The sequence below is a fragment of the Eretmochelys imbricata genome, chromosome 8 (assembly GCF_965152235.1).
Source record: "Eretmochelys imbricata isolate rEreImb1 chromosome 8, rEreImb1.hap1, whole genome shotgun sequence".
Lineage (NCBI taxonomy): Eukaryota > Metazoa > Chordata > Testudines > Cheloniidae > Eretmochelys > Eretmochelys imbricata.
The window spans coordinates 22,903,547-22,975,635 of record NC_135579.1 but is presented as its reverse complement, the minus strand read 5'-3'; positions in this window follow the sequence as shown (position 1 = coordinate 22,975,635).

Here is a 72,089-nt window from a genome sequence, read left to right as displayed (position 1 = left end):
TGAGGGCCCACCGCTTCCCCACCTCTTCCCACCCCTTTCCCGCCCCATTCCAACCCCTTCCCTAAAGTCCCCGCCCCAACTCCTCACCCTCCCTGCTCTTAGTCCAATGCTTTCCGCCAAATACCCACCCCGCCCCGGCCCTGCCTCTTTCCCACTTCCTTCCTTGAGCGCGCCACATTCCTGCTCCTCTCCCTCCCTCCCTCCCGGAGCATGCTAACGTTGCCAAACAGCTGTTTGGCGGCAGCTGGGTGGGAAGCACTGGGAGGTAGGCAGAGGAGCAGGGATGCAGTATGCTCAGGGGAGGAGGAGGAGGTGGGGCAGGGGGTGAGGGGAGCTTGGCTGCCAGTGGCGGGGGGGTGAGGGGAGCTTGGCTGCCACACAGTCGGCGCCTATGGTTCTTTGGCTTATTGGCCTTTTAGAAGGAAAATTTGGTTTAAAAAAGAGTAAAGGTGGCAAGATGTGTTTATTCATTTCAGGTACAGAAAGAAAATTCCCACAGAGGTATGCAGTCGTGCTTCAAAGTCCGCTGCTTTTGACATGCTCCAATGCCCACTAAATCAGTGGGAGTCTTTCCACTGACTTTCAGTGGGTGCTGGATCATGCACTATCTAAGGAATGATATTATGGGATATATCCCCCCAAATTTGTTGTCCCTTCGAAAGTGGTTGCAGGATTCATGCATTTTCACTGCTGTTCCTCCCTCTATCAAGTTTTTGCTAGAGCTGCTCAGAAATGTTTTGATGGAAAGTTTGCCCGTTGCAAAATGCCAGTTTGTCAAAATAAACATGTTCTACAAAACTAGGCAGGTTTCCAATGGGTTTCTGATAGCTGCCCATCCATCCCCCCTCTCTGGTTCCTCAGTGCCTGGTGGCGAGCTTAAGGGTCAGGGCTTCTACTCACCCAGGCTCCTTGTTCTTCAGCAGCCCACCTGATTGGTACACTGAGGAGCTGGGCAGCTGGCTCCCTGGGCTGTCAAGCCTGCTGGCTACTTGCTATCTGGGCATCCAGACGGCCAGCTGGAAACATTCAAAAAAATCCATTTTGGGGTCTTCTGAAATGGACTTTTTCAATTATTTCCGTTCAGCAGGAAACTTTGCATTTCTGACTTTTCATTTGGATCCAGAATGATTTTTTGGGGAGGGAAATGTGAAATTTCCTTCAGGACAGAAATTCTGATTCCTGCCCAGCTGTAGTAGTTATTGCATTTCTCCTGGCCCTATTTTGTCATGCCTCACAAGGGATTTGAGATTTCCTAAAAGCAGAATTGTCCTATGGCAGGGAGAGTATATATTTTTTCAGGAATGTGTTGCCAAAAATGCAAAAGGAAATATTTTATGAATGGTTGGCAATAAAGGTACTGCAATAAACACACAGTTCACCAGATACTAGGGCATGAAGGATAGATCAGAAAGGCCCTGTTGATCTAATCTGGCCCCTAAATATAAAGTTCAGCCCATAAACCACAATGTAGTCTCTCTTTTTAAACAAGCCAAATAATTAACAAGAGACTTTTATACTGGGGAAAGTATCTCATTTGTCTTGCTTTTCATATGCCAGATCTTCAGCTGATGTATTCAGAGTAGCTCCATTGACTTCAATGGAGTTACGCTGATTTACACCAGCTAAGGATGTGGCTCATACTTTTTAAGTCATCTTTCCTGCCATTTTTGCTAACTAGCAAATAAAATTGTTGTTTAAACAAGGGTTTGTCTCACAGCCTATCTCAACCTTTATCTTGATCCTGCTATGAAGTCCAGTTTAGTCTGTGTTCCCGTCACAGCCATTTTCATGATAAACTCTTTTGTCATAGACCCAGAAGTGTGACTTATCATCAAGACTGAGCACGTGAAGAAGAGAAAGAAAGTTCTTATTTAAACACAATTGCAAGAGCAGCAGCAGGCAAAATCAACATAAGAACTGGAATTGGAGTAAACAGCTTTTTGATTAATGCTCTTTTTTCCAATTTATCCCAGCGTGAAAGACTCTCCCTTTCAAATAATCTGGTCTGAACTTTGCCTCTTCCCTTTTTCTTGTCCCACACATCCTGATTGCATCCAAATGTTGCCCGTCCTTCCTCCAAAACATTTCTGAGATCAGTCCTTTTTATTTCTGTCCAGAAACTCTGAACTCTCATCCACTCTCATCATATACAGACTTCATGATTGTAACCTCTTCCTTGCTAGACTCCTTATCATTCCCCCCACCGCCAGTCCATCTAAAATGCACTGCTGAGATCATCTTCCTTGCTTATTGTTCTGACCACATCATCCCTCCTCTTGGAACACTTCCACTGGTTTATAATGGGAAGTTGGTCATAACCCTAACTACAGAGTTGTTACTGGTGGCTTCCTAAGAAAATGCTGAAGAATGCAGTTTTCAGAAGTATGTGAGCACCAAGAGCTCAGGAATGAGACCAGGAAGAAGCAGTGACCGTAGCAACACAATGGTTTGTTGCAGCAGCTGTACTGGATGCAGCACTTTTACATTTAATTACCTGGCATTTGAAATGGCATCCTAATCTTTTTTTATACTGAGCAAGGGCTCTCTTGCAAATATACGATGCCTGTTTCATAGTCAATGAAAGATTTAAGCACTATAGGAAATTAAACACAAAAATAAGAATTCATAAAATAATAATAAATAACCACCCCAAACTGGGAATTTCACTGCTTAGGCTAGTGATCTGTGCTAACCTCAGTACTTTTCATATGTAGACCTCCATTACTTGACCAAGGAAGGTAAATACCATTATCCTCATCCTACTGATGGAGAGAGTACAGAGAGATGTAGTGACTAGCCCAATAGGGGTAGGAAGTGCTAGATGGGTGGAGCCTCAGAGGATGGCAGGAAGCTTCATTAAGGGAAGGAGAGGAATTTTGGGGGGTGGGATGGGTGAGGATTGATTGGGAACAGGGTGGACTTCAATAAGGAAATGGGATTAGGGAGTTAACAAACCTTTGGATAGGACCAGGAGGCTACTGGGGCTCCCCTATTTTGTGATTCCTGTACAGCTGTTTACATTCTGTAAGACTGATGTCATGTCCTGGGGGCATCTCTTCCTGTTCCAAAAGTCAGGAAAGAGAATCAAAGAAGAGACTGTCTTCAGAAGATGCATCCTGGGTCTTAAACAGAGTCCAGAACGTAATAGGACAGGACTACAGGAGTTCATGGAATCATGGGCAGAGACTTATGCAGTTCAGACACGATCAATACATTTGGAAGTCAGGTACCTTGCTATCAAGTCTTAGTGCCTTGATTTAAGGTGCTCACAGCAGCTAAGGTCACAACAGCTAGTACCTGACCTTCACAGTAATGCCAAATAAATTAAAAATGATACATTGTATTTTGTACTTTCCTTCAGCCTCTTTCCTGAAGAGTAATGATTGCTAATGAAACTGACATACATTTTCATGTAAGTAACAGTGCAGTTCAGAGAAACTACTGTATTACAGATCCATGATTAGCTCCCTTTTCTCTTTCATTCCTTTTAATTACAGATGGACCTGAACCAAAAGCCCTAATTTGAACTCCCCCAGGAATTTTGAGACATTCAAAATCCCAGCCTGGATTTGAATTGTTCAGCATAAGCCCATCCTTAATGCTCATAGGAACTGACTGAGCTGCTGTCTTTGTCCTCCATCAGTGGGTACAGCTAAGATCATTGCCAGCAACTTCAAAGAGGAAGGCATTGAAATATTATAGTTTAAATTTCCATTTTTCTCTTCATGAGCCATAAATTAATGTGATTCTGTTAAAAAAAAAATCTTAATTTAAATGTGGACCTGGGCTGCTGATCTTAACTGACAACAAATGGTTCTTTATCTTGGCTTTTGATTGCCCAGATGTATTTAAATCAGTCCACATCTCTCATTGAAATGGTACTTCTAGTTAAGCTGGTTTAATTTCATGCTCCACCTCACAGCCACAACTTCATTGTACACACACATTTGTTCCCAAATCTAGCTCGTCTATTAAATGTACAAACCATATTGGCCTCTGCTACAGCATTAAGTTATGCAACAAAGAAAACCTGTGGAGTATTCTTGCCTAGCGTTTCACAAAGACACTTTCAAACTTAACATGGAGATCTCTAATTGACGGTCAGATTGCACGTTGCTCAGTGTGGGTGAGCAATAGCTTTCCACCCCCAGCTTGTACTACTGTGACCATTAATGGAGTTCATCTGGATTAACACCAGTATAAAGAGAGTAGAATTTGGCCAAAAACAAAGAGCACTTTTCCCTCCAGGTACTGAATTAATACTCTAGTTGGTGTTGGGGTACTTTGGTGTTGTAAGGGCATTCATTAGGAGAGATGTAAGATCAAAGTGCCAGGTACTTCTGGTCGCTAAGAGGCGCATAAAATTTTCACATGAGGAGAAATGATAACCTGGGTGTTCAGGTTAAATACTAATCTGGGTTACTAAAGTACTTTATAACACCTAAATTCCCCCCAAAATTAAATTGGTAATGTTCTCCACTAACTGCTCTAAACCGTTGTGTTGATGTGAACTGTTAGGCGATTGCTGTGTTTTCAGCAGCAGAGGCTGTATTTCAGCAATGGTGTCACAGCCTGCCCACTGCTATTGCACCCCCTGTTGGTTAGTCTGGGGAATAGCTGATTCCAGGTCCAAAGCCTCCTTTCCACCTCTTGCCGTACACCGTGCCTTCTCTTCCTGGCTCTCAGTGAGTCTAGATGCTCTGTGTTCATGGCTTAGCTTCCAGCCAAGTCACATGTATCCTCCCCTTCCAGGGTATCAAAGTCTCATCTTATGAATGACTCAGGCAGTCTTACCATTCACTGCCCAGCTGATGCCACTTCCCCAGGCCTTCCCTCTACTCCAGGTTCCAGTTTAAGGACCCTCTAATCAGCAACCTAGGTCTGTTCCATTCTGCACCTTACTGCATTTTCCCTGAGTCTTTCCTAACCTTCTGGCTCCCCCCACCCCCAAACCTTGTCTGGGTTTGCTAACCCCAAATCTCCCCTGCCAGGGAGTAACTGTATGCTACTTTGGCTTTGTAACCCCTAAACACACCTCCCTTCTCTCATGGAGTGCTTACAGACTACTTCCCTACAACCCCCCTCAATCTGCTGGCAAATTCCTGTCTTTATATACCCAGCCCAGCTCGTTCCTCCTCAGCTGGACTCCTGCATTATTCAGTCAGGGGATTACTTAAACCACTTGATTTCCCTCAGCTATGGTCTGTCTGGTTGATTGGTCCCCTTCTTAGCCTACATTAACCCCTTCAGGGCAAGTGTGGGGTGAACATCTCAGATGGCTAAGTGGCTCCTATATGTGTACTGCGTAGGAAAGCATGTCAGGAAGAAGGGTGCTATATATGATCAAAGTAACAGTAAAGAGGTCATAGAATTTAGTATTTGAATTCACTCGTATCTGCTGTTGTGTCTCAGGATAACAGGTCCTGGAGGTGGAAAGTCTCTAAGCAGGGGACGAGAGATAGGACTTTGGAAGTAGTCAGTGCTGGCCAGAGAGGGCACCTGCGTGCATTTCTTCACTAATAGTCTCAATAGCAATAAGAAAGACCAGATGATCTACAGTATAATGGTATGGGGGTGATGGGGTCATGGCCACAGGATACTTTTTAAATGTCAACAGTTAAAGCAGTCCAGAACCTGTTCTTACAGGGGTCAAATTCTCCAGGGCCCTCATTTCAAGCAGTGTTTCCTGGTGTTTTGTTCTCCCCCTCCCCACCAGCTTTTGGGAGATGCAAGGCCCTGACCTTGAGTCAGCTCTGCATATAAAGCTTCTGCTCTTCATTTGGTTGACTCACTGTACTCTCTTTGTCTGCGACTGGCATCTCTTATCCCCTGTTTACATCAGACAAGGTTAAAGAGTTGCTCTGCCTATTGAGAGGCAGTAACTGAGTGGTATATATTCCTCACTCTCAGGTGAACCCTGGCATAATTCCACAAACTCATTCCCTTTAGTGAAACCACCAAGTGGACTGAATGAAGTCTGCTGGACTGTACTTTGCAGTGTGATAAACTTTTCAAGTTTGTTGGCACATATGGAAAAAATAAGAGCAGCCTCTGTTTCAATTCTTTTAATAGAGGATATTGAAGGGTCTGAATTTTCACATTCTTTCCCAACACTAATAGATTACGCAGTAATGTAGTATGGTAGCAGTCGTTTAGCTAATGCCATAAATTATGGCTTACTAACCGTAGTCATGACAAAGCGCATTAGGAAAAATGTTAGCACAATCAACTCATTCCATTTCCCCTGCGATTCCTCTCCACCCACCCACCCCCCACAAGTAAATAAATAGATGCTGGGGCATATAGCGAACTATTAAACCAGCCAGCAGAGCTGGGGCTAAGTTCCACAGACCCCTGGCTCCCAGGCCATCGGCCTTCCCCTCTGCCACAATTAACAGCCCTGCCAAATGAAGTTCTCTTTGTGTGCAGAACAAGCCCCCTGTAGTACATGTTCCTCCCCATTGTCCCGCTAATGGGGCGCAGCCATTTCTAGGAGATAGAGGTAGTTCAATAGCCCTGCTTACAAGTCACTTGTTCCTTCTGCTCATTGTGCCACTGTAGTGGCTTTTCTGGTGATACATGTCTGTATAGGTCAGGTCCTGTCTGCTAGGCACTATCTGAATAGGTACTGCTATAATTACTATTATAATAATTCTGGACTAGATCTTCTGCTGGTATAAATCAGCACAGTTCCTTTGAATTCAATGGTGCTAAGTTGGTTTATACCAGCTGAGGTTCTGGCATGCTACAGTTTTAGGAAGGTTGTACGTAGCCCTCTACAATGGGCCTGCTTCTGCAGTTCATATTCAAGTAAAACTCTGATTGACTTCAGAGGGAATTACATGCCTTTAAGAACTGCAGCATCAGGACCAATGTGCTAAACATCACTAATTGAAAGCAGCGGCTCTATTTTATGTAGCTCCACTCCAAAAAATGCTCTCTTATAGATCAGAGTCAGATCACTAGTGTTCCTCGTTTGCCTCCCTCTCTACAGTTCACACACACACAGTTCAGAATCCAGTCCTCGCTAAAAGCCAGATTATTCCACCCTCCTCCGTGCTGGAATGTTTATATCAGACAAAGTGAGAGAATTGCTATATCTATTGGGAGGCAGTAATTTACTTCCAAATAATCTCCAGTGAGACTAAGGAGTGACATAGCGTGAGTAATAGGGGCAGAATCTAGCCTTGAATGATTTCTTTCCTTTCCTTTTTGCCTTCTATAAATAAACTCTTTGTGCTGGCTTGGCATCTCTTCTCCCTGGAGAAATGGATTGACTAGATGCAGTTTAATTACAGCCCCCACAAGACATGGCTGGGCAGGGAAGGTCATGCTGTTTGGATCTCAGCTTATGCTCAGAAACATCAGGGAAAACGGTTCTTAATAAACACTGATATATACTCAAGCTGTCTGCTGGGAGAGAACCTTTGAACACGGGTAGTCATTGGAGCAGTGCAAATGGAAGGGTCCCAGGGAATGAAAGCAGGAGTCACGGAGTGTCTCTCAGCTCAGACTGAACACTCTCACAGCAGCAAGTGTGTGTCTGCAGCATTTGTACAGACGATACATAGCAAAGAGTAGCTGGCAGGCTGTTCACATCATTTCTGTGTCACAGGAAATAATGTGGGGGGAAGAAAACGCAAGAAAAGAGCTTCTCTTTCCATTCTCAGATGCTTACCCTGAAAATAAGACTGTAGTGTTGGCTCACAAAGTTAGTGTGCGAGTCTGAAGGTAACACCAGAATCACTGCTGCTGTGCTCTAATGTGATTTCCAGCTGAGAATGCTGATAAATTCCAAGTGCTGAAAGAAAGTAACAGAAATGTCTCAGATGTTGTCGGTAGCTACCGGTGTGGTGCTCTGCTCTTGTTCGATGATAATACTCGTCGGCTGCGTGTGTGTTCCCTCTGTGTGCTGCCCCAGCTCTGCACAGATAGCTGACACAGCAGACACCGAGAGAAGCCCCAAAGACCACAAACTCTAGTAAGTACAAAGGCACCGGGCCAGGTTTATTGTCAAACAAAGCACAGTAATAATTTCCTATAGACTCTACAGGGCATACTACGAATATGTGCCCCCTGGCAATGGACACAGCTCAGTCAGTGGCGGGACACTCCAATGCCCCCTAGGCTGGACAAAGATATGCGCTCCGGGACCTATTTTTATACAGTTGCAGGACAGATTACTCATCCCTACTGACGTATTGAGGTACAGTCCCTTGACTCATTAGGGTGCTGTCTCCCCTTTGATTATGTTGGTTCAAACAAACAGATCTGTCCATCATGCTGTTCCTTGTTATCTCTGTGATGTGTCCTCATATCGGGATGTCCAGGTGCCATCTTGGCACATGTTCCTCTTATTACTACTTATATCATTAGCGCGTGCTTTCTAGGAGCCCTTTTCTTGCCAAGTTCTGCAGTTAGGGCCTGCCTCTGGCTCACAGCCCAGCTTTGCTTAGCAATGCCTGGAAGTACTTTGGTTCAGGCTTTAGGCCTCAGACCAGGCCTCTAATACAAGGTTTATGTTTCAGGGCCTCTTACTACATCGGATAATATAACACCACAAGTGAGGTGGTTGTCATCAGAGCCCTCTTTTCAATGCTAAAAGCAGTTTGTCTCCCTTTGATGTGTTCTTTGAGGTGCGGCTGGTTTGGATTTCTTGGTGTGCTGTGCACCCCGCTCAAACGACCTGTGAACTTGGAAGCTCATATTTATCAGCACCTCCTAGACAATACATTACTGAAGAATACAAAAGTATGTATTTTATGATTACACCACAGACAACTACAATGCAGTGGTGATGTCTGCTTGCTTTCTTCGGGGCCTCCCATAAGATGTGATACGTATCCAAGTCCTCTTTCCAGTAAGCGCATCTCCTGAGTTAAAGCAATGCTCATCACCAGCCAGAGTCCTCTTTGGAGATCCCCTTTGGTAAAACAGCAGCCTGTAAACATGCAGAACTGCTGGGAGAGGCAATGTCTCTGAATAAGTCTTTAACTCACAGCCAGAACGTGAGACAACACAGAATTCCTCTGGCATATTCTCAAGTCTTACTGTTTCTATGGATCCAGCTTCCCTGATTTTATATGACAAACACTTCAGACCTATTTCTAATTTCCAGTCTGGTGCATAAGTGGTTTCTAGAATGTTCAGCCATAATCTTATTTGCAGCCAGACCTCTGTGAAAGTGTCAGTTTTTTAAAAATGAGACAGGATTTTTTTTTAAAAAATGGAAATTATGAATGCTGTCAATCATGTTATAAAAGAAGGTGAGTGTGGAATATAATTTTTCAACAACAAGAATGTTTCCACATAGAAAGCTATGCAGACATGTTTTTCTGGGCTGTGTCTATTTTGGCGGTTGTTTCTGGAGTGACAAAGCTTCACTTTCTCACCTATTATTGTTTGTATTCTGGTGGTTTTTAAAGGACTCTCAACCAAGATCAAGGCCCCATTACACTATGCACTCTACACACGTATTATAAAAAGCAGTCTTACCCCAGATAGCTGCCAAGCTAAACAAACAAGACAGACAGAGGGTGAGAGAAAGGAAATATTACTATCCCCACTTCACAGATGGAAAACTGAGAGCCAGAGAAGTTAAGGGACTTGCCAAAGGTCACACAAGAAATCTGTTGCAAAGTTGGGAACTGAAGCCAGGTTTCCTGAGTCCCAGGCTAGGACTTTACCCACATAGCCGAACTTCCAAGGTAGAAATGGAGTTTGCTCTTTATTTTCATGCTTTATATTTATTTATCAAATATGCCCAATTACTTCTCACAAGAAAGGCCTTCTCAGTATAAATGACTCCCAACTCATCCATTCCACCCTGTGGCAAAATGCTCAGAAGAAGATGACCTTTCACCATGGCCCCAAAGCTCAACCAACTCTGGCTTTATTGGGCGAGCTAGGCAGGTGAATTCCAGAATCCAAGATCTTCTGATGAGCATGTCCCAGTCCCAATCCCAATCCCCATATCTTTAAGTCTAGGAATGGTTGCATCATCCGTCTTCACAGAGGTGCCAGCTCAGCCACAGCATGCCACGGGAAGGGTCTGTCATGGGGTGCTCTACTCACCACTGGATCGCCTCTTCGTGGCCACAGCTAGGGATTAGCTCTGCCAATCTGATTCCCCTTCCTGCAGATGTTCTCTCTCTCTCAGGACTCAACTGGTCCCTCTTTAGGGTTTGGGCTCTCTGGCCTACTCACTGTAGTTTTCACCTTCTAGGGCCGGGCATGTGGGAGGGTTGAGTACCAAAGCCTCACTGCACCCACTGTCCCGGGCCAGACACCCTCTTCTCCAGGTTCCAGCCTAGGGACCCTACAACCAGTCACTAAGGTCTGCCCTGTCCCACACCTTACTGCTATTTCCCTGGACTGCTTCCTTTGTTGCCTTTATCAAGTTCCTCCTCAACCGTCCTCAAGGTATGTGCTTCTCTCTAGGCCAAGCTCCATGCTCTCCCTAGCCTCTAAGAGAATGACTGCAGGCCTCCTCCCTGCCACCCCTTTCTGCCCTTAGCTCCCTGGCTTTATACAAGCCCCACCTGTTATTGTCAAAGTGAGCTTAATCTTTTAAGTAGTCCTCACTGTTCCCTGGTTCCTCCTCCAGATGCAGGTTAATTGGCCCACCTAGGCACCTTAACACTTTCGGGGCAGGTGTGGGATCCACAGCCCATTGCAGGGCTTCTGTCTGGCCCTGAAGGCCACAGTGTGATGGGCCAAGTTTGGCCAAGGCAGAAGTCAGAGGTCCACATTTGCACAGAACAAGTGGGCCCAGTAACCTATACACCTCGAATGGAAGGGCTGCAACTAATAGGCTAGAAAAGAAACTATGGAGGAGCTTCAGAGCAGCTTCACACCTAGCCCTGGGTTGAGGAAGAATGGATTTCACCTTTCCAACTGCTCCATATTCTCCCTGTATAGACCCCAAATACTCACCAAATAGATTTTATGACAGCTGTCTTCATTATCCCCATCCCATCCTTAAATTTACACCCATACTTAACCAAATCCTTAACCAAATCAAATCCTCACCTGGTGTCAAATCTACACAGTTTCATTGATTTAAATGAAGCTACTCTGATTTACATTAGCTGAGGATCTGGCCACATATATCTTTTTCACATGCATCTGTCTGCTCTGAATTAGATATAAGACCCCTCTTCTCCCTCACAGAACACAAAACATGAATTACCTGTTTTTTAAAACTATTATACAAAATTGTGTATTGTGTCTGCAGGAGCCAGGCACAAGAGACTGAGTCTATAAGGAATCCCATAGTCAACTTTTTGCCAAAAAGAATAACATAGAGTAATCCCTTTTATTGGTAACAGACAGTGCAGCTCAAACAACAAAGGGATGAGGAAAAGCCTCTTCAGAAATGTAGAGCGTGAGATCTATTAATGCTGGATGGAAGTCTCAGGGAAAAGATGGACAAGAAACATGAGTTTGTTGCAAAGACTAAGGTACACAGTTCAGGTTTATTTTGTTTCTTAAACTGTTTAGGATATAGAAAAGTTGAAGTGGATAAACATTTTCCTTCCCCAAAGCCCGCTGTCCTCTTTAGAACTGGGTGGAAAATGTTGAGGAAAAAGTAGGGCTGTCAAGCAATTAAAAAAATTAATCGCGATTAATCGCGCTGCTAAACAGCATTTATTTAAACCATTTATTTTAAATATTTTTGGATGTTTACTACATTTTAAAATATATTAATTTCAATTACAACACAGAATATAAAGTGTACAGTGCTCACTATATATTTCAATTTACCTCATACAAGTACTGTAGCGCAATCTCTTTATCATGAAAGTTGAACTTACAAATGTAGAATCATGTACAAAAAATGCATTAAAAATAGAACAATGTAAAACTTTAGAGCCTACAAGTCCACTCAGTCCTACTTCTTGGTCAGCCAGTCATTCAGACAAACAAGATTAGTTACAATTTGCAGGAGATAATGCTGCCTGCTTCTTGTTTACAATGTCACCTGAAAGTGAGAACAGGTGTTCGCATGGCACTGTTGTAGCTGGCGTTGCAAGATATTTACCTGCCAGATGTGCTAAAGATTTATATGTCTCTTCATGATTCAACCACCATTCCAGAAGATATGCGTCCATGCTGATGACGGGTTCTGCTTGATAACGATCCAAAGCAATGCAGACTGATGCATGTTCATTTTCATCATCTGAGTCAGATGTCACCAGCAGAAGGTTGTTTTTCTTTTTTGGTGGTTTGGGTTCTGTAGTTTCTGCATCAGAGTGTTGTTCTTTTAAGACTTCTAAAAGCATACTCCATACCTCATCCCTCTTAGATTTTGGACGGCACTTCAGATTCTTAAACCTTGGGTTGAGTGCTGTAGCTATTTTTAGAAATCTCACATTGGTACCTTCTTTGTGTTTTGTCAAGTCTGCTGTGAAAGTGTTTTTAAAACGAACATGTGCTGGGTCATCATCCGAGATTGCTATAAAATGAAATATATGCAGAATGAGGGTAAAACAGAGCAGGAGACATACTATACTCCTTGGGGGGAGAATTGTCACAAATTTAATTGATGCATTATTTTTTTAATGAGCATCACCAGCATGGAAGCATGTCCTCTGGAATGGTGACCGAAGCATGAAGGGATGAAGGGATACGATGAAGGGATACGATGTTTAGCATATCTGGCATGTAAATACCTTGCAATACCGGCTACAATAGTGCTATGTGAACACCTGTTCTCACTTTCAGGTGATACTGTAAATAAGAAGCAGGCAGCAGTATCTCCCATCAACTTAAACAAACTTGTTTGTCTTAGCGATTGGTAGCATAAGAAGCAGGACTGAGTTGACTTGTGGGCTCTAAAGTTTTACACTGTTTTGTTTTTGAGTGCAGTTATATAACCAAAAAAAGTCTGCATTTGTAAGTTACACTTTCCCGATAAAGAGATTGCACTTCAGTACTTGTATGAGGTGAACTGAAAAATAGTATTTCTTTTATTTATCATTTTTACAGTGCGTATATTTGTAATCAAAAATAATAATATAAAGTGAGCACTGTGCACTTTGTATTCTGTGTTGTAATTGAAATCAATATTGAAAATGTAGTAAAACATCCAAAAGTATTTCATAAATTTCAATTGGTATTCTATGCAAAATTTAATTTTTTAAATTGCGATCAATTTTTTTGAGTTAATCGCGTGAGTTAACTGCGATTAATTGATAGCCCTACGAAAAAGCAGGGTCAGTGAAATATTGAAACTTTATTTCACAAACATTGTCACTTTCTTTTTCTGTTTTCCAACTACTCAAGCCCATAAGACCAGAAATTACTGGTGGGGGAGAGGATATAAAAAACATAGTCATGGCCTACATTTTTAAAAAGTAACTAGTGATTTCAGATCCCCAACTTGAAGTGCATTATAAGGGCCTAATTTTTAGAGAGTGGATGCTCAGCACTGTCTCAAAGTCAGGCCCCAAAATAAGGTGTCTCAAGTTGGGTACCCAGAAACTGAGGCGCCTAGAATCAACAGCCATTTCTGAAAAGCTAGGCACAGCCTTTTATAATTGTGAGTACACCATTATGTATGCAAAAATGTATGTATATATTTTGCATGTGCAATTACCATGTTTGTGCAATTGCAGTAACTACCTAGAGAAATGATTAGTTTGTGCATATAGGCCCCATTTTAGAACAGCACTAAAATTCATTCATATTCAGCATAGAATTTAAGCATATGTTAAAGATGAGCATGTGCTTAAATGCTACCCAGAAAAGGGCTGCACTCCTGAACAGAGGTCATAATTACTGCAACAGGACTCACAAATGCCATAACTGTACATACACTTGCATGAAGTATTTAGTATTCTAAAACTCTGGTCCATTTATTCTTCTCTAAGTACTGGTTTGAGTGTGGCTCAAGTCAGTAGACAGATTGTTGAGTGCATGATGTGAAATGAGCTGGTATTTTTAATCTAGGGCCTTGTTTGGAGGATGTCATCACAATTGCCAATTTATTGGCAGTATCACTGGAGATACCTAAGGTTGAATGGAAGTGGAGACCGAACTACCACTGTACACCTAGGAGCAGGCTGGAGCTACATTAACATGGTGAGGCGAATAAACTACAAATGCTCATTTTGTACTTATTTTGCTGGCACAGGACTTCAGTCTATAGGGCTGTTGGTCATGAACACCAAATTTACTTTAATTAAATCCATTCCACAAAAAGAATACTTCACCATAAAATAAAAATCTAGAAATGAAAGGATGAACAACCTAAAGTCAGAAAAGCAAATGTAGCTTGCCTTATTGAGTTGGCCTTTGCCATTTCTCATGTATGGTGTATCTACACTGCAAATGAAGGTGCGTCTGTAGCGCAGGCATGACTACCCACAGTAGCTTTAATCCGTCTGGCACTGGGAACGCTTGCAGTGAAGATGTGGCAGCATGGGCTTCAGCATGGGCTAGCTGCCCTAGTACAAGCCCACAGGGAATCCTAGTACATACTTGGGTTGCTTGCCCATGCTGAAGTCTGGGCTGCCATGTCTTCAATGCTATTGTTACCTGTTCTAGCGAGATTAAAGCAGGGCTGGCCTTAGCATGAGGTGAACTGAGGCGGCTGCAGTCATGAGTGAAAGAAGAAAACGCCCCTCTGGGGCAGCATTAAGAAAAAGTAAGAAAGCAAAGGAAGCTTTTCTATCTAAGCAGGAAGAAGCCCTCCTGAGATACGTAGACACAAATGTTCATGGTGAGCCTTCCAGCCCCAGTGAGGATGTGCGTGGTGAGGAGATGCCTGATTCCAGTTAGTCAGAGTGCAGGTGACCTGGCAGCTACTGCAGCATCCATTCTCCATCTCAAATGGATGCAACCATGCACATTCCTGAAGAAAAGTATAGGTCAGAGAAGAGTGTGGTGGAGGTGCAAGAAACAGCTGCTGCTGAGTTTAGTTCCTTAAATCTAGATGATCCAGGACTGTGGACCCACTCGAGCAGTAGCCTGAGGGACTTCCTTGTACTGCATGGGCCACAGCAAGTGAAAAAGTCCATGTTCCCCAAAGACAATGAAAACAGAAGTTTCCATCCAACACATTACTGGCGTGAAATCCCCAATGGTGACAAAGTGGAGAGGCCATGGCTTATGTACTCAAAAACCCAGAATGCTGCATACTGTTTTTGTTGCAAACTCTTCCAGTCTAATGTTCCAGCCACATTGCTTCTACAGGAACAAAGGACTGGAAAAATCTGGCTAGAAATCTAGCATGCCATGAGAAGGCAGCAAATCACCAGAGAGCATTCCATAGGTGGAAAGAGCTTGAGATAAAAGGTTAAAGGCCACCATAGATGATCAGAATTAAGAGAAGATTGCACTGGCAAAATGTTCTGAAAAGGCTCGTTGCCATTGTGAGAATGCTTGCTACCCAAAACCTAGCACTGCGTGGCACTTCAGATCAGCTGTATCTGCCAAACAATGGAAACTTCCTTAAAATTGTGGAGCTGTTGGCTGAGTTTGATGCTGTACTCCAGGAGCATCTAAGAAGAGTCACCACCCAAGAAATGTACACACACCACTACCTTGGAAAAACAATTCAAAATGAGATCATACAGTTACTTGCAACAAAAGTCAAACAGAAGATTGTGGCAGATCTGAAGTCAGCAAGATATTACTCTGTTATTCTGGACTGCACACCTGACATCAGCCATACAGAACAAAATGACTTTAATGGTGCGTTTTGTAACAACAACAGAACCAAGTGAAAACGTCTCTGCAATGGTGACTGTCAGAGAGCATTTTCTAGAATTTATTGACATTGATGATACTACAGGAGCTGGTATGAAAAATGTGCTTCTTAAAAAGCTGGAAGATATGGGAATTGCGATAGCTGACATGAGAGGTCAGGGCTATGATAATGGTGCCAACACGAGAGGAAAGAACAGAGGAGTGCAGACATGGATCCGAGAGTTAAACCCTCAAGCTTTTTTTGTCCCATGCAGTTCTCTCATTCATCGAACTTGGTGGTCAGTGATTCAGCATCAGCTTCTAGTGAGGCTGCTGAATTTTTTAATGTAATTCAAAGCATCTATGTATTTTTCTCTGCATGAACTCATAGATGGCAAATTTTGAAGCAACATCTGGGAACATCCTCTCTGACACTGAAACCACTGAGTGCCAAATGATGGGAAAGTCGAGTGGATGCGATAAAGCCTATCGAACACCAAATTGGGAAGATAGATGATGCCATAGTTGCTATTATGGAGGACAGGAACTGTTCGTGGGAGAACAGTGGCAGAGGGAAATGGAATCACCAGAAACATACATAACTTCACATTTCTGTGTTGCTTAGTGTTGTGGCATGAGATACTGTTTGAAATAAATTTTGTAAGCAAGAGACTCCGAGGTGTTGACCTTGATATATCTGGAGAAATGGAACAAGCGGACAAAGCAAAGTCATACCTACAGTCTTACCAGTCAGATGAGGGATTTCAAAATGTTCTGAAGAATGCACAGAAGTTGACAGAGGAACTTCACACTGAAGCTGTTTTCCCACCCATTCAAGAATACAAGAGTCACTGAAGAAGAAGGCATTTTGATTACGAGGCATGGGATAATCCCATAAGAGACCCCAAACGACAATTCAAAGTTGAATTTTTTAACTGGGTGCTAGATTGTGCAATACAGTCAGTTGAAGAACGTTTCATGCAGCTCAAGGAACACTGCAGTATATTTGGGATGTTGTATGGTATTCCAAAACTCCTCACTATACATGAAGAAGACCTACACCAGCAATGCAGGGCACTAGAGACAGTGTTGACACATGATGACATGCACGATATTGATGCGAGTGATTTACATGATGAACTGAAAACCCTTTCAAGATACATTTTATTAGGATCAACTCCAAAGGCTGTTCTGGAATATATGTGCACAAATAAGATGACCTCTCTCTTTCCAAATGCTTTTGTTGCTCTGCGCATACTTCTAACACTTTCTGTAACCGTTGCCAGTGGAGAATGCAGCTTCTCCAAGCTGAAGTTAATAAAAACATATCTACATGCCAGAATGACAAAGGAGAGGCTGGTCGGCCTTGCAACCATCTCAGTAGAGCATGAGCTGGCCCAGACTGTGGACCTTCAGCAGGAAGCAGTTCAAATCTTTGCAACCAAGAAGGCACAGAAAGCACCACTTTGATTATTCAAACAGATAAAAATGCCAGCGTTTACTATGCAGACAAGAAAAGTTACATTTGCTGTTCAGGCGTTTGAAAGTGAAGCGTTACTTACAATTTTTGAACAAGGCATTTTAAGTTGTTAGTTCTCCTTTACTGGGGTAGGTAGCAGAGCAGTACCATGAGAGGAGTAGAACAGGAAGAAGGCAGAATTGAGACCTTTCAAAGTTTTGGCCCAAGTGAAGGGGCATGGGGGCGTCATTTGAGCTCCCCGCCTCAGGTGCCAAAATGTTGTGGGCCGGCCCATTGATTAAAGCTAGCATGGTTTGCCTACCTGTGCTACATTCACACCTTAATTTGCAGTGTAGACCATTAGGTAGAAAAAACTGCAAAACTCTCCTGACTGCATTGAAGTTGTATAAGGGTGATGCATCATATAAAGGTTATGCATCACTGCAATGGAAGACAATATATACTTGCGCATTGCTCTTTAAAAAAGAAACATGTTATTTTTAGCCAGCACAAACCATTGACAAAGTGTGAGAACAGAGAACTGCCATAAAGACCTATTGACTCCTGTGTTTTGGGAAGAGAAACTATTTTATTGTTGACCCTTCCATAAGGATGTCATTTTACAGTGGGAATCAAGCAGCGACCCACCAACTACAAGACAAGAGAGTCACTCCTCTTTCTCATGCCTGTTACTCTAAGTGACTGAGGCATGACTCACGGCACATACACACCAACAAGTGGACTCCCCAGGTTCTCAATGAGTGAAAATATGGAGAAGAGAAAAGCTTTCCCACCAGCAAGCATTTATTTGGTGCCCTAGTGTCAGAACCTTCACATGCAGTAACTCCCATGGTCTGCTGCTTCCATGCCTTCCTTAATTGCTCTTCATTTCAAAGCTGAACTTGCAATGACGAAAAAACCCATGGGGACAGCCCAGAGGGATGGAGGTTGAGGAATAACATCTTTCATCCTGACTTGTATTTATGATCCCCAGTATGACAAGTCTCTGCTGTTGAGTACCCGCCCATATCCTGCATATTTCATAAAAATATATCTCTTAAATAGACAAAAACGTACAGCTGTGTATGAAGACGTGTGCGCACAAGATTCAAGTGTTTTCCACATGCAGGGAGATGTGGCAGGTCTCAGATAATATAGTATATTATGGCTTTTCAAAGGACTATGGCAGAGAGTCAATGATGAAGCCAGTTAGGAGACTTACACGGCAAAAGTGTTAAACCCGTTTAGACTCTGATTTAGCAAAATATTTAAGTATGTGTTTAACTTTAAGCATTCAAGTTCAGTGTGCTTAAGTGCTTCACTGAATAGAGATGGGGTTAGTCATGTGCTTGAAGTTACACAGGAGTTTAAATGCTTTGCTGAATCAAAGCCATAACAACTAAAGTGGAGAAAACATTTGTAATACTAATTTATTCATTAAGGGGCAGATTGTGATGCCCTTATTTATGCTGGTGAAGTCAATGTGAGTAGTTACTCACCAACTTGAGCTCCACCGTATGGCCCTCAATAATTTACAAACACACCAAAAGAGAGAGAGAGAGATGGTTATCAGATAACAGAGCTTACCTTCCAGAGCCACCTCAGCTCCCATGAACTTCAACTGAAACTAGGGCTGATCAGTATATTTAAAAGTGAAGCCCAAAACACTTAGCACTTTAAATCTTCAAGACACTTTTTACATCCTCACAGCACCCCTAAGAAGGAGTCAAATATTCTCATCAGAGAAGAAACACCAAGTAAAGAGGGAAGTCAGCGCTGGGATCAGCACTGAGAAGGTTTATTCCAGGGATCGGCAACCTTTGGCACGCGGCACGCCAAGGTAAGCCCGTTGGTGGGCCAGGCCGGTTTGTTTACCCGCCGCGTCCGCAGGTTCGGCTGATTGCAGCTCCCACTGGCCACGGTTCGCTGTCCCAGGCCAATGGGGGCTGCGGGAAGCGGTGCGGGCCGAGGAATGTGCTGGCTACCACTTCCCACAGCCCCCATTGGCCTGGGATGGCGAACCACAGCCAGTGGGAGCCGTGATCGGCTGAACCTGCGGACGCGGCAGGTAAACAAACCGGCCCGGCCCGCCAGTGGGCTTACCTGGGATAAAAATTAACAGTTCCCTTCCACACACAAGTGCTGGTGCAGAACATGTGCTGAAACTGCAGTCAAAATGGAAATTGCATAGCTGCAAGTATGCAGTGTTGTTATAGCAATGTTGATCCCAGACAAGAGAGACAAGGTGGGTGAGGTAATATCTTTTACTGGACCAACTTCTGTTGAAAACCAACTTCCTGTTAAAAGCTTGTCTCTCTCTCTCACCAACAAAAGCTGGTCCAATAAAAGGTATTACCTCACCCACCTTGTCTCTCTAATAGCTGCAAGTAGCAATCAAAATAGTGAGGCATCCACTAAAACAGTTCATTGGAATATTACTACCAGCAAAGTTCAGTATATTTTTTTCTTACTTCATTAAATGCCATTAAAAAAAAGCATTCACCCACCCCAAACCACCCCACCAATATTTGAATCCATAGAGACACACACATTAGCAGAGCATTCTGTCCTAAAATATTTGAGCTGTATCTAATGATCCAAGAAAACATACTCTTTTTTATTCTCTCCCATTTAAATATATCTTGTTCACTTCACAAGAAAAGCAAGAAAGAATCTTGCAGCTCCCTATCAAGTAGCTTGCAGTCAGCCAGCTAAGAACACAGGATTTCCCATGCTGGGCCAGATCATTGGTCCAATCCCATCCTTCAGACAGTGCCAATATACCACTTACGTAGGACAGAATAGTAAAATCAGAGATTGCTCTTCATATGGAACCTGATTCAATTACCATTGACATCAGTTGGAGCGTTCCATTGACTCCAGTGCTCATTAGATCAGCAGAAGCTAGTGATAGCCACACTGCAGACTCCTTATTAAGTTCAAGCTGCTAGCCGTGGACTCATGAGCTGAAATCTTGAAATACAGTGAAAACAAATATGATTGTATAATACACTGGCTCCTTACCTTGCTATTTTATGGGCCCTCAGCACCGGTTTCATGGTGGCTATAATTCTGCCTGCCACCTCTCTCCCCCTTCTTCTTATTTCCAGTGGATGGGCACTTCCTAACACCCTCTAGCACGAGCTGGAGCATCTGGAGCAGAAACTGATCTTTTGCAGTATTCAATTATATATTTAAATGTATGGGTTTTTTTAATAGCTGGTTTGAAGAGAGCTGGAGCCAGTTTGGGGGCTGGGATGATATCTTCTGCTATATTTGGATGGAGGAGGAACAATTTGTGGGGTGAAGAACTATATTTGGATGGCTAGGGACTTCCATGATGCAACTCCCTACCCTCAAAATGAAGAGAGTCTACTGTGCATTATGGGAGATGTAGTCCAACTAGGAGCCCAGCGGACAGAGGAGAATAGGAACATGACACACACAAACTACAACTCCCATGCGCACTATGGGGACATTTCTGAAGAGTAATATTTCAGTATTGGGGCACAATATTTCCATTTTAAATTTTTTGCTGAAAAGTTAAAATATTCTGTGAAAAATGGAGACAATTTTTTTTTCATTTTTGTAAAAATTTTCTGTGTGGGCAAAAAAAATTCTGAAAAGCTCCAGGTATGATTCCAAGGCCTCTGAAATCCATGGGAGTATTTTCATTGGGCTTGATGGACTTTGCATGAGATTCAGTCCCTCTGACCCCACTTAGGCCTATTGAGAGCTAGAATCATTATTAGAACTGGACAGGAAATGGTTTTTCTGTCCCACAAAAATTTCAAGTTTTCAAAAGTTTTTCCCATGCCAGATCAGGACAAAAAGTTGAAATCTCAAGAAAAAAAAATCCCTAACTGAAAATCTGGGGGAAAAAAAATCTATTCAAGTTAATTGAAACATTTTATTTGATAGTTTTTGAAAAAATTCCTTTAATTTCAACCATTTTAATTAAAAAATTAGTCTCATTAACTTATTTTTTTAAAACAAAAAGTCATTTTGAACTGAAAACCGGATTTTGTTCATTTTGAAAATATCAAAAAGGGAGACTTTTCACAATTTTGAAGTTTTTTTTTAAAAAATGTTTGAGTTGAGAAATTAATCCAAACCGACCCTTTCTTGCAAAGAGATTCAATATCAATGAATTGGCATGTAAGCCATGAGCCCACATCATGTGGTGCTCTGCCCACTCTAGCAATGGCTATGCCAACTAGAGGTTGTTGAGCCTGCTACAGCCATAGCTACGGGAGTTGGGGCTCATGCATTAAGATCCAGCAAGTCCCAAGTTCCACCCATAGGTGTCTTTCAGTGAAAAGTGTTTTGTTGAAAAAATCCCAAGCATGTTCCTACCTTGCTGATAGACACGGTCAGTTTTCATACTGACCTGAGCAGTCACAACCCTGGTTAGTGATTTACCACTCATTTCTATTCAACTGCAGTAAGGTCTGTGACAATATTAAAAGAATCGTGCTGCTCAGAGCCAGTCCCCCTGAGTCACAGACCCTCTTATTTATAGCACTGCTCTGTCTAAAAGCATATTTATAAATTATTTAAAATAATGTGTACATAATCTCAGTCAGACAAAAAAAAAAAAAAAGAGAGCGCGACAGAGAGAGAGAGAGAGAGAAGAGAGAGAGAGAGAGAGAGAGAAAGAGATGTCTGGGTGCTGGGTGAGCCTGGGAAAATCGCAGAGCAGTCTTGCTTTTTTAGGGGAAATCAACTCTCTGGGTTTACCCAACTCTGGATTCTGAGTCTGGAGTTGATGAAGGGAAAAAATAAACATGTGAAACTGCTAGTCTGAGATGCGCCAAGTAGAAAGAACTTCAAATGTGAAATATTTAATGATCTTAGCTTGAGAAGCAGGAGGTTCCAAGCTACCTTAGGAAAGAATCTCTCCCATGTAGACATCACAAGCAACATGTGGGAAGGAGCAGTGACAAATAAATCAGATTGTCGGGCCAAAATAACTTCTGCTGCACAAAATGTTGCAGACGTGCTAGGTGATAACAAGAAGAAATGGTGCTTGGTGAACACAGAGAGTTACAAACACACCTAGCAAATATGACTGCATGTCTGTGCCTGACTGGTGAAAAGATCTGTCAGTCAAGACCTGGCCTATCACGCGCCACCTGTCAGATCACATAAACTCTTGCTATACATATTGAAGCAAACAATGGCTACTAATCCCAAATTTGTAAACATTTTATCACACAATCCATTCCCCTTTCTGTTCCTCTTCACCTTTCTCCACCTCTGTGATGCTATTAGAAAGGAAAGAGTCCCTGAAAAGGAGTGTTGTAGATTTTCTGTGCTCAATGGATGCTCACTCTCATCACTTCCCTCCTTTCATCTGGCCACTGATGCTTAGCAACCAGAGATCAAGCTCACCTTGCACACACCGTGCATACAGCCTCCCACACCAGACCTATTGGCCATCAGAGGCAAATCACCAAGCTGTGAACTTACTCTAAGCCTTCTTTTAACACATTAGTCACCCTGTTAGCTTCAGCTCTTTTGAGAGGTGCTGGTTGGGCTTTTTAAAGTTTTTCTTCTTTTAAGGCTTGTGATTTGATGCAGTTTCTCTTTCCCCTCTCTGGTGATAGAGCTGGAAATTTGGTAATAATCAAAGCGTTATTTTCTGGGAAAATAAAATGAGGCAGAAAGAGTGGCTGCTGGTCTCCTTTGAGACTGCTGAGAAAGAATTGAAAGGAAGTGAATCGTTACTCCAGCATGGACAATTTCACTAGAGTCTTTTGGTCTCTGATGGAAGAAGCTTTCATTAGAAAAGTCAGAGAGGTCAAGAGAATCCCAGTTACCACCCAAAATATTTAGCAGAGTTCTCAGCTATTTGCTGTGCTTTATGCTTGACAGGGTGAAAGTCACACTCCTTTCATTCATTATGCACCAAGTTCTGGAAAATTTTACAATCTCTGCAAACTTAAATAACAAGCAAACCCTGTGGCTAACAAAATTAACCCTTAGAATGGATGACTGTCAGTCACTAACCCACTACTGTAAATAAGCTCTAAAGGGACAGATCCTCAGCTGCTGTAGCTCATCAAAGCATCACTGGAATTAATTACACTAGCTGAGGATCTGGCCCTCAGTGAAGCACTTCTGTGTATCCAGGGGACCTCATCAAGTTCCACTGAAATGGAGACACTTTTCAGACCACCACATAAACATAAAAAAATGCTTAAAGTGGGAATGCATAAGGTAGGGGAAGAGACAAAGAGCCATCAACTGCTCAGAGGTATGACACTACCATGTGCCTATGGGACAGAAGAGCGATGGAAAATGAAAGTCAGTTTCTATGCTAAAGTCCGAAATATTAAGAAGAGCCGGAAAGATGTCCCCTCAAATAATTGGAAATAGTAAAAAGACTTTCCATTAAAATACAAGGAAGCAAAAACTATGCATGACCCTGTGAAAAAGGAAAGTGATATCAGCAATAGCATCACATCATGTAGTATTTGGCCCCAGATCAGAAATGGACAATATGGCAGATGGGTACATGGATAAAACCGTAGGTCACTGTAGAACTATGTACTGGGTAGGTGCTTATGTACTGTATCCACCGCTAACAAGTACCATTTTACACTCTTTGTAGTTTGTCCTGCCAAGAAAGTATTGTTAAAGATCAATTTGTGTGTAAGGAGCTCTAAGGAAGCAAACAACTATAAATATTTTTGCTACCTCTGAGGCTGGCCAAAGACAAGGCTGGTTAAAGCAGAAGCAAATTAAATCGACACAAAGAGAAAGGAGAAAGAATCACACATCATGGAATCTGATTTTCACATGTTTGCCCTAAAGTAAAATGGTGGTGGTGGTGGGACAAAAGAAACAATGCAAAAAATGCTTTTCAGACAGAAAAGATACAGGCAACTTCTGTTTCACACTGGAAGGTGCTGCAGTTCCAAGTGCCCATGTGACACCAGAGTTCATCTTTGAGCTTCATGTTCTCTCTCTCTCTCCGTCCACTTTCAGTTTTGCTAATCTGCACTGGGTGAAAAGTAAATTTCCTCATTGGCACGAAGCCTCTAAGCAAGAGGCATTTTGGCAGTTCTGTCCTTTGAGGAAAGAAGCCACTGGGTTTTCCTAATGGTGCTGAGTTTATTCATCTTGTCTAGAAAAGGGAAGCTCTGAGTGACAGTTTCCTTCCTATTGTCTGTCCCACCAGTCTCTCACAGAAACAGCTACTGATATAGTTTCCTCCTGGCTTTGCTTCTTTCAGTGAAAATATTCTTCAGAAGACAGAGCACCTGACTCATGGAAAATTCAAAACTGATAAGTATCTTTTCTAGGGCTAGAAGTACTCCCTAAGAAATGGGATCATCATTTGTTTTTGAGAGAGAAATTGACACAAAGTCACATTATCAACCAACCAAACACCCTTTCTTTAAAGCTCTCTACATTTATTTCTCAAAGGTAAGATATGAAGTAATATATTGGTTATACGAACATTGGGTCTGATCCACTCTTCCATCCAGGCCCCTTTATACCACTCCAGTGTCATAAATAGGCCATAAACCAGGTGGAAATTGCTCCCAGGGCATACTCCAGCAAAAGAGGACTTTCTGGCCATCACAGGGCTACCAGAATGGCTTGACTGCAATCCCCTCCTCAGCCCCTGATGAACAGGGAATTCTGGGAGTGAGGCTGGCGTGCACCACACACTGTTTGTTCTTGGCTAACAGATGGCAACTAATGACTCATTGCTACCAGAGCATAAATTGGGGCAGATATAAGGCTGTTCTAACTTATGCTGGAAGCCAGGCTAAAAACATGGGAAATACAAAGCTGGCTGAAAGCTGCCTTTGCCCTCACTCCCTTTCTTGCTCCAAGACAGGAATGGAGGAACAGGGAATTAGGCCCCTTTTGTTATTTATTCCATTCCAAAGAAGAAGAGAGAGGAAAACAAGACAACCTAGGGGAAAAAATTCAGAAATGTTCAGACACTTAGTTTAAAGATCTAAAGTTTTTAGCAAGACACAGTTCTATGGGGGGAGGGGTAGCTTAGTGGTTTGAGCATTGGCCTGCTAAACCCAGGGTTGCGAGCTCAATCCTTGAAGGGGCCATTTCGGGATATGGGGCAAAAATCTGTTGGATGATTTAATTGGGGCTTGGTCCTGCTTTAAGCATGGGGTTAGACAAGATGATCTCCTGAGGTCCCTTCCAGAAAATATGGGCAGGTATCTCAGCCCAACCAGCTTTAAAAACAAATGGCTCTATTCTCTTGGCAGAAATAAATTTCAACTCACAGAGTTTCTACGGGGAGCATGAAGAAACCAGGGATTCCACAATTGTTAATCCATGGATCTCTCAAGACCCACACAGATAGCAGAAGACCTCTGGGAAGCAAGGACTATCTGTATGGAGAACTCTTTGCCTTCACTTTGCCACTTGGTTCCCATGGCTTCTGTCTGCTCCTGGACAGCATAGCTCTTTCAGCAGCTGTGCTTTCAGGGGTCACCCTATGACAGTTATCCTCAGAACCCTTCTTGATTGGAGCTCCACAACATGAAAAGGAAAGCAGCATAAATGAATACATCCTCAGGTTCTATTAAATGGCAATGCTTTTGCTGCAGGCCAGGGGGCAAATCCAGAGGAACCAAATTGGTCCCTGTCCATCCATTCCAGTTCCATGAAGCTGGAATCCTGTAGTGTAGAGCTGACATAGACTTCCTCAGGGTGGGCTGAAGGGGTACGCTTGTCATAGAAACAGAACTGTGCTCTTCTGACAACTTCTGACAACACCAAGGATGGATTTGGCCATATGCCATTAAAACCAACACTTCTTGTTTTCACCCTTTACTCTTTGACATTTCAGCATAAAGCAAAAACAACAAGCAAGGAAGAACCGTGCAGGAAAAGAGATCAGTGTGCCTTGTACAAAGTGTGGACAAATAGTAATAAAGATGGATAGCCAAGGAAAGGTAGAACAGGATAAATTTTTCAACCTAAGGAACCTGTTCCACTTGCATCAAAATGTGCTATATGGTAACTGAAGGAAGATCAAGAAAGAAAGCATTTATGCAAAGCGTTTCATAAATACAAGGGATTAAGGATTAAGCTTTATTTTGGGTGATACTTCAGTGAAGCATAGGCATTGTGCTGCCCCTCAGCATGGGGTGAATTTCATCCCCTGTAGGGCCTAGACATTCAACCTGACCACCTGTCCAGGGCAGTGATCTCTCTCTCACACACATACTTCCCCTGGACTGTCTAGGTGATTTATGAACAGTGATTGGAGATCCCACCAAGAGAATGAGTTCTTGCTTCCAAACAAAGCAGAAAGCTGGATGCCAACCTCAGAGCAGCTCACCAGCTGGTGATTTCTCACCATTTCTCACCAGCTAGTTGGTCCCTTCCTGATGGCTGTTAACTTTCCAGCTTTCTGTTATAGCCCCAGTGGGTGCAGTCAAGACCATGGAGCCAAAGGGTGATCAGCAGTCTGCAGGCTTTCATGGGTTTGTTGGAATTCTGGTGATGATTACAGAAGAGCTGAAACATTCTGGTTATAGGTTTCAGAGTAACAGCCGTGTTAGTCTGTATTCGCAAAAAGAAAAGGAGTACTTGTGGCACCTTAGAGACTAACCAATTTATTTGAGCATGAGCTTTCGTGAGCTACAGCTCACTTCATCAGAAAGCTCATGCTCAAATAAATTGGTTAGTCTCTAAGGTGCCACAAGTACTCCTTTTCATTCTGGTTATAGTATTTGCTTCTTATTCAGGAAGTAAATTGCTGGGATGTGAAAATGAGGTAACATGTCTGATTGCTGCTCTCCTCTGAGATTACTGAGAGACAAATGAGAGGAAGAGAGCCTTAATAGCAATCCAATATGGACCATTTCCCTAGACCTTCAATTTCTTACTGAAGATTTTTTTATTAAGTGAAAATCACCCTAAAGGTCAAGAAATTCCTAATTAACACCCACATACGATATTATGCATTCAGCAGCACTCTCAGCTATTTGCTGCAGTGTAGGCTTTCTTGAGCACAACTTCTTTTGGGAGTTCTCCTCATTGCAAATAAATTACAATTTTTTAAGGCCTAGTTCTGTAAATGGAAGTAATAACCTTAAAATGGCCCTTTCAATGGAAGTACTGCATTAATTACAGACCAATTTCAGGAGAGATTGTTAAAAGAAACTAAGAAATCCCATTGTGGGAGTTTTGCCTGCAGTAGGACTTGACTGCATCCCAACACATATGCAAATGTTTTCCAGCATATCCATAATATACCTGGCACTGCACACTCATGATAGAGGGGGCAGTGGATTCAGGAAGGGAAGCCAGAAAGCAGGCTGTGCTGGTGTCTGGACAGTATGGCTGCTGAAAGATTTCATTCATACGTTTTTAGGGTGACTAGACAGCAAGTGTGAAAAATCAGGATGGGGGTAGGGAGTAATAGGCATCTATATAAGAAAAAGCCCCAAATATTGTGTCTGTCCCTATAAAATCAGGACATCTGGTCACCCTATATGTTTTGTTAAATGTATGTGATTTGACACAATACCAGTCAAAATAAACAAATAGAGATGTATAATGGCTCCAGGGCTGGATTAAGGTAATAGAGAGTCCTCGGCACACCATGATGTGGCTCCGCCCAATGTCATGGCCTCATCCTCCTTTTGGAGTGATCATAGTGGGGGGAAGCCCTTCATAGAATCATAGAATATCAGGGTTGGAAGAGCCCTCAGGAGGTCATCTAGTCCAACCCCCTGCTCAAAAGCAGGGCCAATCCCCAATTAAATCATCCCAGCCAGGGCTTTGTCAAGCCTGACCTTAAAAACTTCTAAGGAAGGAGATTCCACCACCTCCCTAGGCAATGCATTCCAGTGTTTCACCACCCTCCTAATGAAAAATTTTTTCCTAATATCCAACCTAAACCTCCCCCACTGCAACTTGAGACCATTGCTCCTTATCCTGTCCTCTTCTTCCACTGAGAATAGTCTAGAACCATCCTCTCTGGAACCACCTCTCAGGTAGTTGAAAGCAGCTATCAAATCCCCCCTCATTCTTCTCTTCTGCAGACTAAACAATCCCAGTTCCCTCAGCCTCTCCTCATAAGTCATGTGTTCCAGACCCCTAATCATTTTTGTTGCCCTTCGCTGGACTCTTTCCAATTTATCCACATCCTTCTTGTAGTGTGGGGCCCAAAACTGGACACAGTACTCCAGATGAGGCCTCACCAATGTCGAATAGAGGGGGATGATCACGTCCCTCGATCTGCTCGCTATGCCCCTACTTATACATCCCAAAATGCCATTGGCCTTCTTGGCAACAAAGGCACACTGCTGACTCATATCCAGTTTCTCATCCACTGTCACCCCTAGGTCCTTTTCCGCAGAACTGCTGCCTAGCCATTCGGTCCCTAGTCTGTAGCTGTGCATTGGGTTCTTCCGTCCTAAGTGCAGGACCCTGCACTTATCCTTATTGAACCTCATAGAGCAGGGGCAGCAGAATGGGTACCCCTCCCTTAGAAGCAGGAATAGCAGCATCAGGCGTCTCTTCTACCAACCCAAGAGAGGCTAGGGTGTCAGCAGGAAGACCCCCAGTACTTACCCCAGAACTTGAGGTGTCTCTCCTGGGCTGGATGTGCTGCACCTTCTGCACTCTTCTCTTCCAGCCACTCCCAGGGTCCTCGAAGAGAGAGCCCCAGAACAGTGAGTGACTGGGGCAGTTCACACAAAACTGAGATTCTGATGCAAACACGTAACCCAGGAGCCAGCACTCTAGGCAGGAGCCATTAGTGTCGGTTGCCTTAATCCGGCCCTGATTGGCTCCACTCCTTAGCTCTGATTGAAGAGTACACAATGCAACTCTGAAGAGGGACTTAAAGCCACACTTGCAGTCCCATGATCCTGGGCTGGCTGTGTGCTGGGCTGGTCACCCTGCATAATTTAAAGCAGCCCATAAACTCTTCTAAATTTCATCACATGCGAAGGGACTATTAAAGCAGCGGGGGTGCAGGCACAGCCAACCACACCCTCTTTCATCTTTATCCTTTAGGCCTGCTGCCGGGAGGTTAGTGGCGTGTGAGCCATTACATCAACTCTATGCCATTCAAGGATCTTCTTCTGCAGAAGTGAAGCTCCATGGCTGGTTAAGCTGGCTTGAATATTGTGTGCATCTCTCTATTTTTCTCTTTCCTCTGAAATGATTAATAGTCCTTGAAATAAATTACCCACTGCAGCCATTTTTGAGTATTGAGTTTATCCAGACTACTGTGCTAAAGGCTATGATAGCATTTGCCTAATTAAACAGAGTTTGTTTTCCAGAAAACTAGAATAGTAGGGGATAGCAGAAATACATCACAGAGCATCTGCAGGCAGTGGGAGAATTTTTTCTAAGTGTGAAACTCTGTAGGGAATTTGCATCTTAGCTAATTTTATTTACTGCAGTTGTCTTACTGAAGTCCTAAAATATACAGGGTGTGATATGGCAGAGATCTGTAGGGATGAAACTACACTTACATGTGAACATGAACAACTTATTGTTTTGGAGGTAGAAGTCTGGGAAAATATTGACCTTCAACTGCCTACTGCAGTGTAGAGAGAACTTTAAAGGAACAGTTCCCTTTTTGGCCTTAGTTATGGACTATGTTCTAATGCTGGAGAAACGCAGGGAGCTAGTGCTCCTAGAATAAAAAGGACATAAGACAGATGTGTTGAACTGCACAAGACACAATGAAGATAGGAGTGATTCAAAGGCATTAAATGGAAGAAGAGCATTTTTAAAAGTAATTAACAAGAAAAAAAATATTATTAAGCACCTGTCTGTATCTTTAGGCAGATACCTAAATACCTTTGAAAATCTGGCCTCTGCTACACAAGACTGTGAAAAGACACACACAACCAAAGGTAAAGCCATGGAAAATGCAAACCCAAGACGTCTGGCAGATGAATAATGGGGCAGATTCAAAGCTCTCTGAAATAAGTAGGAGTCTTTCCATTGACGTGGTGGGCTTGGATCAGGCCCATTGTAGGCAGCAATCCAAGTCAAGTGCAAGTCATCAATAAGCTACAGTAGCAAACACTATTTAGAGCTCTCAACCAACCAGGCATATCATCACCCCATCCTGCGAAGGCAAGATTATTATTGCAATGCATACATCTGAGAGCAAATTGGGGTACACATTCTGTCATAGCTGTGCTGGTTTTGGGACACTGCTTTGGTGTTTAGCCCTATGGCTCATGATATGATATGGAAACTGTCTGCTTTTCCTGTGGGATGATGACCAGGGCGGAGGAGTTTGGGAGAGGGAAGCACTGGAGATCAACAAAGATATGGGCTGAAAGCTGTTCCCAAGTGTAATTTAATCTAATGCTATCACTTAAAGGCCTTCCCCTACCTCTGTGGGAGGACCAGAATTAGTTGCTTGGGCACCTGTGAGAACAAAAACTGCTTGTTCATGTATCTCAAAGTATCAGAAGTTATTTTTTCAGTACATGGATACGATATGCATGTATAGTTTTCAATATATTTTCAAAATGGCAGAGAGCCTCGGTGATCAGATTGGAGAAGAGCCTTCATAATGTAAATGGGCTTGAACCTACACTGCAGTCTGAACACTCCTTTGGGAGGAAGGGTGTATTCAAAATCAGATCTGGAGCTGCATTCTTGGTCTTGAGCCCCTCTCTGTTTTGTCTCCCTGCCTCCCATCCCCTCCACAATCAGGTCATCTTGTAAAGGTCATTGTGCAATATCTGGAAAAATATTTAAAGCAGAAAACAAAGGCATGTTCCCAAGCTTCTGCTTCTACTCTTTGCTTTCATATAGTGATACAACTTTTCAAATAGACACAAGAGAAATTAGGAATATAGGAACTGCCATACCATGGTTCATCTAGTCCAGTATCCTGTCTCTGGCAGTAGCCAGTACTAGAAGCAAGAAATTCCATAAAGGATAAGTAGGAAATAAATTGACCATGAGGGAAATTTCTTCCTACCCTTGAGCAGTTAGCAGTTACCAGATGCTGAAGTTTCACAGGATGCCAATGCACAAGAATCCTTTTATTTTACAGGGAAACTAATGTTTATAATTCTGTTTGTCCCTGTGACTGGTAGTCCGGCCGTTAAAGGCAGTAGTGCCTTGTAGTCAGCCCACCCCACCGCATGGCACGGCCTTTCAAGGATTTGAAAGGTCCAAACTAAGGACCTAAATGGGATGTGGAGAGAGAGGAAGCAGTTCTAGGTACTTGGGAGAAAATCCCACCACTATATCTTTAAGGGCCTGGGAGCCAGGAGCCTTGCAGAGAGGGAAAAAACGTAGGCCATTATCAGACAGACTTTCTCTGCTGCCCCAAAGAGGCAGACGCTCTCTACTGGTAGCAGACAGGCTGGCTGGCAAAGGGGCCTTGAATCACCCAGGATGCCATGATTGCCACCATCACTACTTTCAGAGAAAAGGCAGGCTATGAGGCTAAATAACTGCAATACAGGTGGATGTCTCCCTGTACCAGGAGAGCAGGGAAGGTGGTTGAGGGCATATGTGAAGGCAAGGGGATGGACAGGATAGTTGTATCCAAAAATGCATCCTTGTCAGATTTTGCTCCCAGTGGCAAATTTTGACACGATACGTAGCAGTTTATACTTCCTTGTATAAAATACGATCCTATTGAAATGTTCATTCTGTATTGCGAGAACAGGGAGCAATTTCTGTGCTTTTCTCTCTTTTATTCATTGGAAACTGTATCCCCCATCCCAGGGATAAGAGGAGGAAGGGCATGCTACTTCTGAAGCATGACAGACAGAAGCACTTCAGAAATTGCTTTCTCTCTTCTGTCAATTCCCTAATCCAGGAGAATAAGGGTGTGGAAATTACCCTTCCCACCGCTAAAAATTGGTTCATTTATTCACTATTATTTCCCCATTCAGTATATTAAAATACTTAGCTAGAAATTACTTTAATTGCTTTGGCCCTTGTTCAAATGTACAGTGAAGTAGGACTTGCTACAGTTCTTCCTTTCAACACCTACCACTTCACATTCAGTGTTTTCCAAAGGGCCACATCCCACAATATTTGATCTGGCTGCTAAGCCTTGCTCGCACAAACAGGAGTGTATCATGCAATGGGACTATTTGTTTCAGTAACTGACACGATTATTGACATGCGGTAGGACTGCAAGATCAGATGTTACCTACCAGTGTATAGGCAGAACATTTTTCCTGTAACACCAGGTCTTAAGGTTTATCTTTAGGGTTGAAATAAATGGGCCATTTACAATCAAATCTTATCAGTATCTCATCAGCCATAAACAGGTTGTGGAGTGGAACTTTTTCACTCCTAATATGTTAAGAGAACTGTTGTCTGCTAGGAAAATCTAATGAAGGGAGCTGACATGAAAACTTGACTGGACTCAAAAGGTATGTTTACATCAGCCCACCGCAGTGATAGATTGATAGATTTGGGCTTGCAGGGCCCGTGTAGACTAAGATAGTGCTTTGAAGTTGCAGGTTGGGCTCTGAAGCCCACTCTCCTCCTTAGGCTTCAAAGCCCAAGGTCCAGACAAAGGTGCAATGTTTAAACAGTTCTTTTTAGTGCAGTAGCATGATCCCTGCAAGCCCAAGTCCATTGACCCAGGCAGGAAGGCTCATTGCTGCTGGCTGTGTAGACATACTTAAAAAAAGAATATCCTAGGAGACCTCTTTACCCAGCGAGCACTTTATCAGGAGTCCATGCAATCTGCTAGCTTGCGTTGCAATGTTAACTGACCACTATACAGAGGGGCTCTGATTCAGCAAAGCACTTAAGCACATGCTTAACTTAAAGCCTATGTTTTTAAATCCCTCCCTATTCAGCAAAGAACATAAGCACACATTTAACTTAAAAAAAACTTGCTGCTGTAGTAAAATATCAGTGATCTGTATATTTGCTCATTATTTATAAAGCATTTACACAATGTAAACTTTGAAAATCACGTACATGAATTTTAACCATTTCATCTTATTTGTTTTACATGAAGAAAGAGCACTGGCAATTTCATAGAATGCTGTGAAATGCTTCATTAAATGATGGAAGGAGGTCATAGAGAAGGGAGGCAGGGCAAGGAGAGGTGCTATAATTGATGAGATAAAAAAAGAGAATCTTCTATTCCCAAATCCATCCCTCAACTCTTACAGATAACACTCCTCCACAAACACCCAGCTGCAGAACAGCTCCCCACAATAACCAACCAGATTCTTGGTTCCCACAAAGCTCCCTTTGTGCTCCAAGGGATCTTAATTGGCCCTAAATAGGCAACTGAGAATTCCGCCATGCTTGCTTTGCATCATTTGCACCCTTGCATCCATTGTACAGGATGGGTAGAAGGCACATCAGGGGCAGGATGGGGTGGAGGCAAAGCACAATGCACTTTGATTATCCTAGTATGTTGGCACGGTGCCTATGGACCATTGCAGCCACTGTATGTGACAGCATCTCCATGGTTTTTCTGACTTGGGCCAGAAACTGAATTGGCCCCCACCCAGCCCCAGGATCAGGTGGCTCCAATCCAGTTTAGCCTCCCCCCCCCCCCCAGCTGCACCAAGCTTGACACAGCTGATGATTCAGCCTCGAATAAAAATAACTTTCTTTTGTGATTTTAAACATACCTAGTGTAATCTTCCAACACAAAGGGGGAGAATCATAATTTCATGCTTCATGAAATTTGAGAAAGAACAAGAGAGACAGAGACATCAATCAATCCGATACTACAGTGGTGAGCACCACAGAAAAGACCACAAGGAAATTAATAAATCTGTGTTCAGTACAGGGTTTGAATAGTGTGCAGTAATAAGGCATGAGGCCATTAGACAATGAGGATATAACAAGATATTGAATAGCTGCTCATTCTATTGTATAGAACATTGGAAAAAATCCATTTTCAATTTGATTTATTGTTGCCCCTCATTTTTTCAGTAGTTAGAGAAAGGGCATCCCATTTTCTATCTATTTCTATTATATATCCATTTAAAGTAGACACTGTAATACCCTCTTCCCCAGGAGTCACAGAGCTAAAGCCAGCAGGAGGGTTAGAGGTGTTTGATTAGAGGATCACGAGGAGCTAGTGCTCATTGGACATTGGATATACGGAGCCAGTTTCAGCCTATGAAATGCTCGCTTTGGGGATGGCGGGGTGGCGGGGGGGGATCTACTAAGGTGTCTGGATGTGGTGTGAAAAAAAATTAAAGGGATTGTGGCTGGAGACTTTCTGTTACATAGGAGGAGGCTGGAACCTGTGATGTGCCCCCTCCAAAGCTGTAGTTAAAAGGATGGACATCCTGATTCCCCAGGAGGCATAAGCTGTTATCACCAAAGGACTCAGTCAACATGAAGCCCTGCCTGTTCTTTCTCTACCAGAGTGCCCACACAGTAAGCATCACACTAGTATCAGCCCTCATGACTTAAGGCTGTTCTGCAGCTGCAGGTCTGGCAGTGTTGCCTGCATTGGCCCTGATGAGTGCAGAATTTGGCACAGTTTCTGTGGTTCTTTCACACTATCACACACGGCGCCATTCCCACCAATATGTCCACCACACTGTTGAGTCCGGTAGGAAATAGCTGGGTTTTCAAATACAGTGAGTTTGTTTTGACAGTTTTTTAGTTTTCCTGTGGGAGTCTCTAAACCCTTTCATCTCCTTTATACTTTTATGTTTCATGTATTCAGAAAGGTTCTCCAATTCTGGCGCCATAGGAGTTCAGATCTAACATTTAATTTTCTTATCCAACAGTTTTCCCCATAAGCCCTGGTACTTTTGCAACAGGTCTGTGCTACAGTTGTGAAATTAAAAGGAAAACAATCCCACTGATTCAACAACAGTGAAATATTTGCATAACAAAGATGAGACAGACTGATAGATCAGTTCGAAACTTGAAAAAGGGGAAGTTGTAGGGAGACAGAGTCCAATAAAACATATAAGTTAAGCAGTTTTTCTTTTCTTTTTTGTTTGTTTAGAGAAGAAGTGGGAAAAAAGCCTTGCATGCAGTTAAAAAGATCCAAATCCTAATAAGATCTAAAGGTGCTGCATAGACATGGACGATTACATTAATGAAAGCAAAACCCAGTACGTCCCTTGGCCCGCGCCACTTCCAGCAGCTCCCATTGGCCTAGAGCAGCGAACCGTAGCTACTGGGAGCTGTGATCAGCCGAACCTGTGGATGCGGCAGGTAAACAAACCTGCCCGGCCCAGTAGGGGCTTTCCCTGCACAAGCGGCGGAACAAGTTTGGGAACCACTGGTATAGGCTAACATTGGTTAAAACCAATCTTTACAAGCCCTTGATACGATACTCTCTTTTTCTTCTCTCTCCTCTCACACACCCACACAAAAGCTACAACTCATTGGCTCCCAGCTGCACCACATTTCCAAATTATATCACCCTTGCCATACACCTCCTTTTGTTAGTATGATTTTTAAATGCTTTGCTCCCCAGGATGGTCTTATAAAGAGGCTGAAGAGTCTCAGTCACACAGAAAAGTGTTCTGGCTGGAAAGGAGCTCTATAACGGATACAGTAAACTGTCAGCTGTTAGACAAAATGGTGCTGGTTATAGGCAGCAGCAAATCTTGGACACCTTTCACATAACAGATCCCCCAGAGGCCCAAGCACTAGAATTTTCTTTGGATTTACTGGATAGAAAACTAAATCAGTGTGTGTACAGTTCAAGGTTTGAAGAAGATTACAAGAAATTGGCTGTTGTTTTCCAAGCATGAATCTGAAATCAGAGAGCACTACGTGCATCGCAGAGGTTGTGAAAATACCAAGCCATTCCAATTTTTTATTCAAAGAAAGCTGTTACTTCCTGCCACCACAAATAAGCAGTGCATTCCTGAGAGGTCTGCATGATCTAGAGCAATTAGTCCTAGAGACCAAACACTCCATCCTTACCCAGGCAAAACTCCCACTGACTGCAGCACTTGGCTCACAATGTGGGTTATCATCAAATCACACGCCAAAGAGAATAGATGTAATATGAATGGTGATAAAGAGCAGGCCTTTTGGAGTTTACGGGCCAGATCCTGGGCTGCCAATGCAGATATTTTCCATACTCCTGCCTGTGCAAAGCAACCCTCAAGCAAGCATAGCTGGCCACAGTTGGATCGCTCCAATGCATAGGGATCTTCCAATAGTGTAGGGTTAGTTGACTGCCCTATGCCAGTACACAGGGAATAACTGGGGCTTCCCTTTGCTTCAGTATCAATCTTGTGTGGCTATTGGCAGCCAGTGTGACTTAGAGCAGCCTTAGAGCAGTTAGCTCCAACTCCTTAGTTTCACAGTGAGCTGCTTGCCCTTAGACAAGAATCTGTGCCTACATTTGGAGTTACACACCACATCTGTTTCTTGAGTTACGCTCTTTCGGAAAAGAGCAATAAGGTGCAAAGACAGGAAAGATCCTCAGTGCATCTTAATAATCTCCAATTGCAAGTGCAGATTATTTTTTCCTGTTGCCTTATATTATCTCCACATAGTATGAAACTTTTTGGTTTAGTGCCTGTGTGAACCCAAGAGAGGCTGGCCACTTACAGTACTCACATTCATGCCTAGCTGGCTCCTGCCACTGAATGCTACTCTTGGCCTGTTGATAGAAGAAACCTCTGTAAATAAATTTACATTGACATGGGTAATTGTTGAGCCTCCCCAGTACACCCAAACCCAAGGGTGCCAATAATGTGCCAGGTGTATGGAGGCTGTATGTGCTTCAGGTGCTAGGCCTTGTGTTTCCCAGTAACCACTCAGATACATGGACTAAGTGAAAGGGTGTTTTATTAGTGACGGTAGGAAAGGGGAAGGTTGCGGATACCCTAGGTACAGAGGCTTAAACAGTTCCAGTTCACACTGAGTTATAGTGGCTCTTGTTTGGGCTCCTGGGGTGCAGTCCAGTCGAGAGTTAGGACTCTTCAAGCCTAGTGCCTGGGGTGCCCTCTCCAGTCCAGTCTCTGTTCCAGCAAACAGGAGCTTGTGGGCTTTAGACCAAGCTCAGATAGTGTCTCTCAGTGTGGTCCCTCTGTGATGGATCCCTGCCCAGTTAACGCTGCTCCCTGATAAGTTCCACACAGACCTGCACCCAACTGTATGTCCCGGCAGTCACAGCCTGTTCCACATGTGGCTCTGTCCACAGTTCCTGGGGCTTCTCTCCAGCTCCCTGCTGCCATGCAGCTCCCATATCCAAACAGAACCTGGCCGCTTCCTGGTTCAGCACCTTTTTGCTTATCTGGCCAGGGGAAAAGGAAGTGAAGTGGGGAGGCTGCTGATGGAAATTTTAATCCCCTGCTTTGCACACTAGGTGCAAATCAGCAAATGTTGAACAAATTAATTCACAGCAAATATTTTCAGGTCTACAGTAAAACGCAACGATTACTTAGTGATAGTTTCTATATAGAGTCCTGAGAATATAACAGTTGTATTTCATTCAAAAATTATTTCCTGTATATGAGTCAGTGAGGCAATATCTATCCCGGGGGGAACTAGTAAAAATCCCATTGCTTGAGTGATTTGAAAGTGGACTGGACAAGGTACTTGAGACTGTAAAATGGACAGTCCTGCTGTGGCTTTGGGGTACGGGTAGAAAGAATTAAGGCCTGCTGCATTACCTGTTGAAATCAATGGAAAGGCTCCTCCTAGCTTCAATGAACATTTGATTAGGCCCTAAAGGGTGCTTTTTTCCATTTCTAACTCTCATGACTTTTATTAAAACCTCCCTTTTCACAAACATAGGGTCAAATTTCACCCTGTAAAATGGATGCACAAATCCCATTGTCTTCAGTGGGATTTTTTGCATGCTTGACTTGGGCCTGTTAAAAGTAAATTATAAGCAATTGTTTATAGGGCTCGTTCACCTTGAAAGGCTATAAGAAACTTTGCCAAACATTACCTTTAAAAAAGTGTGTCTGTTTAACAAATCAGCATGGGAACACACATACAAGACTGTCTTTTTTGTTATGCTGGTACAGTGCCTAGTAATAGATCCTTGATCTGTGACTGGAGTCCCTAGGTGCTACCAACTACAAATAATAAATAATTATAACATACATCTACACTGTGATGAAGTAGTGTTAAAAAATATTCACTCTTTTCATTTACACTTGAATACACATAAGCCCACAAGAGATTCCCTATTCTTTTCAATTCCAAGCTCTTCTTCTTAGACCAAGATCACAGACCTTCTTTTAAGATCATTTAATTCAAACAGTGTATGATGCATTCAACTAAAGTACAGCCAAGCAATATGTCAGTGCCAGCTTAAAGAGTAAAATAAAGGTGGTTTTAGAATTTGTTATACACTTAGCATTAGAACCCGTGGGAAACTGGAACACACAACTATAATGTAAGATGTGTCTCCATTTGCCCTGTTTAAATAAACATTGGCACTAAAATTTGAGATTTTTCTCATGTCATGGGAAGAGGCAGTAGCTGCTGAGTTTGCAGGGCCAACAGAATTTCTCCCTCTCCTTGTCTTATATCTCCCTCTAGTGGCTATGTTGCCCTTGTAACTGAGGCATCATAATTTAAAGCAACAAATTGACTGAAGATCATGTGACACCTTTTAACAAGGGCCATATTTACACCATACGTGCTCCTAGGTACTGCATTTTCAGTGCCACACCCTCCCCACCTCCCACCTACAGCTGACTTTCATGTTTCACACAGTTTTAGAGATGTAAGGCACCTCTAGAACTCCAACACCCCAAGGTACATGCCTACTGTGCCTAACTGGAAATCCAGCCCTGCTTTTAACTGGTCATCACTTCAGCCCGTGGCCTCCAAACTTCCAGGATGTGCTGGACCTTGTTCTTAATAACTTTCTCTGAAAAAACAGTCATGGCTAAACTTTTGCAGTAGAAAGATCGAATTGTACATCCTTGAGTGACATAAATTTGAGAAACAGGTCTATCTTGCCAAGATCAAGAACAAATAATAATTCTCAACATTATGGACCATAGGTATGGAGAAACAATAAGATATACAGTTTTATAATAACAACATGATGTTGCCTTTTCCTTATCCTGATATCTTTTAGGATTAGGTGATGAACAGGAGAAGCAGAAAGATGATGATCTTAAACATCATGAACTTGAAAGTTGAACGGCATCTCAGAACTGAACTTCCATCTCATTAAAGGGATAGAATGGATACAGTTCTAAATTACCCCTCCAAGATTCCAAAGGAATAAAGCTATTTTAACATTCAAGCTGTTTCTTTTCCCAGTTGTATTGAAAGGTTGTGAGTCAGTCACAGTGGACCAGCCAATATGATCTCAAAAAAAAAAGTTGCACAGTAAAGAATTTAGGTTCTGAATAATTAATATCTCTTGCTCTTTTCCAAGAATCTTAATAATATGTCCACCAGCATTACCGATTTCACATCATTTCATACAGCGGTACTCTACTAATGCCCAAACAGATAATTCAACAAAAATAATTTATCTGGCAAATTTCACTTTTTTATTGTTTGCATACACTCTATGATATTCTCAACTGTATTTCAGAGTAACAGCCGTGTTAGTCTGTGTTCGCAAAAAGAAAAGGAGTACTTGTGGCACCTTAGAGACTAACCAAAACAGCTAACTAACAGCTCACGAAAGCTTATGCTCAAATAAATTGGTTAGTCTCTAAGGTCCCACAAGTACTCCTTTTCTTCTTTCAACTGTATTTGCTATTCAAAACAATTCATTTAATTTATTCATGAAATAATGCTCAATCTTCTGATGGTTCATAAATTTTGAATTGTGAATGCTCAGAATTTGCAGTTCACACTGTATTTGTTAATTGTGTGAGTTGTGATATTGTTTCTGTTCTCTAATTTATAATTGTCAATGTTACAACTGAATGCACAATTCAAACATCATACTATTTTGGTTAGTTATATTGTCAAGGTTCCTTCCCTACTCTGACTCTAGGGTACAGATGTGGGGACCTGCATGAAAACCTCCTAAGCTTACTTGTACCAGCTTAGGTTAAAACTTCCCCAAGGTACAAACTATTTTACCTTTTGCCCTTGGACTTTCGCTGCCACCACCAAACGTCTAACCGGTTTTATTTTATTAGGAAAGAGCCCGTTTGGAAACGTCTTCCCCCCCAAAATCCTCACCAAAACCTTGCACCCCCCTTCCTTGGGAAGGTTTGATAAAAATCCTCACCAATTTGCATAGGTGACCACAGACCCAAACACTTGGATCTTAAGAACAATGAAAAAGCATTCAGTTTCTTAAAAGAAGAATTTTAATAGAAGAAAAAGTAAAAAGAATTACCTTTGTAAAATCAGGATGGTAAATACCTTACAGGGTAATTAGATTCAAAACATAGAGAATCCCTCTAGGCAAAACCTTAAGTTACAAAAAGACACAAAAACAGGAATATACATTCCGTTCAGCACAGCTTATTTCCTCAGCCATTTAAAGAAATCATAATCTAACGCATATCTAGCTAGATTACTTACTAAGTTCTAAGACTCCATTCCTGTTCTGTCCCTGGCAAAAGCATCACACAGAAAAACCCAAACCCTTTGTTTCTCCCCCGCTCCAGTTTGAAAGTATCTGGTCTCCTCATTGGTCATTTTGGTCAGGTGCCAGCGAGGTTATCCTAGCTTCTTAACCCTTTACAGGTGAAAGGGTTTTTCCTCTGGCCAGGAGGGATTTTAAAGGTGTTTATCCCTCCCTTTATATTTATGACATATATAAATCATGGAATCTTACAGAAACATCTCAGTCAGATTTATATAGCTAACCAACACACTGTAAATTTCATATTGTATGTTAGGTAGTGTTATTCTCCTTTTAAAATCATTTTGTATTAATTATGTCACTAACCCTCACAGCAGGAATTTTCAGTGGAGATTTTTACAACTGGATATACAGTTTGAAATTCACTTTTGGTATATGTTAGAGCTTACAACGTGGGCTCTTGAATGTTTACAGAAAGCAATTGTGTCCCAGACATGCTCAGATTAACCTTTGCTTTTGAGTTTGAACAAATATCCAGGTCCCCTGATCACCATCACTATTTACTCATATTGTGCAAACCACTCATATGGGTGAACCTCAAGATGTCAGGTTGTTTCTGCATCTCTCAATGAGTAGGATGTTTCCCACACAAGTTTCATTTCAAGGATCCTCTTTGACCATAATGTTTCATTGCAGCAGAGCAATCTAATCATACCGAAATCTTTCTAAATAAAACTCTGTCATCATTGATGAAGATGACAATTGGTTTCTTGTAGTCCCCCAAGTGCTGAGTGCTGTGCAAACTCAAAGGAAAGAACAAGCCCTTCTCCAACAGGCTTATCACATTCATACATCAGCACACACTTGTACTGAGCATGCTCGCTTCTTCTCCCCCAACAGAATTACTGCTATGGATAATGTAACTGCAGCTGTGGTAATATGCAGGATGATGTGAACACTAAATGGGGACTTTTTTTGTCCATCCCTAACTTGACAGACATCACAGGAGGCAGGTATTCCTCTTTCTTCCCACTAGAAGACACTGTAGCTAAGTTACCCCATTTGCTGTTACAGGTTCTGCAGATACAATAGGAAGCCAATACTGTCTCCCTGGGTGACAGTTCATTGCAGAGAGTGCTGTGTTCTGCAGCCATAGGGGGAATTTCCGGTATCCTCTGCTGTCCTATAGCAGCTCTTCTGCTTCCATTCTCAGAAACCTTGTCTACACAGTCACTTGGAGTACCCTTTATCAACAAGCGGTCACTAGTGCCAACAGTGGTTTTAAGTGCTGGTGCAGACAGAGGAAAACCACTCTCAGTACTGTGCCAAAAAGTTTTCAGTAGGAGTGCAAGAGGATGCACCACCACAGCCTCAATTTGACCCCTAGTTTATGCTTCTTGTTGGGTTATTGCCAGAGCTAGCAGAGAGGCCCGGCGTTAACTGGACTAGAGAGGGAACTACCTCAGGTTTGAGACATGTCGGAGAGAAATGGGGAGGGTGAGGAGGAAGAAGCCTGTCTGTGCCATGCATAGTCTGTGAATAAACAGAGAATGTCACTCATCTGGACTGTCTGGCTCATACTTTTCATGAATGTTACAAGTTCCTCCAGAATAGGGAGGGAGTCTGATTTGCCTAAAACAAAATGTAGCGTTTGAATCATTAGTGTTGAAGAGAAGATACCATTCAAAATGCTCGGTGTTCATGTAACCCACAGACCTTCTGAGTGTGGTGTGCTGTTCTATCTAGTGGCACAAACACCAGAGAGAGAGAGACAGACAGAGAGGAGTCTGCTCTACAGCCTTAGCTAACAGCCAGTTGGCTTTTCGCTCATGGAGTAGAGGCTCATGCGCTAAGCTACAGAGGCCCCATGTTCAATCCCACCAGCCAACAACCGGGGTCTGTCAGTGTTATACATACTGGACAGCACGCGATATCGGCTCCCCTCAGGTTTTGAGCTGAGCACCCACAACTCAGACTGAAGCTTGAGTGAATTGCAGGCCCTCATCTCCTCTAAGACTTTAGCAAGGAAAGTTTCACAAACATAATTTAATTTGACTGCTGGACAGGCTTTATTTATCATGACGCTTCTCACGGAGGATGCTCTTTAGAAGGCAGTTGAATATTAAAATATTCACCCATCCTGTCCCCAACTCAGTTGGATGCTTGTGATAAAGTTAGGGACAGGATATGAAAAATGACACTGAAAGGCCTGGAGCTTTTTTGGCTGGTGGATCCAGTTGTTCGCATGCACCTACTTCTCAGGATTTGGCTTGATTACAAAACATACCTATGAACACACACATATAGATGCACATACACTCATACCTGCCCACACAGATGTATACACAAAGTCCAGTTTGATTAATATTTGTTATGGCATGCACATAACAAGTGGACCTAAATATGCTTCATAAAGCTCTGTGAAACCTTGTCTTCTTGAGGAAAAGGTTGTGTTCTTAACTAGAGTAAGCTTACAGGAGTTAAGAATTCTGTCTTTTTCTTTTTGGTACAGATGAAGGCCAGGCCTTAGGCTCACTGGAGTTAGGAACACACCTTTTTCCTTGTGAAGACAAGGTCTCACAGGGCTTTATAAAGAGGTTTCAAAAACACAGTACCTCTTTGCATAGGAGCAAGGCACTATGGACTCAACTGTGTCTGCAAGCATGGTCCCAGTTGGGCAGGTGATGAATATCACAATCTACTAGGAGCATCTGGAGCTACTCTGCATCCAGAAGGCAGAAAGTCTCCCAGAACCCCTGGGAATGTAGAGCTTCTGTGCATGGGGTTCAAGTTACTGCTCACTACGCAGCCAGTGAACTCCACTGTCCAGTACATTGGCAGAGTGGAGAGGAGCCTTGCACCTACTGCTTCACTGCCTCTCCTCATCTGACGCTGGAGACCTTGGGGGACAGACAGAGAACTACCACCCCTCTATTCATGAATGTTAACATGTTCATCACTACAGAATCTACTGTTCCTATGACTTATCCCCATCAATCCAGTGAGCTCCACTTCAGATCTTTTGGGCACCAATATTTCTGGGGCCTCAATTCCTATCAAAACAAAAACCAACCTTCTATAAACACAAATCCACCTGACCAGCACAGCTCTCCTGTCTCAAGAACACTGTGTTTTACCTTGTAGACAGCAACTCCATTTTAATCCTGTGCATAGACTAATCTCTTTTTAAGGTCCTGCACCTAATGAGGCTTAGCTGCGTATGATTACTTCCCAGATAGAGTGCATTCCTTAACTGACTTGGAACCCTCCTCTAGTGTCAGAAAAAAAACACTTCATCGCCTGGCTCAGCAGGGCCACGTTACTGGGGTGTGGTCTGTCTTGGCTGCAGGGACCCTTCCAGGGGCCACCAATAAAACTATGCACTGTGTCACTCTGGTGTATCCCAGGCAGGGCTGCCAGTGAATAAAGAATATAAGAATGCTCTTAGATTCAAAGTTAAAGCCATCTTCCATCCAGCCAAAGCGATCAATGGTCTCTGTTATAATCTGTTATAATTTACAATGGGTGAGCCTCGAGATGTTCAGAGGTTCCATTTAAAAAAATAAATAAATAAAAAGCTGAAGCTACTCTGCACTTACCCAGACTTCTGTGGTCACTGGAAATCTCTCAAGAATGTGCCTGTTTGCGAGATCCCCAACACTGAGGCCAGAACCTCAGTCAGGCCAAATAAGCTGCGAGAATTACATTTCTCATGGTGTTTTGTTGGTTTTCCCTCTGGTCCCAGCCCAAAGCTCAGGATGCAGGGGGAATTAATTATTTAAAACTAGTTAAACAAAAACTGATTTCAGCCTCAGGAAATGTTCCCTTTCTGTTCAGTTCTGGCAGAGCTTCAGGTTGTTCTTATTTTATCCAAACCAGTTTGCCCAGTTCTTGTAAATGCTGCTTCTTCATGGGCCAGAGGTTGCACTATTGAGGTTCCGAGGATATTACAGCCCTACCCTCTTTTCACCCTTTTCTGAACTGTTAACTTAATTGACCTGCTTTTTTGGCACTCCTCACTCCTATCAGCCCAGGGAATGAGAGAACAGGATATAAATTAAACACAAGTGTTACACAGCACAGTGCAGCAGAGCATAATCATTAGGCCATTGGCTGGCCCCAAAATTCCATTTGATTTATAAACAATTAGCTCCAAAAGTGAGTGGCTCACTAGTTTTGTTCTGTTTTGTTTTTTTCCTGGAGCTTCCTATTTGACAGGCAACCCGTCCCCTTCCTCTGTATGTCCCTTTGAATGCTAAAAACACAGTCCAATTCATTCAGTTACTTTGTGTGAAGAAAAATATGACAGGTATCGACCTGATGAGGTCAGTGCGGAGTTTCTCTCAGCCTCTGTCAAGCCTTCCCCTGACATTGGAAAGATGAGAGGCTGTGTCAATCAAATATGGGTTCCAGCCACAAATGACATTACTTCCTCTCAGTGGTTATAGCATTGTATAAAAACAACACACCTAATATTCATGTCTTGACTTGTTTTGGTTTAGAAGGGATTTTGCTCATACAAATGATATTTCACCATGTAAATTTCTCTAGTACAGTGAGGCAAGGCTGTATGACTTTCCAAGAAAATATGGTATTTCTAAAGTAAGTGAGAAACACAGGGCAAAGTCCCAGTATTACAGAATGTCTTGCATTACAAACTCCCCTGAATATTTCAAAAGTGAAATATTATATACCGATGTGATGCTCTGTACCTCAGGGGAACACCCTACAGCCCCCTGTTCATCTTTATAAAATGATTGTGTGGTATCCAATGCAAAGTTTGTCATGTTGGGTGTCTTTGTAAGGCTCATGATTTACTGAGCATTGTTGTTACAGTAATGTTATAGATTATAATTCCATGTATGTAGTTATGAGGCTGAAAATGTATCCTCATGGCTTAAAGTAAACCCAGGCAGTTCACACCTCATCAGGGCAGGTATGGGATAAACCCAGCCCAGCCTCACAGGAACAAAGGTGCTGGCCTAGGAAGCAAAAAAATAATCTGTTAGACGCTCAAGAGAGTCACCCCCCTTCCTTTGGTCAGTTTGGAACTGCGATGAGGTAAAGCTCACCTGACTCTGAAGGAGGGGGGGGCAAGGCAAGAGGGAAGAAAGGACATGATAAAAGGGAGAGACATTTGCCATGCTCTTCCTCTGTCTTCCACCTACATCTACAGACACCACACCAAGCAACTGAAGCTCTGATCAAAGGGGAGAACCTGGCTGAAGGGCAACCAGCCAGCCTGTGGTGATAAGCATCTAAGTTTGTAAGGGCATTGAAAGTGTTAAGATCAGCTTAGAATGCATTTTGCTTGTATTTCATTTGACCAAATCTGACTTCTTATGCTTTGACTTATAATCACTTAAAATCTATATCGTTAATAAACCTGTTTGCTTATTCTACCTGAAGCAGTGCGTTTGGTTTGAAGCATGTCAGAGGCTCCCCTTAAGATAACAAGCCTGGTACATATCAATTTCTTTGTTAAATTAACGAACTCATATAAGCTTGCAGTGTCCAGCGGTCATAACGGGACACTGCAAGATGGAGGTTCCTAGGGTTGTGTCTGGGACCAGAGATATTGGCTAGTGTCATTCGGTTGCACAATCCAAGGAGCAGCTTACATGCCAGAGGCTGTGCGTGAACAGCCCAGGAGTGGGGGTTCTCACAGCAGAGCAGGGTAAGGCTGGCTCCTAGAGTCAAGGATTGGACTGATCTAGCAGATCACCGGTCCAGATAACACCGGGGGGACCGTCACAACCTATGCAAAGCATGCTTCTATGTGTGTAATCATAAGTAATAAAGAAGTGTGGTATTGCTCTTTATGGACACAACTTTCTCTAGTTGTAATTAGCATTTGAGAGTGACACTCAGCTGAGATGTTCTGTGTGATGATCATGACAATATTTTTTTTGTCATTACTGCCAGAGGAGTTGCCACTTGCCTGAAACATATAATGGGTTTATTTTAGATCAATCATATTTAAGGGGGCAATTAGAAAGGCAGAGTTATCCCAGAACATACCCCACTATATGAAATTTAGGGATGTAGCATTTTGGAGAGAGAAGACATAGCATTGCAAAATCCTCTTTACAGACAGTATCCCAAATTTCAGCTTATTCAAGAACCTGATGCTGCAAGGACTGTCTCCCAGACATAGTACTTACTACTGTGGTAGTCCCATTGAACTCAATGGGCATGGAACTTATTACTCTGACTATCCCCATGGCAGTCAATGGATTACTCACAGTAGTAAGCACTACATCCTTGATTCATCAAGGTACTTAAACATGCCTAACTTTAAGCAAGCAAATAGTCCCATTAATCTTATAGTTAGGCATGTTCTGAGGTACTTTGATGAATCAAGTAAGTGTGGCATCTTTAAAAAATAGCAGGCATTAATCAGAGGCAATAAAACTGACTGGCCTACTAAGTTTAATAATAGTAACAGAGTAAAAGCAGAACTATCAAAAATGACTATTTCATAATGGAATTTCTAAACTGCATGAGGAGAAAGGAGAGGTTAGGGTCTGAAACAAAGCTCAAAGATCATTCTGAGAGCAGGGAATTATAAAAGCATTACTTTTGTCCTGTAGCAGGCTGGTCTCAGAGTTAACTTAGCTCACATCAATATTAACTAAAAGTTTTCTTTAAAAAAAAAAAAGAAGAATTTAACTGAAAAAAGTAAATGTGGAATCAAAGTATGACAAACTGTCATTTTTTCACTTTGTTATTATATTGCATCTCTTCTTTCCTATTCTTTATCTGTATTTTGTTTATTTAGGCTCAGTCCTGTAATATGATCCATGTGGATGGATCCCTCCACCACACAGATCACCAGTGATATCAGTGGAACTCCATGCTGGCATAAGGGTCCACCCACATGGGTCAGACTGCAAGTTGCAGTCCTCTGCCATCTGCTCAGTCTCACTTTATGAAACTGGCAGAATGCCACAGTCACAGGATGTGGTATGACACAGCTGTGCACCCACAGTCAAAACATATTTCCGTGAGAGCCATTTCTACCACAATGTGTCTCCTTTTGAAGAGAACAGGAACTGTCCAGTCTTTTATAATTAGTTGATGGTGAGGATACTTAGTTTATTCACAGCTACTAGACTACAGGTGATCAAGCACAGCTGTGGGTCTGAGCCAAGAGTCATCAAGTCCAGAATCTTTCTGGCAAACCATGAATTTCCACTGTGGAATTTTATAATTTTATAATTTTCATTTCATTACTGAGAATGAATTCTCTTTGTATGTTTCCCCCTGTCCTGTAATTAATCATTTGAAGAAAGGAAAAAACCCTACAGGGAAAGAAACACCAAAATATTTGATTATCTCATATAGTGATTTGCTCATTCTACTGAAAATTATTATGACTGAGACTGTGAAATAAAATGGGATCTTCATCCACTTGAATGTTAATTTTTTTTTTATAAGTTCAAAGGGAGCATGTGACAAAAGCCTACTAGTAGGTATAAAAAAAGTGAATAACAGAGGGCTAGCTGTTGCGGGTGAAATAGAAAATTACAGTAGGGTCATAGCAACAACAAGGATAACAGTGGGTGAATCTGCTCAGCATCTTAGATGTCTATACACAAATACAAGTAGTATGGAGAATAAACAGGAAGAATTGGAAGTATTAAGTACATAAGCTAAATTGTGACTTAATGGCATCACAGACTCTTGGTGGATTATTGGTATAGAGATGTATAACTTGTTCACAAAGTACAGTCAGGGAAAAAGGGAAGAAAAATTGCATTATACATCAAAAATATAGTCACTTGTTTTAAGATCCAGAAGGAGGTGCAAGGCAGACCAATTGCAAGTCATTCAGAGAAGACAGAAGATGAAAAAACAGGGGAGATATTATGATAGGGGTCTACTAAAGACCACCAAATCAGGAGGAGGAGGTGGATGAGGAATTTCTAGAACAAATAAAAGAAATATGCAAAACAAAATATCTGGTAGTAATGGGGGGACTTTAACTATCCAGACATCTGTTGGCAAAGTAATATGGGAAAACACAAAATGTCCAATAAGTTCTTGGAATGTGTGGGGGACAACTTCTAGTTTCATGAGGTGGAGGAAGTAGCCGGGGGACAGGAATATTTTACTTGATTCTGACTAACAGAGAGGAATTGGTTACAAATCTGAAAGTTGAAGTCAATTTGGGGGAAACTGATCATGAAATGATCGGTTTCATGATTCAAAGGAAAGGAAGGAATAAGAGCAGCAAAATAAGAACAATGGACCTAAAATAAACCAGATTTTTACAAACTCAGACAACTGGTAGGTAAGGTCCTGTGGGAAGAAAATCAAAGGGGCAACGGAGTTCAGGGGCACTGTCAGTAGTATTGTTGTAGCCATGTTGGTCCAAGGATGTTAGAGAGACAAAGTAGAGAAGTAATATCTTTTATTGGATCAGTTTCTGTTGGTGAAAGAGACAAGCTTTTGAGCTACACAGAGCTCTTCTTCAGATCTGGAAAAGATTCTTCAGTTAAATACAAAGTGAAACAGATTGTTTAGCGTAAGTATTTAACATGTACTGTAAGATACCATTCAAGGTGAAGTGGCCTGTTAGTACCTATGCAGTCATAGGACAAAACAGTATGGGTTACAGATTGTTGCAATAATCCATAAATCCAGTGTCTTTATCAAGACAATTAATTTATCAATCAATTAGTGTCTAGCAAGTTATGAATTTAAGCTCCCGGGCTCATTTTTTGAAGATGTTGTTCAGATTTCCTTTAAGGACAAGGAATGCTTGCAGTTTTTCAAAGAGACAATGTTAAAAGTGCAACAGCAAACTATCCTGATTCTAAGGAAAGATAGGAAGACTACTACTGAGAGGACAATATGGCTCTATCAGGAGCTCTTTAATGAACTCAAAATCAAAAGGGAATTCTACAAAAAGCAGCACCATGGCCAAATTGCTAAGGGTGAGTACAAAAGAATAGCACAAGCATATAGGGACAAAATCGAAAAGGCTAACTTACAAAGTGAATTACACCTAGCAAAGGACATAAAAGGCAAAAAGAAGAGAATCTGTAAATACATTAGGAGCAAGAGAAAGACAAAGGAACGTATAGGTCCCAGGAAAAGAGACCTAATAGATGAAATCAAGAGGACAGAGGTGTTTAGCATTAACGTTTAGGTGTTTATTTTGCTTCAGTCTTCACTGAAAAAGTTGATTGTGACCTCTTTGTCATGGGTGAGGTCCCAGAGGACCAGAGAAGAGCAAACATAGTACCTATATTTAAAAAGGGGAAAAAAGAGGACCCAGAAATTATAGATTAGTTGGCCTATCTTCAATACCTGGAAAGATACTGGGACAAATTATTAAGTAACCACTTTGTAAGCAGCAAGAGGATAATAGAGTTATAAGTAATAGCCAACATGGATTTGTCAAGAACAACTCATGTAAAACCAACTTAATTTCTTTCTTTGACAGGGTTACTGATGTAGTGGATAGGGGGAAAGTAGTAGTCATGATATATCTTGATTTTAGTAAGGCTTCTGACACAGTCCTAAATGACATTCTCATATGCAAACTAGGGAAATGTAATATAGATGAAATTACTATAAGATGGGTACAAAACTGGTTGAAAGACTGTATTCAAAGAGGAGTTATCAATGTTCACTGTCCAACTGGAAGGACAAATCTAGTTGGTCTCACAGGGGTCAGTCCTGGGTCTAGTACTATTCAGTATTTTCATTAATTATTTGGATAATGGAGTGGAGAGTATGCTTATGAAATTTGCGGATGACACCATGCTGGGAGGGGTTGATAGCACTTTGGAGGACATAATTAGATTTCGAAATGACCTTGACAAATTAGACAATTGGTCTGAAATCAACACGATGAAATTCAATACAGACCAGTACAAAATACAACACTTAGGAAGAAAAAGTCAAATGCACAGCTAGAAAATGGGGAATAACGAGGCAGCTGAACACTAAAAAGGATTTGTGAGTTATAGTGGATCACAAATTGAATATGAGTCAACAGTGTGATGCAATTGCAAAATATCATTCTTAGGTGTATTAGCAGGAGTATCACGTATAAGACATGGGAGGTAATTGTCCCTCTACTCAGCACTGGTGAGGCCTCAGCTGGAATCCAGCTCTGGGCACCACACTTTAAGAAAGATGAGGACAAATAGGAGAAGGTCCAGAGGAGAGCAACCAAAATGATAAAAGGTTTAGAGAACCTGACTGTGACAGGGTCAGGCCAGATGGCTACAGGAGAGTGCGAGAAGGCAGATATATTAGTCCCGGATTAAGTAGGTCCATTTTCCCTGGGAAAGGTAACGGCGCAGTTCAGAACAAGAAGGAACTTGCTGGAACAAATTCAGGCAGGTGGGCTAATTAGGACACCTGGAGCCAATTAAGAAGCTGCTAGAATCAATTAGGGCAGGCTGGCTAATCAGGGCACCTGAGTTTAAAAAGGACCTCACTTCAGTTTGTGGCATGTGTATGAGGAGCTGGGAGCAAGAGGCACTAGGAGCTGAGAGTGAGAAGGTATACTGCTGGAGGACTGAGCAGTACAAGCATTATCAGACACCAGGAGGAAGATCCTGTGGTGAGGATAAAGAAGGTGTTGAGAGGAGGCCAGGGGGAAGTAGCCCAGGGAGTTGTAGCTGTCGCACAGCTGTTCCAGGAGGCACTCTAGACAGCGGCAGTCCACAGGGCCCTGGGCTGGAACCCGGAGTAGAGGGCGGGCTGGCTTCCCCCCAAACCTCCCAACTCCTCATCAGACACAGGAGGAGTTGACCTGGACTGTGGGTTCCACCAGAGGGGAAGATCTCTGGGCTGTTCCCTGACCCACATGGTGAATCAGCAGAGACTGCAAGGATTGTTCGCCTTCCTTTTTCCTAGGCTGGCCAGTGATGAGGTTAGCTGAGTGAATGGCAGGTTTGAGCCGCTAGCAAAAGTGGCCAAACTGAGGGCTGCTGTGAATCTCTGAGGCAAGCAAATCCGCCAATAAGTGCAGGACCCACCAAGGCAGAGGAGGAACTTTGTTTGACCCATAAGGAAAGGTTAAAAAAATTGGGCACATTTAGTCTTGAGAAAAGAACACTGAGAGGGCCCTGATAACAGTCTTCAGATATGTTAAGAATTGTTATAAAGAGGAGTGTGACCAATTGTTCTCCATGTCCACTGAATGTAGGTCAAGTAGTAATCACCTTCTTCTACAGCAGGGAAATTTAGTTTAGAGATCAGGAAAAAACTTTCTAACTATAAGAATAATTAAGCACTGGAACAGGCTTCCAAGGGAGATTGTGGAATTCCCCACCATTGGAGGTTTTTAAGAACAGAAAAGACAAACACCTATCAGGGATGGTCTGGGTATACTTGATCCTGTCTCACTGCAAGGGGCTGAACTAGATGACCTCTACATTTCTATGATTCTATAAAAAGTCTATAGAAAGCAGGGGAGAGGGCAGCATATTCTATATTAGATAAAACACATTCTCTCGAGGGAATCAACACTATGATATTGGACTAGATCTTTGATTTGGCCCTGTCCCTTCTGCACTAGGTCATGCAAAGAGGATGGTGAGCTGCCTTAACAGGGCAGCTGGGAAATGTCTTTGCATTGGGGGATTCCTGTATGACATAAAGTCAGTATAGCTGGTTCTATGCCCCCAACTCTTGTCCTTCCCCAAGCATAGTGGCACACTGGAGCCCTGAGGATACAAGCCTTTAAACTGCTCTGACTTTTGCCAGGAATTGAATTAGGATTGTGGGGATGTGGATGTAGAAGTGTCGAAAGGAACTTATGCTTCAGTCGCTTCAAGAGGCGATCAGATGTCCCCTCAGAGCTGTCCAATCAAGTTTCCTGAAACAATCCCTATGAAACATTACATTAGTTTTACATGGACTGTTGTTTCAGTAATCAATACCCATTGTTCTAGCATCTAGCTGTTAGGTTATAACCAGAATAATCTTGACCTAAATGTCCAGGTCTACTGAAATAATAAACAGGTTTCAGAGTAACAGCCGTGTTACTCTGTATTCGCAAAAAGAAAAGGAGTACTTGTGGCACCTTAGAGACTAACCAATTTATTTGAGCATAAGCTTTCATGAGCTACAGCTCACTTCATCGGATGCATACTGTGGAAAGTATAGAAGATCTTTTTATACACACAAAGCATGAAAAAATACCTCTCCCCACCCCACTCTCCTGCTGGTAATAGAGTATCTAAAGTGATCACTCTCCTTACAATGTGTATGATAATCAGGTTTGGCCATTTCCAGCACAAAAAAAACTGGATTTGTGGGGGGGAGGTATTTTTTTATGCTTTGTGTGTATAAAAAGATCTTCTATACTTTCCACAGTATGCATCCGATGCAGTGAGCTGTAGCTCACAAAAGCTTATGCTCAAATAAATTGGTTAGTCTCTAAGGTGCCACAAGTATTCCTTTTCTTTTTGAAATAATAAAAAAAACTACAGCGTAGGACTGTGAATAATTCATAGTAACACTAGTTTGATAAAATCAAACTGTGTTTTGTTGCAGTATTAAAATCAGGCATGACGGCAAGGCAGTTTCATGCTGCACCATGAACAACTTGATCGCAGCTGTTCCTAGAGAAGGATATATTAAATCAATTCCAGTTATGTGCTCATATAATTGGAAAGATAATTCTAGCAAAAAATCTTCTTTAAACTCTTTTGATCATCCTTGGAAAATAGAATTTAACTGACATCAAACTCACTGATTTCAAGTTAAAGCACAGCCTTAACTCGTAAGGGTGGAGAACACATATGCAATTTTTGTTGTGGGTTCTTCAGTGTGAGGCTGGGATTTCCCCTTCTAGCAGCAGATTCTCAATGCAGTCTGACAGCTTTTGCCTTTCATCTCTCATCGTCAGGAAGGGCAGAGCCTCTAGCTAGACTCAACATTGAATAGCAAATTTCTTGTTGATCCAGTAACAGAGAAAGCTTATCTGGCACTAGACTCTCTCCAGGAAGCAATTACTTGACTACATCAAAGATTTTTTTCCTCTAACACTGAATCAGCTAGCACAGAACCGTTAGCAATTGTAACTAGAGTCAAGGGGACAGATCCTCAGCTAGTGTACATTAGTACAGGGCTAAGCCTACACAATTTTCACCTGGTACACACAACCTCACTTGCCCCACAGTGGCGGACGCTGGGCCTGGCTTCTCACTCTGGGTGTTGTGACCGGATACACAGGATTGTGCCACCAGTCATGTTTGGCCCAGCTCTCCCTCTGTCATCATGGAGGGGCTATATTTGGGCCAAATTTCAGCAAGTGGCCCTGTGACTCAGGATTGTGGAGAGTAAATATGCCTATTCTACACCTGTTCCTATACCTGTTCTGGTAGGCACCACTTTGTGTCTGGGCCTCTGAGGGCATACGTACTCATCCTCACCCCTAAACCCAGCCATGCACTAACTCTAAGGGCTGTAATTTGTTTCTTGGGTTGTAAATGACAACAAACCAAGTGACTACAGAAGAGCCTTGCTAATAGGCACTTCACTAATCCCCACAGCAGGACTCGGTAGCCTCTCCTCTCCTCACATCAGGAGCATCTTGTATATGAGGAGAAATTTGTGGATGTTTTTGATCTCTCTGCCCAGAACTCAGTGAGACCCCCTTGGATAATTAAACATAATTGGATTATAAAATTAAAGGTGGATTGTGGATGCTTCTGTTCCTTTTATGCACCGTTAAACACCTATTAAGTACTTTGGAATTTCCTGGAGGGAAGCATTCTAAGAAAACAAAGTTTCCCATAATCCAGGGTTGCCAGCAATTGATTTTTAGTCTCACCAGGCCCAGTGGTTTAATCAAACTGAATGAATGCCTCCCTTCCCACTCCCATCTTTGTTGCATTCAGTTGAAGCTGACTTCAGCCAGCACAGTCTCATGGGTTTCGAGCTACACTCTGCAAACGAAGGGAATATGTGGGTAAACCAGGGAGAACAGAACAGACTTGTCCTTACATCATTGCCTTTTTGATTTACCAAACACAATCCAGGCCATCTCATATCCTTCAGTGGAGAATTTGTTTGCTGTGAAAATGGCAGGGTGAAATGCTCTTTCTTACAGTCTGTTTTGTCTTTCTTTGGCACTCTTTGTGTTTGAGAAAATTAGCTTAAGATTTCTCTGCTTCAGAAGGACAAAGGAGACAACAGCCTTCCCTCATAATTAGAATCATATCAAGCAGCCCACCAGAGAGGCCAAACAAGTTCTGTCAAACAAGCCTCTAGAGCAGCAGTTCTCAAACTTTGGCAACCTGAGGACCCCATTTTGATTTAAATTTTTTCACGGCCCCCCAAGCCGCCTGCTCAGTCCCAGGCGCCACCTGCACTCCAACCGTTCCCCCAAGGCCCCACCCTTCCTCTTCCCTGCCTCTTTCCACCCCCTCCTCCGAGCATGCCCCATCCCCACTCCTCCCTGCATGCTGCTGAACAGCTGTTCCATGGCATGCAGGAGGCACTGGTTGGGAGGGGGAAAAAGTTGATCAGTGGGCCCTGCTCTAGAGTCTCACTATCTTCACCAAATCCATTCACTGGGAAACTGCAAATACCACATGCAGGAGGCACTGGTTGGGAGGGGGAAAAAGTTGATCAGTGGGGCCAGCGGACCCCAGTTTGAAAAACCCTGCTCTAGAGTCTCACTATCTTCACCAAATCCATTCACTGGGAAACTGCAAATACCACATGGTACAAAAATCAGTAAAAAGAGCTACAAGCCAAACTCAGGAGCAGATGAGAGGCAGTCCTGGAGCACAGGGAGACAGGAACAGCATAGGGCAGGCAGATCAAGATAAGCAGGGGGAAGGGACAGGATCTGCTGCTCCAATGTCCATTGAAGTCAGAGGGAATCCTTTCATGGACTTCAATAGGTGCTGGATCAGGCCAAATAGGTGTAAGAGCAAGTGACAGCTAACCTTCCCAGAGTAGCAGGGAGAGTTGCCCAAATATTCCATCCTGTGAGAGGGTGCCACAAACATCCTGTTGCCCTGCCCAACATCCCCTGCTCCTGGAAGACTGTGTGTGAATATTCCAGGAGCTCTTGGTGAAACAGTGCAGCTCCATACTACCCACTATCACATGCTCACGAAACAGCTTAGATCTATATATTAAAATGTGACCACTCAAGCCTATATCTATATTATTTGAAGCAGATTGAACCCTATTAAATTTTATTTCAAAATGTTGATTATTTTTGCAAAAAATAATTAAATCACAGGAAAAAATATCACCCTTCTGTTGACCACATCTCTCATTATTCTACTGCTGATATGGGATATTACCATTTGGAAAAAAAAAAGTATAAAGATTTACAACTTCCCTCTAAAGTAAGTTAAAGAAGGATTTAGGGTCCTAACTTTAGACTCTCTCATCTGAAAACTTTGACCTAACCTTAGTGAAGGTGCTTGATAACTAATTGGTTATCTAGAGACATAATCAGCTCCAGTCAAAACATATTTGTGGTTTCATTTACATATTAGGGAGGGGAAAATGTTATGAGTCAGAAGAGGAGCTCTCATTATTATGTATCAAATAAGAACCCTGCCAAAGCAGATAGGACTCCACACACACTGGAGTACTTCCCCTAAAGCTGTCTGCAAGGCATACTGCCTGACCACTGCCTGACCCAGCAGAAGTCTGAAACTGCCTGGTTATTGTCACAGGAAAGTGAGCTGACATAACAGTCATATGAGTATTAATTGTAGCACTTTTGTCAGGTACACCAGTGAAGTGGTGGCTACCAGCAAAAAAATAAAAATAAAAATCCCCCCAAAAACTCTGATAAGGTTTATCTAATGAAATCTCCAAAGCTGAATAAATAACTCCAAGGAGCTTGGGAATTTTTACACTGAATTGCATGTGTATTCCCAGTTAGAGGAAAATGCTGTTAAGTCTAGTCTTCCTACTTGGGTTTTTTAGTGATAACATAACTAATACTAATGTTACAATATTTGCTGTTCCATTGAGTCTTCACCTTGGGAAGAATTACAGTAGTTAATGGATGCGGGGGGAGGAGAGGGTTGGGAGCTCAGGGCACTGATGCGGGATTGGGATCCTGTCTCTCCTGGTTCAGGATTGAGGCTTATTAGTGGGAGCGGGGAGGCGTGCATTGTTTCTATCTGTGTTGTGCCTGTTCTGTGAATAAAGAGTGCTTCAGTTTCCAGAGCTTACCATCTGGTGCCTTTCATAACCACTAAATTTCCTTTAAGTTTGAAATAAAAATGACAGAAGAGATGAGAAACTCTGGAAGAAATTTCATAGGTAGCATTCATGTTCTCCAGGATTAGTGACATCATAAATAGAGATGTTTGGGTTTGGTTTTTTGGTTGTTTGTTTGTTACTTTTTGTCAAAAAAAAAAGTCAGGAAATGCCAGAATTGAGGTGCTTTTGAGTGCTTGCCTTTGCAACCTTGATAATGTTCTTTTAACATAGTTTTGTGTGCGTAATTTCCTGAGTTTTTTAAAAAAGCAAATTGAAAAGACAGAAATTGCATCATATAGCATCATATTGGCACCCACGAGACATAAGAAAGTTAGAACCTTTAGATCCACCACACAGATCTCTGATGAGCTAATGGAGTAACTGATAGCAGTAAGGTTGAGTCCTACACATGGACTAGCACTAGAAGAGGATGAGACACACACTTCACCAGTAGGTTTCAGAAATATTTGCTGACAGCAGAGGAATGGTTCCATTCCAGACTCTGGAGGTGAGTGTTATAGAACATTCTTCCCTTGTGCCAACCCAAACTTGACACGTTCTGCCCCATTCCCTTCAACCTGTCCCGTCCCAGTTCTGTATGTTTCCCACCCCTGGCTCTTTGTCCCAATCCTATTTACCTTGCCTACACAGTCCCAGTCTCCACTACTCAGGCTTCTCACCCCAATCCCAGGCTCCTTGCCCAGCCAACCTTAGTCTCCCCCTCTGGATTTGCTATTCACATCCCAGTCTCTTCCCACCATTCACACTCTCACTCCCTCCCCACATCCAATCCCATCGTATTTGCCCAGCCAGTCCGCATCACCATTTCTTCCCTCCCCACCACTCAAGTCCCAGTCTCATGAGTTTCCTTGACTCAATATACTCCCCCCGCCATCTTTTTGTTCCCTTTGCATGCAAATTAGACAGCTTTCTCCTCCATGCTGCCTGGGTGCCAAGGAGAAGGGCACAGGAGAGACAGACGTCCTGCTCTCAGTTCTGGTGCCTGACCCCACACCAGCCTGGAGTACCAGGAGCAACAATTACAGCTTCTTTTTAGTCCTCGGCTGAAGCATGAAAAGTTGTTCTGTGGGGATGGTGTAGGTGCAGTGAAGTCACAGACAGGGGCTGTGAGGGGACGGAGAGTGCTCAGTTGCTCTGTGAAATGGCACGTGTACTGTCTGATCATCACTAGGAGTTGTGAGAGACACCAGCATGCACAGTGAAGATGGAATCTTCAGAAATTTTAGCTGCTAAAATTGAAGTCACTACTGAGCATGTGCAAACTGCAATTTTTCAAACTTGGCCAAATTCAGACAGATTTCCAGGGATACGGCAAAAGGCACATCTCTGAGCCAAAGGCCACTCCCTGTCAAATTTCAACGCCCCATTCCAAAATAAGGGGGCACTAGAGCTTTTCTAAGAAAAGATCAACAGAATTTAGCTTGAATGTAGCGGTGCTGACTCACTGCCACAACACCTCCTGCTGGTCGTGCTGAGAATTAGCTCTCAGACCACCAGGGTGCCTTTTATTAGCAGTGTCGCACTCGCTGTTACTTCCGCTTCCTCTACCATCTGCACCCATGTCATTCCTAATCCACAGCATCCTCTTCGTGACACAGCCCCCTGGTTGTGCCTCAGGCCACTGTCTCCCCCGCATTGGGGGACTGGAAGTCCTCAGTCCCTCTACTTGCCTCAGCAGCCAACTGCAGTCTCTAGTCTTGCCCCTGGCTTCTAGTCTTGCCCCTGGCAATATGGATGTAGGCCATTCTCCTCATTGGCAAGTAGGGGCAAAGAGGGAGGGCCCAGGCCCACCTGCTACTCTGGGTCCCACCCCAGGGACCCTATAGTTGGCAGCCACTTACTGCCCCTCCTCCTATTCTAGCTGCCTACTTTCCCTGGGCCACTTCCCTCATAACCCTAGCACCTTCCCTGCCCTTGCTTCAGGGCCTCAGTCTGGTCATGTTCAGCCAAGAGTTCCCCTATTACTCCGCTACCCTACCCAGCAGACAGTCCTTCCTCCTTGCCCTCCAGGGAGAGACTACCCCTTGCACTGCTGAGCAGCCCTTTATATATGGGCTGCTCCAGCAAGCCTTCTCCTGATTGGCTCTCCCAACAAACCCTTTCCTGATTGGTAAGGTTCTGCACAGCCTCTCCAAAGCTGCCTTAATGCTTCTCTTACCTGTGTGGGGCAGCCGCCCCACCACAATGAACAAAACAATGTATTTTCCTCTAGCCTCGTTATTGGAAACAGCTGAACTATTTTGGCTGAACTTTTTCAAAAACAGTCAGTCTGAGGCAGATGCCCAGCATGGAAAACTTTAGCCCAAACAGTTAAAGTTTGGCAAAGTTAGCAGAGACTGAAAATAGAGTCTTACAAAGGGAAGTGTCAGATAACCTTAATAATGGGCAGAACTACCATCTCTGCCTGTAATACAGGCCACCAGGAAAACATATTACCTGCCATAATCTGTTCTCCCACAACAGCTGATGAAATAGCTAGTACTTAGATACTGCAAAAAGTGACTCTCCTTGCTTATGCGTAGGTGTTTCCTCTCATCAGTTTATTTTCATCATCTCCTGTCTTCCTCCTCTTCTTGTGAAGGAACCCTAAAGTGTTAGGGCTTTCCTACACTTAAAAGGCTGCAGCAACACATCTGCACCAATGCAGCTGTGCAACTGTAGTTCTTCAGAGAAGAGTCTATCTATCCCAACGGGAGGGCTTCTCCCATCGGGCATAGGTAATGCACCTCCCCGAGAGGTGGTAGCTATGGTAGCTTCTCCTATCAGCATAGCACTGTGTACACCAGGAGTTATGTCAGTATAACTACATCGCTCAAGGGTGTGGATTTTCCAGTTATACTGATATAAGTTGCTAGTGTAGACCAAGCCTAGTGTAGATCAAGCTTCCACTCACCGGTTTGTTATCAGCTCTTTTATTTTTTCTGGTTTCGTTTTCCCCCTCCGTTCACTTTCTCAGAGCCTTTCACTTGCTTTGGAGGATATAATAAAGGTGGAATTGTGAGAAATATTTCACTTGAAGCAAGAAAGAACTAGTAAGCAATGTTGATTTTTAGTTTATATTAGAGATGTGCCCCATTTTGTACCCAAATCTGACCTTTCCAAATGTTTGGCTGTGTTTAAATCCAGGGTTCTTGTGCATGTCCTTATATAAACAAAAGTCAGCTGCAATGTTTAGAACCAGATCCAAACTGTCCCAAAGTTCAGGGATGTTGAGATCTGTGTGTGTGGGGTTTTTTTGTTGCTGTTGTTCTGGCTCAACTCTAGTACAAACTCAACCAGACGAGTAGTTCATTAGGACTACCTTTATGAATATCTTTACTTCATCTGGCTATCCATGAAAATTTTGAGGCTGCAGCTAACTGGAGAATTTGAAGTTTGAACCTATTCAATGGAAGTATTCACACTGGGCAAGTAACACATATTTTCCAAATGTGGCTACTAGTCCCACTTCTGGTGACCCAGCAGATCACACATGAACCTATGTGAATATGCATGGATATACAAGATCACATTGAAATCAAATTTTACCAATGAGTTTGCAACAAGATCCAGTTATAGGAAATGTAGACTTGTTGAAGCCCAAATTTTTTCACCCTTGAGAATTAAAATGTCCATGTAAATTACTTCCAACACCAAAAAATCAGGAGCCTGCTTTGAACAAAACTTCAAAGAGTTCATACCACTCTACATTAAAATTTGTGGTTACTGCATATGCAATTACCACATTTCACTGCCATTTTCTCTACTATTACATGTAGAATGATAGCTTTTAGCCCAGGGATCAGCAACCTTTAGCATGCGGCCCGCCAGGGTAAGCCCCCTGGCGGGCCAGGCTGGTTTGTTTACCTGCCACATCCGCAGGTTCAGCAGATCGCAGTTCGCCGCTCCAGGCCAATGGGGGCTGCGGGAAGCAGCGCGGGCAGAGGGATGTGCTGGCCGCCGCTTCCCACAGCCCCCATTGGCCTGGAGCAGTGAACCAGGTAAACAAACCAGCCCGGCCCGCATGGGGCCTTACCCTGGCAGGCCGTGTGCCAAAGGTTGCTGATCCCTGTTTTAGCCACATGAGAAATAAGGTTGATAATCAATTACTTGTATATTTTTTCAGAGGGATGTAGAGACATAACTGTAAGATAACTAACCATTTAGATTTTGGCCTGTTGTACATAAATGTGGATTACTGTGACAGAAGCCTGTGGTAGAGAGCAGAATGCAGATCTCCCAGCCCAGGCCTGTGCTTTAACCACAAGATCATCCTCCTCTCAGTTTATGAAAAACACTAAAAATTCTTTGACAAAGCACAGAGACAAGAACAACCTGACACAGATGGCTGCCAGTAGGGTCACTGGTTTAGGTTCAGGCCGACTCCGAGGTAACTGAAAGTCATTGCCATTTGAAGTCTTGTTATTTGCATATATAAAATGAGTGATCTCACTCCAGTTCCTAGTAGATACTACCACCTCTCAGAAACGAACCCCCACAATTCGCACTAACTGGAAGCTCATTGGCAGCCTCACCCAAGAAGCCAAGCCAAGGCATATATCACAACCTCTGACATACAAAATGTGTGAAACGATCCTCAAAAATGTGCAGCAAAGGATGCTAAAGTCAAAGTCTTTTTTTTCTCGAATTTGAGCTCCTTTTTAATAACTTCACTGATATCCAGAACATCTTCTTTGCTTAGTCAGAGACCTTGCCAGGCCAATTTTTCAGTTTTCCTGAGAAATAAGAGCAGCTGTGGGTGAAGGCAGAAGCTCTAAGGCAGTGGTCCACAAACAGTGAGGCGTGCACCGTAGGGGGCACAGGCCAGGCCCCATAGGGGGCAGGGAAAGAGCACCCCCCAGCTCTGCTCCTGACCTCGGCCCCAGCTGCTGGCACTGGCTCCCGGCCCCACGCCTGCCCCCATCCCCAGCTGTGGCCCAAGCCTCAGCCCCCTTACCCCTGTCTGTGTGCCCCCTCCCAGAGCCGCAGCCCCACTCCATGTCCCGCTTCTGGGGGGATGCTGATAGGGATGAGAGGGAAGCAAGATAAAACGTTTTGAGGACCACTGCTAAGGAAATCAGATGACTTAACTGGAACTCAGCAGCTTCTAGGAACTGTTGCCAACCCATGAGCAAGAGACTAAGAAAACCAACCTCTTTTCTCCTCATACTTTCCAAAAGGCAGTAATCGCCACAGCACAGGTGGCTGACACTGGGAGGTTTCTCTGTCCTCTAGTGGAGCTGACTTTATGGTTCAGGGCATTCTAATCCCCATTGGCCATATTGCTCTGGTTTGTTCTCTGATGGAGCCCAGCTCTATAGTTCGGTGCTTCTTCTGGTCCCTGGAGTTCTATCTCTATGGCAACTGAAATTCGGAGAGGTGTGGACCAAGGATTATAGAAACACGGAACTACCCTCTCCTCCCCACAGATGGGAATAAGGCACAAGGAGGTGTGAGGTAACTTGCAATACCACTACTTGTGCTGTACCTGTTCTGTGAATACTCGTTACCTGGGCTGTCTGTCTGTCTCCCTACACAAGCAACAAAACAGCCACTTCAACAACAAACTACAACAAAAACTAAGCATAGAAGAAAATAGAGACTAGCAAGTTTTACATAAAAAAGAAACTCAGTCCTCACACACTCTTCTGTGCCTCCCAGGGGTGGGTGTACAGTGACCCGGGGAGGCTTCAGTTGGGTGACCGTGACACAGGAAGAGTAGAGGGTTCAGAAGTTCTTCCCTAAAGTTTAGTGAGGGTGCTGAATAGATAAAATCATTGGGGTAATCATCCTTTCTTCCTCTTTCTGGTTCCGCTTATGTGAGTGAATGTGATGTCCGACCTTGCTTGACACACTTGACTAGAAACAGCAGGGTATGTAGTGATAAGAAAGGGAAGTTAATGAATTTGCATGTTAGTCAAAGAGTTCATCACTCCACCTCTCTGCAGTGAGAAACTCTGAAAACTCCAAAAGGATTTAGCAAATTCATTTTTCTTCCCATCCCTCTGTGTAACCCTTTGGAAAGAACAGTGGGGTAGATACTGTCTCCTGCTAAGAGTGGCATAAAGGGACTTAAGGGGTAAAAACACACATCTCAGCATAGGCGCCAACTTCCTTAGTTCCCGGGGGGACGGATACTCGACCCCCGCTGTGCCTCAGGCCCTGTGCCCACTTCACCCCTTTCCCAAGTGCCCATCCCCACCCTGCCTTTTCCTGCCCCTGCTCTGCCCCCACCCCACCTCTTCCCACCACTGCTCCGCCCCCTTCCCTGCCTCTTCCTGCCCTGTCTCCTCCCCCTCAGTGTCTCCTGCACGCCGCTGAACAGCAGATCACGGCAGGTGGGAGACTCTGGGGGGCAGGAGGAGGAGCTGAGCACCCACTGTTTTTTTTCATGGGTGCTCCTGAGCTGGTGCGCCCACAGAGTCTGCACCTCTGCATCTCAGAGAATTTCCCCAGCACAGGCGTAGCAGAGGAGCCACACAGACAGACCTACACAAAGCCCACACTCATGCATCCCTTGGCATAGGGGCATGGCAGGGGAGTGGATGAAGTCAGGAGGAGGCATTTTGAGGTCAGTGGTTGGAACACTCTGTGCAATGGCTATTCTGGACTGCAGAGAAGCCCACTGGTGACTCTGGGGAAGCCTCTGTAGATGAGAGCAGCCTATAGGGCTGCTCTAACTCATGACAGGGGATACATCAATCCCTGAAGCAGCCCTGAACCTGGGCGGCGTAAAGTTGTTTTAGAGCCACCTTTCTCCAGTTTTGCACCTTCTGGGCTGTGCCTCTTGGGAGGTCCAGCTCAGAATCTGATCCCATGAATACAAAGTTTTCCAAAATCATTACGTTTTTTTTAATAAAGGGGGTTTGTTTTGTATGTGTCACAGTGACACGCTGAAGAGGGTTTTTGTAACATTTCTGGTTCCCTCAAGATGAAGAGAGGGCTGGGGTAATGGAAGAGTGAGCCTCCGCTTTGCTTACTGACCCCTGACAGAGGCTAGTAAAAATATTTCTGAAAAGCAATTTTTTTTTTAGCCTTGGAATACACCACATTGCCCTAAGTGATAGATATTTAAAAAACAAAATATAAAAAAGTAACCCCCACATAACAACCTCCTGAGCAAGGATATCTCAGACCAATCTACAAGATCTACACACATACACACACACCCCACACTCCCACACACACCATTTCATATTACACAATCTGACTCTCATGCTGCAAACATTTCCAATAAATGCCTTTGATGGTTTGTTTGCCAGGTGATTTGCCACCCTCTATATAGTTGTGATTCTGAGAAACTTTTCACTTAAATGGAAAAAACAAACAAATAAACAAACAAATCAGACTCCTCAATCATCCATCTGTCTTCTCTGGAAATACATGACCCCTTGGTTACCATGTAGGGTTTATATCTGGCTTTGTACTGGCTAAAGAGGAAAACTTTTTGTGGGATTCTCATGTTAAAATTCTGTCAGAACATCACTGACATAGTAGTCACAAATCATATTTTCAGTTCTGTAATCTTTTCTCTGTAGCCTTTGAAAACTAGAAATGTCAACTACCGTGACATTTACAGGGTTTTGGATGGCTGTTTTTTAAAAATAAATTGGAATTGCTGAATGATATAATGTTTTTGAGCTGAGTAAGGATTCCATGGTTTCTTGTCAGAATAATAATGAAGACAACCTTTTCCTTGGAGCACGGCTATGCGTCCTCATTCCTGTGGGGGGTTTTTCCTTCTTGTCATACACAGATAGTGGTAAATTCTCCATGTCCTGGTTACAGGGCTAGCTGCGCCTCTGATTCCTTCTCTAGTGTCTCTGAGAGCACCACTTCAGGTCTATGGTCTTGTGCCTTCACTTCTCTCAGGACGGAAGGCCCATAATTCTAGACTTCACTGAAAGAAATAGCTCAAGTTAGTATACTTGAGTTTCTTCACTCAAGCTAGCCTAGATTCAGTGATAGCTTCTTTAAGGGTTGGTCTTAACTGCATTGTTAGTTTGACCTATAACTTGAGTTTTGCCCCAAACCCAACACCTGTCCACACACAAAAATCTCTAGCTCAACATAAATGGTGATTTAAGCTCCAGGTAACTGGGCCGCTGGGGATGGAGTTGGGCGTTGGGTTGAAGCCTAAGTATTGCTGAGGCTCAAGATAGTAATTCAGTGGGGATGTGGCAGACAGAGTTACAGCAGCTTTTCAACTGCTAATCCAATCACTCAGCTAATCTACTCTTACATAACTTTCACTCAAAGTAGCTCACATGGAATAACATGCATGTACCACCTCGAGGTAGCAGTTGCAGTGAAGACAAGCCATCAGACTAGGTGCTATGCTCAGTGCACTCAGTACCAATTGTGCTTACCGGGCAGGTCCCACTAAATTCAGGTAGCTGTGATTCTTCCCTTCAGGAGCCTGTGACTACTGGATTACAGTGACCCAAAACAGCCTTCTTCAAATACAAGTATTGTTTATTTTACCATAGGAACAAAGCATAAGGGGGAAAGGATTTTTAAAATAACAAAAGGTCTACATACTGGTCTATTTTATCTAGGGTTGTAGGCAGGCTTTACCCCCAAGCCCCTAACTTCTGGGAGTCTGGGTCTCAGACCATTCCCCTTAAGTCTCTCTACCTCCCTGTTCTTGAGGGCCTGACTTTAAATCAAGCTAAAGTTCTTTGTTCTCACTTTCCCGCTTCAACCTGCTTCACAAAACTAGTTTGGTAAGCTCCCAAAGGGTCAAGCCAGAGAATCAAAGCAAAACACTTTTGTAGTATCACTCAAGTGTTTTGTAACAACCCCACAAGTGTTTGTTGAGGGATGTCTTATCTCACGTCAGTGTCTTGCCTTTCTGTTTGTTCCCCAGTAGCATGTTGATTCTTATGGCTCATCTTTGAACCCTCTCCAATTTATCAATATCCTTCTTGAATTGTGGACACCAGACTTGGATGCACTATTCTAGCAGTAGTTGCACCAGTGCCAAATATAGAGGTAAACAATATCTCTACTCCAACCTGAGGTTTCCCTATTGTGCATCCCAGGATCACATTCACTCTTTTGGCCACAGTATCACCTGTTCAGTTGATTATCCATCCAGACTCCTGAATGTTTTTCAGAGTCACTGCTTCCCAGGATAGAGTTCCCCATGCTATAAGTATGGCCTACATTCTTTGGACCTAAATGTATACATTTACATCTAGTTATATTAAAACACATATTGTTTGCTCGTGCCCAGATTACTAAGTGATCCAGATCACTGTGAATTAGTGACCTGTCCTCTTGATTATTTACCAATCCCCTAATTTTTGTATCATTTGCAAACTCTATCAGTTATGATTTTATGTTTTCTTCCAGATCATTGATAAAAATGTTGAATAGCACAGGGACACAAACCAATCCCTGTTAAAATATACACAATTAATCATTTTTCACACATGTACAAGGTTAAGACTTGGAATTTATGCAGTAGAAAAAGAATCAGTGAAGCATCGATTGAACAGTATGTGAGGGATCTTTGGAAATGGAAGTATCAAGAGTGAAAAATGCATTCCAAAAATAAAATAAATTTTAAAAATGGATAATAGCACATACAAATTAGTTACCAGGAAGAAACAATGTCTTATCTGCATGATGTAATTAGTGTCTGCAGGGTATGGGGAGGTGAACAACAACTTCCTCTTCCGGGCTTTTGTGAGTCTATGTTGGTTGATTCTACATTGCATCAAAGGAGAAAAAACATCTGTCATGTGCAGCCTGAAATTTTGTGTGAGACATCACACCGAGTACAATCAGCAGGGATATGAGAGGAGACAAGGCTAGACAGGAACTGCTTGCAGATCATGCAATGTCTTAAGATGATGGAATAGGTAGAAATTGTATATCACACTAAGTAAAAAGAAGGTTTGAACCTTTAATTCATGGATACCTTTATCCCTCAGTGATGGGCACATTTACAAATGTGGCCTCAATTATGGATGTTGCACATTCTTGATCCCCAATTTTAGGCTTTTAAATTTTGGCAACCAACAATTGCAGTACCCAAAATTAGAATCTACTATTAAAAGTTTGGCCACTAGGGCCCAGATCCTCAAAGGTTTAGGTGCCTAATTCCCTTTGAGGAACTAGACCTAGGTACTTATAGAACAAAAGCATTTCCTAAACCCAGAGATATATCTGAGCAATCACAAAGATAATTGATTCAGATTATGAGGAGGGAGCTACTGAAAATGTCCCTGTAACTCCAACAAGGAGCTTTTGTCTATGTAAGATGAACCTGTGAATGATGGAAGTCTGGCTCTTCATGATGGCTCCTGTACTCCCACATGGAAGCCACCTTCAAAGATTCCCCTGCTGTCTCTGACTCAACCATGGCACGCATAAAAATTCAATCAATTGATGTGTGACTATATTATGTTTTTCAATAGAGAAAGAGCAACCCTGGACTTTCAGTCTGGAGGAATTAATTTTAGATGAGTGTAAACTACAAAGAAAAGAACAAATGTAAAGTCTCTGCGAGAGAGTACTGTGTGTGCGAGGCTTAATCTGTAACAATATCCATCTTCAATGTGTTACCCTGCAAATAACCATTACAAATACATAGGCGTCACAAACTGTTTCTGCCAGCAAGAGTAGTGATATGTGTGGTGGGACATAGGGGGAGGGATGGGATATGAAAGGGTAGGGGGAAGCTGAGAAAAAAATAAAATATTAGGTAAGAGAAAGAAAATAGGTACATCAGAAACAAAATTAAATTAAATTAAAAATGAGAGTGAATATTTATATGGGAAATACAGTGAGTGAGGAAAAAGGCATAAAATTAAGGAGAATAGAGAATTCCAGATGAAAACTTTTATAACAGAAAAGGGTCAAAAAGCATGAGGTTAGGCAAAAATAGCAAGCAATTATTAAAAATTCTTCAGATTTTTAGAAAAACACTGGAAAAAAGTGCTTAAGGAAACAAAATGGAAAAAAAGAGAGAAAAGAACAAAAGTCAGGAGTTATGGCAAGTCCCCTTGTTCCAGCCCAAATTACTTTATTGGTAATAGTGAATCACATAAATATTTCTGTAAAAAGAGGCACTCTCACACATGACCTGAAAAAGCAGTATAATATTTTGAATGCTTTCCCCAAAATTTTGTCATTTGCTGCCTGATCAGGATGTTGAGAGGTTGCTTGCTTCCTCAGGAAAGAAAGACACAGATGGGGACTATCTGGAAATAAACTGTGTTGTACTTGATAAGGAAGATGAACTATAGCACACTTAATACAGAAGGCTAACCTGTTACCATTTTCATATGATAAGAGGAAAGGAGTCATTTTACTTCCTGATTTTGTTCCCATCTGAGCCTAAAAATAGATCCTCTTTAATTTCTGCTTTTCACTACAGCAATCTGTCCTTCTGCCCTTTGGCATTTAACAAGGATGTTAATCCAGGGTGTGTTCATATAAAAGAAGGTAAGAGCAGAGTTCATGGGAGGCTTCTGGGCAGAGCTATGTAGGGTGATGAGAAGTCACAGTTTTGTTTTTTTGTTTATCCTTTCAAACAAGACTAAATCAGTTGCTGACGGACATGAAATGAAATACCACAAGTCAAATTCTGCTCCCAGTTACAGTGCTTTAAAACCTGGGGTAACTGAATTCAATGCATTTATAACAGTGTTGTTGAGAGCAGCATCCCATTCTGATACTTTAAAAAGGAAGGCCAACATGGTACAGAGTGGACAAATTCTCCTAGGTGATTAGTCTGAATGTAGACCAGATCAGTAGTGACTGAAAACCATTACAATCTGGCAGCTGTTTGGTGGCCTGAGTGCAGAATGAGCAGGTGACTCTTAGTCTTGTTCTTAGAGGTCCACAATACATCACGGTAGGAGCAAAGTGGAGCTCTTGCTGGCAGTGTTAGCAGAAACGTAGAGACTGGAGGTTTTTCAACCTATTTGCCTCTAGTGTTGCCCTCTCCAGATCAGGATGTTAAGAACATAAGAACGACCATATTGGGTCAGACCAATGGTCCATCTAGCCCAGTATCCTGTCTTCTGTGGCCAATGCCAGGCACTTCAGAGGGAATGAACAGAACAGGCAATCATCAGGTGATCCATGTTGTCGTCCATTCCCAGCTTCTGGCAAACAGAGGCTAAGGACACCATCCCTGCCCATCCTGGCTAATAGCCATTGATGGACCTATCTTCCCTGAATTTATCTAGTTCTCTTTTGATGGCTGGTACGTGAGATAGGAATTGGTGGAACACAATGGCTAGACATAATCTCCTGTTTAGGCTGCCAATCCAGCACCTTTCACAAACACTAAATTTGCTTAGAACTTTAGAAAAAGAAAAAAGGTTCCCTCAAGTGGATTGAATTTGAGATGCATTTAACAATCTATGAAACCAGAAAAGTAATGCCCAATTTGATTTTCAGCTTCATTGAGACTAAATTTTCCATGGAAGCTGAGGCTCATAACAGGTTCCTCAAGACATCATTCATTTTGCTCTGCCTGTGGATGATCATGATGACTGAAAGGTCACAGACCTTTGGAACACCAGTCAGGCGTTTCTGGAATTCCATCTCAAACCATTTAAAGGACATTCCACTGGGTGTTGGAACACAGAAGTGTGACAGTCTTATTAACCCTCCTGGAACATCTCAAAAAATCTGTATAGAGACAATTCTGCATATATATGTTTTCAGAAGGTGGAATGTTTCTTTTCTCATTCTATGGGCCAAATTCAGCGGTCCTTTATTGAGGAAAAATTGCAACTGAAATCAATGGAGTTTTGTTTGATTGAGTATTACAGAATCGGACCCGTTAGTATTAGGGGGATTTTCATGGAAACATACACTTCTTCAGAATCTTACTTCATATTCCAACCCTCAAGGGATAATCTTCTGTTCTGTTTATGACATCTTGATTTGCTGTAGTGACAAGTACTCTAGTATGACATCACAACAGGAAGATTGGAGAGCAGGCAGTAGAAGTAGGTGAATTCCCATGAAACAAAGATCTACTTCCTTAATTATTTTGGAAAATGGGGAAAGGGGAAATATGTAAAATACTGACTGTAATACAGAAGTGGAATATACATTTTCCATGAGGGACCATCAGCTCTTTATGTGTAGCTTCTGAACATAAAACTGCCCAGTTTCATCAACTTCTTTCTCCCCACCTGCTAATGAAACTGGCCTAAAACAAGACCCAATAAATAGTTTCCCCTTATTTTTGCTTTTTCCCCAGATTCTGATTTAATTTATACATCTCCTTATTTACACTGGTGTAGGTGAGAGGAGAATCAGGGATAGCTAGTGTAGTTGTTAGAGCCGAGAACTACCTACCAGGAAGCCTGAGTTCTATTCCCACTCTAACTTAGTTTCCCTATTTGTAAGACAAAGATAACACCCACACTCCTTATGTATCCCAAAATTCCTGGGAGAAAGGCACCATCATTTGTATAGAATAGGTCAGGCTGTTGTTGGTTTGCTACCCAAACATGAGATCATTTCTATGAGTCATCACAGAATAGCTAAAGGTTGGGATTCATTTGCAATGACACTTGGATGTCTAAATTCCATGAATAGTTTTGAAAATCTCAACTAGACAGCCCCACAGGGCTTGTCAGAAAATTGTCACTGAAACCAAATTTTGACAAAAATTTGGGGGGAACCCATGAAACCCATGAAAAAATTATACAAAAATCCCTTTCCATTTTTCATCTCTCTCTTTCTTTTTTAAAGGGTCCCCACTCCTGCCAATGGTCAGAAGTTTTGCTCTTGGTAACCACACATCATGTTTCATGATCATGAAAAGGGCTCTCTCCTTCCTAGAGCAGGAAAATTCTCATCTCAGTCATCTCAGCCTATCTAAGCCTCAGACAGCTACCAGCCACTAGCATAGCTGCCTATGGGTGATCTTCCACAGACTAGTTGTATTTGAGTGAACAGTTTAGGGCTGGAGGGTGGGACAACAAGATAGCTCTCATTCTCTGAGTTATAAGTAAAAACTCCTGTTAGAATGCAAGAGGAGTAAACAGAGCAGAATGTGTTCTCTTTATCCCAGCAGTCTCATCAGTCTGCTTCTTTTGCAAAAGTACTTCATGGAAGTTCCCACACACAGGGCCCTTTTCTCAGCTCTGGCAGCTGATTTGTTTGTTTCTCTGTTGAGTAGCACCACTGCCCATACTGGCTTAGACTGGCACCTTGCAACCTGCACTGAGTAGGGGGGAGAGTATAGGTGCACTGTCTCAGGAGCAGAGCAAACACAGAATGGTGACTCAGACACAAATAGTTTAATCCCTGCTTCCCCCTTCCTCTGGAGAGAAGTAAATTGCATCAGTCCCTTTCCTGGCATACGTCCGCTCTGCAGCAGCTCAGCTGCACTGACTATATGTGTTGAGAAGAGAAGGGAGACAAAGATGATACACCTCGATCCGTCCTGTTTTCTGCCCATGGCACTCAATGGTTTAGGCCAGGTATGTCTACACTTCAATTAAACACCAGTGGCTGGCCAGTGTCAGCTGATTTAGGCTTGTGGGGCTTGGGCTGTGAATGTGTAAGATTGCAGTGTAGATTTCATCTTGAGCTGGAGCCCAGGCTTTGGGACCCTCCCTCCTTGTGGGTGTTTAATTGCAGTGTGCGCATACCCGTAGTCTCCTGAGGGCTGTAATATTTTGGTCTAATTCTAGGTGTTCAGCTTTACATAGAGGTGGCTGGGTGGTGTTTAGTAACTTCAGAAATATAAGTCAGGGTAGGTGATCTGGAGGTCCAATATGGCTTTAAACTCTGCGACTCTATGATAATGCTCTGCCTGTTCCCCAACCCTTCCCTCCTGCACAGGTGAGGGGGTAGAGGCTCATTGGTAGATGCAGTTCTCCCTGAATCATGCTCTGTAATGTGGGTAGCACAAGCAGGAGTGCAGGGGAAGTGGTTTACACCTCTTTACTCCTCTGTGTGGCAATCCTCACATGACTGAGCCTGTTGTGAGCTATGACAATATAAACAAATATATCTTTGCCTCATCTTGATCTCTTCACTCTCCTAGTCGATATCCAGTCACCAACACCAAGACCAGGGGTGGCCAACCTGTAGCTCCAGAGCCACATGCGGCTCTTCAGAAGTTAATATGCGGTTCCTTGTATAGGCACCGACTCTGGGGCTGGAGCTATAGGTACCAACTTTCCAATGTGCCAGGGGGTGCTCACTGCTCAACCCTGGCTCTGCCCCAGGCCCTGCCCCCACTCCACCCCTTCCCACCCCCTCCCCAAGCCTGCCGTGCACTTGCTCCTCCCCCTCTCCCGG